Source organism: Mustela lutreola, chromosome 5 (assembly GCF_030435805.1).
Source record: "Mustela lutreola isolate mMusLut2 chromosome 5, mMusLut2.pri, whole genome shotgun sequence".
In the NCBI taxonomy this organism is placed as follows: Eukaryota; Metazoa; Chordata; class Mammalia; order Carnivora; family Mustelidae; genus Mustela; species Mustela lutreola.
The window spans coordinates 121,254,721-121,326,809 of record NC_081294.1 but is presented as its reverse complement, the minus strand read 5'-3'; the positions used below and the strand labels follow the sequence as shown (position 1 = coordinate 121,326,809).

General features: G+C 39.0%; 1 protein-coding gene across 1 annotated transcript; it reads left to right on the top strand.

The window, feature by feature from the left end:
- Window positions 1-21,347: 21,347 nt before the first annotated feature.
- PCSK1 (proprotein convertase subtilisin/kexin type 1) lies at window positions 21,348-65,969 on the top strand. The gene is made up of 14 exons (XM_059175517.1): window positions 21,348-21,849; window positions 25,063-25,167; window positions 28,493-28,603; window positions 31,024-31,170; window positions 32,491-32,567; window positions 37,800-37,888; window positions 40,813-40,985; window positions 42,092-42,304; window positions 44,786-44,886; window positions 54,122-54,355; window positions 56,859-57,016; window positions 58,290-58,423; window positions 61,023-61,184; window positions 62,877-65,969. Exons 1-14 carry the CDS (start codon window positions 21,670-21,672, stop codon window positions 63,252-63,254), a joined length of 2,262 nt encoding a protein of 753 aa, XP_059031500.1. The 5' UTR covers window positions 21,348-21,669; the 3' UTR covers window positions 63,255-65,969.
- Window positions 65,970-72,089: the final 6,120 nt, after the last annotated feature.

Here is a 72,089-nt window from a genome sequence, read left to right as displayed (position 1 = left end):
GGAAATAAACCAAGACTGACTGACCACTCTTTGCCCTGGGCCCCTTGGACTTGTCAGGTTTCTCACCTTCTCAAGCTGCTGACCACTGCTCTGTCCCTGGAGGAAGAAAAGGAACACTAGAGGCTATGCTTGATCAGAGGGATCCTTGTCAATATTGTTCTCATACTGTTTTGATGTATGGGGTAGCTTGTGGATAGAACGTACTGGTGCCTGTGAGTTCTATTTCTGTCATTTTTGAGCCCAGTTTTAGTTTCCTCAAATCTGGACCAAAGATGTTGTGACCTTGAGCAAATTTCTTAATCTCTTTGAGCCTCAGTTTCCTCACCTATAAAATGGATAAAATAGTAGCTTCTTCACAGAATTTTGTGTGTGTGCGAGAGAGAAATTACATGGAAAACTCCATTATGGTCCTTAGCAGAGTGGTGAGGATGGAGAAAGTGCTTTGTTAGCTACTATGATTAATGTTATTAACCTGCGACTTTTCACGAGGAAATCAATATGTTTCCAGGTCAATAACAGTATTCATTGGCATAATTTTTAATGATTGAAAAGTTTTCTATTATTTGAGTGCCCTATGGTTTATTTAACCAAACAAATATTGGGGGTCATTTAGATTGTGCCTACTTATTTGGCTATCATACTTCCAAGTAAAGGGAGTGGATTAAATTTTTTTTTTTTAAGATTTTATTTATTTATTTGACAGAGATCACATGTAGGCAGAGAGGAAGGCAGAGAGAGAGGGGATCGGGCTCGATCACAGGACTCTGGGATCATGACCTAAGCTGAAGGCAGATGCTTCAACTCACTGAGACACCCAGGTGCCCCCGGATTAAATTTTTATGCCTATACTTAATCCTTCCCAAAAGCTCTCAAAAACTACAGTGAAGGGATTTCTTAAAAACATAAACTCAAGCACAGGGAAAACAGAAGTGGAAGCAATAGCAAGAAAATTGTGGAAGCAGAAAAACAGATAGTTTAGCAGACCTAAGAAAATGGAATTTATTTTAAAGAATAGCTCTAGGCGCCTGGTGGCTCAGTGGGTTAAGCCGCTGCCTTCAGCTCAGGTCATGATCTCAGGGTCCTGGGATCGAGTCCTGCATCGGGCTCTCTGCTCAGCAGGGACCCTGCTTCCCTCTCTCTCTCTCTCTCTCTCTGCCTGCCTCTCCATCTACTTGTGATTTCTCTCTGTCAAATAAATAAATAAAATCTTTAAAAAAAAAAAAAAAAGAATAGCTCTAAAAGAGCTGGTTTTTGCTAATGAGGGAAAAGCTGTGTGAATGAAGAGCCCAGTGGAAGAGTCAGATTGTAAAGAGAATAGGCAGCCAGCATGGGTGTGGAATCACCTCAGACTCAAGGGATCACACTTGACTGAGCCTTAATTGTTTCACTTGCATCACCTCCAAATCCACCTCAGGCCCCTGAACAATTGTTACGAACGTACCTACTTCATATGTACTGGACCATACTTGCCTGATATGGTACCAAGAGCAGATGATCCAGGCTCTTTTTGCACTTAAAAAAAAAAATTATTTATTTGAGAGAGAGAGAGGGAGAGTAAACATAAGCATGAGCGGAATGGGGGGAAGACAGACAGAGAGGCAATAGCAGGCTCCCCACTGGGCAGGGAGCCCAATGTGGGGCTTGACCCCATGACCCTGAGATCATGACCTAAGCTGAAGGCAGACACCCAACCCATTAAGCCACCCAGGTGCCCCTCACTTTTTTGTTTTTCAAGGTGGTTGTATATGTGTTCCTACACAACTGGAAATCGGTTGCTTTTACACATGACAACTTGAGTCAGTTTAAGACTCTCTCTGTTTTGTTTTTTGTTGTTGTTGTTGATTAGTAATGCAACATATTTATTTATTAATTTTTCCTTTTTAACCTTTGGACCCCTTTCACCTGTTTCTCCTACCCTCCGCCCGTACCTCTGCCAACCACCAAACTGTTCTCTGTATCTTTTAGCATGTTTTTGTTGCTGTTTTGTTTTCAGAATCCACGTATGAGAGAGATTGTACGGTCTTATAATTCTCAGACTTATTTTACTTAGCACAGTGTCCTCAAGGTCCATCCATGTTGACACACTAGCAAGATTCCATTATTCTTTATGGCTAAATAATATTCCACAGTATATATACTACAATTTCTTTCTCCATTCACCCATTGATGGGCACTTAGATTATTGTGCCCATTATTACAATATGTAAATTGTAAATAATTATAAATAATGTTATTGTAAATAATGCTACAACAAACATGGGGATTCATGTATCTTTTCAAGTTAGTATTTTCATTTTCTTTGATTAAATACCCAGAAGTAGAAATGCTAGATCATACGGTTCTATATTTAATTTTTTGAGGAAATTTTCACAGTGGTTGCATCAATTTAGATTCCAATGAACAGTGCATGAGGGTTCCCTTTTTTTCCACATTCTTGCCAATACTTGTTTTTTTTTTTTTTTAAATACTTGTTATTTGATGCTTGTTTGATAACAGCCATCCTAACAGGTATGAAGCAGTCTTTCATTGTGGGTTTGATTTGCACTTCCTTGATAATTAATTATGTTGAGCAATTTTTCATATACCTGTTGGCCATCTGTGTGTCTCCTTTGGAAAAATGTCTCTTTGAATCCTCTGCCCTTTTTTTTTGTTTGTTTGTTTGTTTTTATTTTTTATTTTTTATAAACATATACTTTTATCCCCAGGGGTACAGGTCTGTGAATCACCAGGTTTACATACTTCACAGCACTCACCAAAGCACATACCCTCCCCAATGTCCATAATCCCATCCCCTTCTCCCAAACCCCCTCCCCCCAGCAACCCTCAGTTTGTTTTGTGAGATTAAGAGTCACTTATGGTTTGTCTCCCTCCCAATCCCATCTTGTTTCATTTATTCTTCTCGTACCCACTTAAGCCCGCATGTTGCATCACCACTTCCTCATATCAGGGAGATCATATGATCTCTGCCCATTTTTTAATCAGATTACTTTTAATTGTTGTTGCTGTTGTTGTTGTTTGGTTTTACTATTGAATTGTATTAGTTCTTTATATATTTTGGATATAAGCCCTTTATCAGATATATGATTTGCAAATATCTTTTCCCATTCTGAAAGTTGCCTTTTCATTTTGTTAATGGTTTCCTTTGCCATGCAGAAGGTTTTTGTATGATATGGTCCACTTATTTATTTTTATTAATATTGCTTTTGCTGTCAAATTCAAAAAATTTGACTAAGATTCATGTCAAGGAGATTTTTGCCTATGTTTTTTTCAGGAATTTTAAGGTTTCAGGTTTTACATTCAAGTCCTTAATCCTTTATTTTTTAAAAGATGATATTGGCTTTATTCAATGATTCATGTATCGAGCATGAAAAGCATCTAACAGAAAAGGGTTCTGAGGAACTATACAAAATGAAAGAATTTTACAGCCAGAAGGAAGAAGCCTTTAATTCCTTTTGAGTTAATTTTTTGTGTATGGTATAAGACAGTGGTTAAGTTTCATTCTTTTGCATGTGACTGCTCAGCTTCTCCAACACCATTTATTGAGAGATTGTCCTTTCTCCATTGTATATTCTTGACTCTTGTGTTGTAAATTAATTGACCATATGTGTATGTGTTTATTCCTGTCTCTCTATTCTGTTCCATTAACCTTTTTTCTGTCTTTATTTCAATACCATGCTGTTTTAACTACTATAGCTTTGTAATATAGTGTGAAGTCAGGATGTGTGATGCCTCCAGTGCTGTTTTTCTTTCTCAAGATTGCTATAGCTATTTGGGCTTTTTTGATGATACCGTACACATTTTAGGATTATTTAATTTCCTTGAAAAATTGCAACAGAAATTTGATAGGGATTGCATTGAATTTACAGATTGCTTTGGGCAGTAGGGACATTTTAACAATCTTTATTCTTTTGATCCGTGGGCATGGCACATGTTTCCATGTATTTAGGTCTTCTTCAGTTTCTTTCATTAATGTCTTGTAGTTTTCAATAGACAAGTCTTTCATCTCCTCAGTTAAGTTTATTCTCAAGTATTTTATTCTTTTTGATGCAATTGTAAATGGAATTGTTTTCTTGATTTCTCTTTCTGAGAGTTTATTATTGGTGTATAGAAATGCAACAGATTTTCGTGTATTGATTTTGTATCAATTTTACTGGATTCATTTTTTAGTCCTAAGGGTTTTTAATGGAGTCTTAAGGGTTTTCTATTGTTATTATAATCAATTTCTTTAAACAATAATAATTTAACTTCTTCCTTTCCAATATAATGCCTGTTCTCTCTCTCCCTTTCTTTCTTCCTTCCTCCTTCCTTCCCTTTCCTCTCCTCTCTCTCTCTCCCTGCGTTCCTTCCCTAAGAGAGGGAGGCTCTCACTTGAACTTCCAATACCATGTTTCCAATACCATGTTGAAATAAAGTGGTGAGAGTAGGTATACTTATGTTTTCCTGATCTTAGATGAAAGCCTTCCAGCTTTTCATGATTGAGAATGATATTAGCTATGGCTTTGTCATATATGACTTTTTTTCTTATGTTGAGATATTTCCTCAACAATACGTCAAGGTATTGGTGTTTCCCTCTATACCAACTTTGTTTAGAGATTTTATCATAAATGGGTGTTGATTTTTATCAAATGTTTTTTCTGCATCTGTTGAGATGACCGTATGATTTATATCTTGAATGTTGTTAATATGGCATATCACATTGACTGATTTGTGAACGTTGCATCACTGGAATAAATAAAATTTAAATAAATTTTAAAAAACCTTTTTTAAAGATTTAAATGTTTTAAATGTTGCACCACTATTCATTAAATATTTATTTATTTATTTACTTACTTACTTAAATAAATAAATAATTTTAAGATATTTTATTTATTTATTTGTCAGAGAGAGTGAGCACAGGCAGAGTGGCAGGCAGAGGCAGAGGGAGAAGCAGACTCCCTGTTGAGCAAGGAGCCCCGTGTGGGACTCGATCTCAGGATGCTGGGATCATGACTGATCTGAAGGCAGCCGCTTAACCAACTGAGCCACCCAGGCGTCCCTGGTGTATAACCTTTTTAATGTATTATTAAATTTGAGTTGTTATTATCTTGAGGATTTTTGCATCTTTGTTCAGCATGTATATTCACCTATAATTTTCTTTTCTTATGATGTCTTTATCTGGTATGGATATCAAGATCATTCTGGTTTCCTAAAATGAGTTTGGAAGAGTTCTCTTTGATTCTATTGTTTGGAAGAACATAAGAAAGACTGGTACTAATTATTCTTTGAAAGCTTTGTAGAATTTACCAGTGAAGTCATCTGGTCCTGGACTTCTTTTGTTAGGAGGTTTTTGATTATGGATTCAATCTCCCTACTAGTAATCAGTCTATTCATTTTTGTGTATTTCATTATAATTTAGTCTTAGAAGATTGTATGTTTCCAGGAATTTATCCATTTTTTCTAGGTTATTCAATTTGTTGGCATATAATTTTTCATAGTAGTATTATGATCCTTTGTATTTTTTGTGGTATCAGTTGTAATGTCTCACCTTTTATTACTGATTTCATTTATCGTGGTCTTTTTTTTTTCTTCTTGGTGAGTCTGACTAAAGATTTATCAATTTTATTTATTTGTCCAAAGAGCCAGTTCTTAGTTTCATTGATCTTTTTTTTTTTTTGAAGTTTATTTCATTTATTTCCATTCTAATCTTTTTATTTCCTTCCTTTTACTAACTTTGAGCTTTGCTTTTTTTGTTTTGCTTTGTTTTTCTTTTCCTAGTTCCTTTAGCTATAAAGTTGGGTTGTTTATTTGGGACTTTTGTTGTTTGTTCAGGTAGGTATTTATTGCTACAAACTCCCCCCTTAGAACTACCTTTCCCTGCATTCCACAAATTTTTTTTTTAAAAGATTTTATTTATGTATTTGACAGAGATCACAAGTAGGCAGAGAGGCAGGCAGAGAGAGAGGAGGAAGCAGGCTCCCTGCTGAGCAGAGAGCCCAATTCGGGGCTCGATCTCAGGACCCGAGGATCATGACCTGAGCCAAAGGCAGAGGCTTTAACCCACTGAGCCACCCAGGCACCCCTCCACAAATTTTGATATGTTATATTTCCATTTTTGTATTTCTATCAAGATATTTTCGATTTCTCTTTTGGTTTCTTCTTTGACTCACTTTTTTTTTTTAGTAACATTGTTTAATCTTCACATATTTGTGAATTTTCCACTTTTGTTCATATAATTAATTTTTTCTTTCAAGGATTTTATTTATTTATGTATTTTGTGAGAGCGAGAGATAGACAGAGAGAGAGAGAGAGCGAGCAAGCAAGCAGGGGATAGGTAGAGGCAGAGAGAAAGAATCCTAAGCAGACTCACATGCCCAACATGGGGCTCAATCCCATAATCCTGCGATCATGACCTGAGCTGAAATGAAGAGTTGATCTCCCAACAGACTGAGCCTCCCAGGGGCCTCCATATAATTATTTTTGGATTTCATACAATTGTGGTAAAAAAAAGATGCTTGATGTGATTTCAGTCCTCTTAAATTTTTTGAGTCTTGTTTTGTGGCCCAGTATGTGATACTCTGAAAATGTTCCATGCACACTTGAGAAGAATGTGTGTTCTGTTGCTTTTAGATGTAATGTTCTGCATAGATCTATTAAGTCTTTCAGGTCTAATGTGTCATTTAAGGCTGGTGTTTCCTTGTTGATTTTCTGTCTGGATAATTTATCTATTGGTGTAAGTGGGATATTAAAATCCTCCACTATTACTGTATTTCTATTTATTTCTCCTTCTAAATTCATTAATATTGCTTTATATATTTAGGTATTCCAGTGGTGGATGTGTAAATATTTAAAAATGTTACAGCCTCTTGTTGGACTGACTCTTTTATCTTTATGTGACACCATCTTGGTCTCTTATTCCTGTCTTTGTTTTAAAGTCTATTTTGTCTAAGTACAGCTACTCCAGTTTTCTTTTGGTTTCCATCTGCATGGAATATCTTTTTTCCATCCCTTTACTTTCAGTCTGTATGTGTTCTTAACGCCTGAAGCAAGTCTCTTAGAGGCAGCAATATAGATGATCTTTTTAAATCCATTCAGCCACTCTATGCCTTTTGAGCCCTGTTTACATTTAAAGTAATTAATGATAGATACATACTTACTGCCATTTTGTTCATTGTTTACTGGCTGTTTTTTTGTTGCTCCTTTCTGTTCCTTTCTTTATCTCTAGCTCTCTTCTTTTGTGCTTTGATGACTTTCTTCAGTGGTGTATTTATATTCCTTTCTCCTTATCTTTTGTATATTTACTATAGGTTTTTGCCTTGAGATTGCATAGATTATATGTAACAACTTGTATCTCTGACAATCTAATTTATGTTGGAAGCTGGAACAAAAAGAAATGCTAAAATGAAAAGAATTACTTGAAAGTCTGTTTTAGAAGCGGCGAGACCTCTGGTTCCCCCATCACTCTCCACTGCCGGGAAACGAATCATTTGCTACCATAGCCAAAGAAACCTTCTGGTTTCTTCCCCAGAGGAAGAAGAGAGTAAAATCAGGATTCACCAGGGATTCACAGTCACAGTTAAAGGTGGAAGTTTCATAAGGAACTAAGTGAGGTCTAATGAATCCTGAGTTCTCCAGGCTTCTCTCGCCCCTGGCAGCCAGCCCCTCTGCCTACAGACTGAAGGTTAACAAGTCTTCTCTGTAGGATGTGACTGACCTAAGAGGAATGATTTAAAGACCTGACTTCTTCGGGGGAGGGGGATTGGGGAAGGGGTGGTGGGGTTATGGACATTGGGGAGGGTATGTGCTATGGTGAGTGCTGTGAAGTGTGTAAATCTGGTGATCCACATACCTGTACCCCGGGGGATAAAAACATATTATATGTTTATAAAAAAATAAAAATTTAATAAAAAAAAACAGATTTAATTAAAAAAAAAAACCTGACTTCCAAATTCCCTCAACTCAATTAGTTGGCTAGCCCATTCTATAGCAAAGCCTGCTGTTGTCAGTCTTTGTTGAAATGATCCCGACTTCTAATTGACCTTTCCTTACCTGATTTTTTTTCTTTTAAAGACTTTATCTATCTCTTTATCTAATTATTTGTCAGGGAGAGAGAGAGAGAGACAGAGAAAAAGAGCACAAGCTGGGGGAGAGGCAAACAGAGGGAGAAGCAGACTCCCTGTTGAGCAGAAAGCCTAATGAAGGACTTGAACCCAGGTTCTTGGGATCAAGCCAAAGACAGCCACCCAAATGACTGAGCCAATCAGGCATTCCCCTTACCTAATACTTAAATAAGGCCCAGGAACCAAGGATCACCAGAGATCAAAGAAATGACTTTTGTATGACAGAAGGAGCCGAAATCAAACAAACAAACAAAAATAACTTGGTGGGCAGCATAGTGGGGGAAGAAAACTTCAAAAAACCAATAAAACCCTAGCCCCCAAACCTGGTATGAATATTCTCAAAGACATGGCAAAAAATATTGCAACCATAAGAGAAAAGCAGAGACAAATAAAAAGGAATATTCCTAGGACAAACAGACAAAAAAGATCTCTTGGAAATAAACAATATGATGGCAAAAATGAAAATGAAAAAGTCAGTGGAAAGAATGGAATATAAATTAAGAAAAACTTCCCAAAAACAACAAGAAAAAGAAAAGGATTATAAATGAGACAGAAAAGAGAATGTTTAGGTATTATAATGATTTGATGAAAATATTGGAAAGAAAAAATTTTTAATATATAAACCAGTAGATTTTGGAGCATGAGATAAAATCAGAAAAGAAGTTAATTTCTAAAAGGTATTTAAAAAATACAGAAAAGCAAGCAATAGAACTCTACTAGCACTCCTAAATTAAACAAATTTTGTGCCTGGCAACAACAAAATTGAAAAAAAATCTGTTATATAAGGCTTATTGGCAAATCATGACCTTGATGTACCTATTTTTGATGGTAACTGAAAAGGCCTAACCCAGACATGCCGAAGAATACCCTCTTTATGTAAATCTCCCAGCTCATCTTGTGTGCATGTGTGTATGTGTGTATGTGTGTATGTGTGTGAATCAACTCTCAATGCCTCTGGCTTCTCCCAGGACTACTGTGATTCAGTCAAGAGAAATTATTAACCAACAGACTTAACTTTTTAAACCTTCATTCCATATATTGTCAAGATTCATTTGGAATGTCTGTGAGGTTCTGTATGTTTTTAGGTGCTGAGAGTTATTTTGACAAGATGAAGTATATGCTAGCAAAAGAAAAGAGAGAACTGAGACAATTAGGGAGAAATCCTAGACCTAATATTTCACTTTCCCTAAAATATGCAGGAATGGGGACTAAGATGTTCTTAAAATTCTCTGCTTTATTTTACTTCTAGTCTTAATGTCTATTATCTATAGCTTGCAGAGGGGTGTGGAGAGCAGGCAATTGTCAAGTAAATCTGATTCACGTAATTCACAGGCATGCATTGGGGCTCAGTGGAATCACCTAGAAGGCTCCATGCCACACCAATTCAATCTTAATCTCTGGATGTGCCAGCAGTGCTGCTTAAAAGCTCTTCAAATGATTCCAGTGTGCAGTAAGAATTGACAACCACTGATAATAGAATCTATAATTGAGGCTAAAAAAATACTTGGAAGCCTGTGCTTGGCATTGGCTATTTATATTTCTTTAAAAACTGGCTATTGCCAAATGTCTACTTTTTTGGAAGCTGTAGCCATAACGCCCAAATAGGTGGCCACACTTTGTTAGTATGTGGTTTCAAATTTGGCCCTGGGCCCTCTCCTCTAGTTTCCCAGCACTCAGGTGCAAGCAGGTGGGGCTTGGGGTAGGAAGTGGGGGCTGATATGTCTTTCTTGGAGTGCTGGGCTGACTTGAAGCGGAAGATTAATATATGTAAGATTTTTTTGTTGGGTTGCATGAATAAGGATTCTACATCTGGTGATGCTTCTTTATAGGAAAGATTTTAAAACTTATTGTCAAGGCATTACATTTGGGTCTAACATTAGTAAGCTCTGGACACAAACATGGGCTATTTTCCTCCTTGTGAGAGGGTTGGAACCCCACAGTGAAATGTGAGCAAATGATCACTTCAATCTAATGATTGTCTTTCTAATTGCTTCCAGGGAAGTTATATATATATTTTTTCCTTTGAGTAATTACTCTGTATTTTTCCCCCCAGGTTCAGTGGCATTTTCTCTAAAGAGATAATAATAGAGCTAGCCTAATAGTGGGAAATAACCTCAGGCAGTCTATTTCAAATGCTAAAAAATAAATAAATAAATAAAAAAATAAAGGAAAGAAAGAAGAGGAGGTTGAAGAGGTTATGATGACAGGACCACAACAAAGGAGGAGGGGGGGGAGGAGGAGGAGGAAGAGGAGGAAGAGTGGGGTTGGGGTGCTGGGCCAACTCCAGTTAAGGGACTTTTACATATTTCTCATGACCTCTCAGGGTATTTGCTAAAGTCTGCAGAGTCCTAGGGCCCACACTACCCCCAAATCACAATAAGAAGAGGGATGCTTAGGAATGTGCATTTTAAACAAGCTCTCCAGGTGAGTTTTATGCATTATAAGCTGAAAATTATTGGCTGACTATAGGCTGGGTACTAATAGCAGGGATGTCATCCAATAATAACCCATTTATTTATTTATTTTAAGATTTTATTTATTTATTTGACAGAGAGAGATCACAAGTAGGCAGAGAGGCAGGCAGAGAGAGAGGAGGAAGCAGGCTCCCTGCTGAGCAGAGAGCCCAATGCGGGACTCGATCCCAGGACCCTGAGATCATGACCTGAGCCGAAGGCAGCGGCTTAACCCACTGAGCCACCCAGGTGCCCCAAACCCATTTATTTTTTTAAAGCTTCCAGCCTTCCAAAGCAACAGAGGGCAATCATATTTTCATATAATACAAATCCAGGGACATAGCGCTTCTGGGATTAATCTCAGACCATGGGCAGTACTCTTTGATATGAAGCCAACAAAGTGACAAGAGAAGACAGACCAGTAATCATGTCGTTCAGCCTTCACTGAGCACGTACTCTGTGCCAAACCCTGTCCTCAGTGACTGACAGGAGGTAGTCACCTTGAGGTCTCATGAACAGGTCTTGGTAATATTTTCTCAACTGCACAGAGGAGGATACTGAAGTCTCAGGGCAAGCAAATTATGCTAATTAACAATGTGAGTAAGGGACGGAGGACTCACACCCTCTGCTCTCCATGGCTCAGACTATGACAAGTCAAACTATCCCGGGTCTGCAGACAGAGCACTGCAGACCTGTATCGTGGCTTCAGCTCTATCAGAAGAGTTATGCAAACTCTGGTGGCCTCCCTGTCTGCAACTTCTTTGGTCATTTGTCTGTGAAAAATGGTGGAGTGAGAAGCAGGTAGCTGTGAAATCTTTGTGTGAAAAGTATCAAGAACCATACAAATGCCTGCTGTTATATTCCGGTAATCGCGGCTCGTGTGAGACAGATCTAAACATTCCCACACGAAGTTAGGAAATTAAAATGAAAGAATTGTGTGAGTGTTCAATCGCACAGATAGAATCACAGGCTGGCTCTAATATCAGGAGGACAAGGTGAAGGGGTACATTTTTTTAAAGGTGCTCCCTTTGTTTACTTTATGCGCCTCGAGGTCTGACGGCCACTCTTTTTTTTTTTAAAGAAGATTTTATTTATTTGTTTGACAGAGAGAGATCACAAGTAGGCAGAGAGGCAGGCAGAGAGAGAAGGAAGCGGGCTCCCTGCTGAGCAGAGAGCCCGATGTGGGACTCGATCCCAGGACCCTGAGATCATGACCTGAGCTGAAGGCAGCAGCTGACGGCCACTCTTAATGTCGAACACACTGACTCACGCTTCTACACGATTCCTTTCCAGCACACTTGACAACATTGAGTCGACATAGTATCCTGCTTTTTTAAAGGTGCCATTTTTAAAGAATGTGTTTAGAAGGTGCAAGTCTCTAGGTCTGCCCATTACCTTGAACTCTGTCACTGTTTATCTTCCACCATGGAATCAAATGCCAAAAGTTCGAAGGGGAAGGATCTGCTACCCAAAGTTGGCTGTGGGAGCTGTGGGGAAATGACTTCACTCTTCTGCATTTCAGTGAACTGGAGCTAATCAAATCTGTCCTGCTTCTCTCAGCAGGCTTGTGAGAAAAATCAGCCAAGAATATGCAAGACTGTGATAGAAAGAAATAAAAGAGCAAGAGGAGCATGCTGGAAACTAGTGAGCAGGAAAAGAGGAGGGAGATATGAGAAGGGGCTGCCGGAGATGGGCAGGCTTCAGTTCTGAAATCATCTCCCTATTCCATGTGCCACTGCAACCCCACAACCTCCTCTCCATTTAAAAAAACACTTAAAACCAACAGGTGTTTTCAGGGAGCTATTTTCTCAGTAACAATAACTGTTATTTATTTGCACTGGAAAATGTTGTAGGTATGTTATATATAATGACGACATCAAGAAAGTTACTATTGTAGCCTTTACAGATGAGGAAACTGAAGCAAAGAAGGCTCCAAAACACCTGCAAACATCCGCAGCTGTTAAATGGCGGAACTGAGATTCAAACCCAGGCAGTCTGGCTCCAAGGTCTGCTCTCATTTCTGTGCTTACTGCTTTTTGAAATAATGTCCATCCAGATAGAGTTTGGGCCCGATTTGTCAAATGATGCCAATTTTACAGCGAACTCTCAACTAACCTTGCAAATAAAATTAAAGCGCTTGCTTCTACTGTGTCCAGCAATAGAGCACAAGGAGAAGAGAAAATGGATCGCCAGCCAGAGTACCCCACAAAACATTTGTCCCCAGCTTTCCCACTGCCAAACCACCACATTCCTGCCTGTGTCGGTGTGGCCCCACCCTAGATCCCTGATTAGTCTGGACTGCAGAGTCAGAAGAATCTTAATGGCCTTAAATTGACCTCTTTGCTTTGCTAACCTCCTTCATGCTCCCCGCACCCTGCCCCTCACAGGCTCATCTCTTTCCTAAATTCAGGGCCTGGGAATGAACTCTTGCCATCTGTTAGTTTCTTCCTGGGATGTAACAACCCAGACCTGGCTAATTCATGTTTGCTTAAGATAATGGACCAGCTGATCTTTTGCTTCTTTCCTGTTATGATAGGGATACGGCATGGCCAAGTCTGAACAGTACAGGAAAGGTCTGCAGGTAGCTCTGGGGAAGGGGCCAACACCAATATTCAGAGACGGGCAGATACCATAACTGAATGGAGTAAGTCAGGCTTAAGAGAATATTGTCTTCAAACACTTGGTTCCCTCTGCTGTGTTTTGTTTTCCCACTTTTGATAGAGTTAAGGTTACCTGAACTCGAGCATAAGAAGAAAAAAAAGTGGAGGATAAACGTAACTGCAGAATTTGATACTTTGTCTTCTTGTGTGAGAATGATGGGGATTCCTGTTGTTGTAAGGGATCCCAAACTTACAGTTCTAGATTTTTATGAGATATCTTTTGAGTTTGTCAGAAACCAATTTAGAATTTTTAAAGTAATGTGCTGTGGACTGATTTTGCTTTCATGGGTTTGTTTTCTTTCCAGTAGGTGGTGGTCAAAGAGGCCCAGGAGGGGAGAGGAGAGATGAGCAGCTGAGAATGGAGTCCTCTGTGCTAAGGTGGGAAGCAGCTGAAGTCCCCCTCCCCCAGCATCCATCGGACTGGTCTTCTTTAGGTTTTCTTTCTAGCCAGGCTGCTGAAAGATATGCAACAATGGACTGAACCCAACACTTTAAGTTTGCTTCTCATCTCCCTCCTGTGAATGTGAATGTTGGAATTAATCTGCTTATTGTTTAAATAAATGCAAACCTTGAAGGATTGCACAGAAGCTATTGTAAACAGACAAAGAAAAGCAGGCCTCAAACAATTGTCTGTAATTGTGGTTGAAAGGGTGGGCCAATCTTGATTCCAGATATGACAAGCAAGAAATACAATCAACAAGCCCTGAAATCAGTGTCCTTATGTGCAAAGTAAAAACTAGTTAGGGTCATAAACATAAATGATGTGGAAGTGAAATTATTTTTATTTTATCTAAAAAATATAAATTTGGATATTATTAATATACTGTGGCTCTTCCCATCATCGCTTTGACAATTACTGGTATTTTTATATTGAGCACAGAAAAGAGATCTTTTTCTCCTTGTGTTATCAACTGGAAAGCACCTGATCCCAGAAGCACCAATAGTCATGTATTCACCCTACGGAAGAGCCTGAGAAATGAGAGCTACAAAGATGTAGAAACTGAGAAATGAGGAAGAGAAAGAGAGAGAGAATGGTAGTAGGAAAGAGAGAGATACTCGCTAATGCTGCTTAAGTCTCTGGGTATACTGTCCTTGGCCAGCTCTTTCTTCAAGCTTCCATTACACAAACCGATATATCTCTTTTTTCCCTGCTTACGCTAGTTTCAGCTAGGATGCACCTATTTTCTTTTAAAACCAAAATAATTTTGATTCCAACAAGATGACTTTTGTTTTGATAGATGAAAATGTTGTATGTACCAGGTGATACTGTTATACTACTACGACTTGCAGCTGATTCAAGAGGAGGAGGCAAGTAATATGGGTAAATTTCAATTCAAGAATTAATACATTCAAATAGGGAGACACCTGAACTTGGTGTCAGAGATCACTGAGGAATATTAGAAAGCAGAATAAGGATCAGTACTGAAAGAGTGGAGATGCTCAAAAAGTCTCAGTTTCAAGAATAAAAAGAAGGAAAATTCCATGAACTCGATCAGTGGACTACCATTAATTTCAAAGCAAATTATTAAAATTTTGGCTTCTATGACTCACAACATAAATATTGATCACTGGCACCTAGCATCACATAGAGCAAGTTGTACTAATGCCAGTGAGAATTAGTCCTGCAGTCGCTATATATGGACCAGCCTATCATGTGACAAGGTCTTTCTGCTAGCCTTTTGATATTTTAATTAGGTAAATTAGTAACTGTCTCTAATGCATAATAATTATTAAGTAAGTTAACTTGTAGGGAAGTTTCTGGTGGCTCTATCTTCTGTCCTGTCTGCAAATCTTTTTATTAACAGCCTGAATGAAGACACCAATGGGAAACTGACTGTATCTGTATATAGCATAAAGCTAGGAGAGAATAACTGGATGATGAAATCAAGATTCAAAATATCCGGGTGCCTGGGTGGCTCAGTCAATTAAGCATCTGCCTTCAGCTCAGGTCATAATTTCAGGGTCCTGGAATTGAGTCCTGCACATGGGGCTCCCTGCTCAGTGGGGAGTCCGCTTCTTCCTCTCCCTCTGCCTGCTGTTCCCCCTCCTTGTGTGTGTACGCTCTGTGTCAATAAATAAATAAAATCTTTTCAAAAAGAAGATTCAAAATATCTTGAAAGGCTGAAATGAGTCTTATGCTTAGACCTCTGCCCCATACATACAGATAACAAAAAAACCAAAAATTGTTCAAGTCTGGTGAAAATGTGACTCAGCAGCACATGTGACTATGAATAAAGATCCTAGTCGACTCTAAGTTCAGTAAGAAAAAATAAAGCACACTCAATTTTAGGCTCTAGTGGCAGAAGGATAGTTTCCAAAAAGAGGTGAGATTCTTGCCGTAATCGGCATGGATTTAGCCAACAGTACTACATCACACTTCACATGCCATGTATCAAAAAGTACATACAAAGAGATCCTATCCAGAGAAGACCAACTGGGATGCAAAATTGGTACAAAAACCAAAAACAAACAAAAAAAAAAACCTGAGGGTGTTTAACCTAGAGTAGAAAAATGTTAGGCAAGATATAATAATCTGTCTTCAAAGTCTGAAGAGCTGTCATATATAAAAGAGATTGAGACTTATCCGTGTGGTGTTATAGGGCAAAATTAGTATGCTTGACTGGAAGTAGGTAATGAGGGACGATTTATGTCGTTACAAGGAAGGACTCTGTAATCACTTGAGCCAGATCAAACCAAAGAAAGGACTGTTTTGGGAGACCATGAATTACCTCGCTCTTGACAGGAATATTCCCAAGGAATGTCATATATCGGGGTCGGGGGTGTTCAACTAGATCAATGCTTCTCAGAATTTAATTGCATATGAATCACCAAGGACTTATTAAAAATGCAAATTCTGATTCAGAAGTTCTGGGATGGGGGCCGAGAGACGGAATTTCTAACAAGCTCCAAAGCAATGCCTATCATGCTGGTATGTGGACCGCACTCTGAGAACAGAGGAACTAGATAATTTTTCAGAACATTTTACACTACTGAAAGTTTACAATTCTCGTCAAAAAAAAATGCACTTTAGGAACCAAGAAAGCAGTTACGTCTTGGACTTTCCATAGGAAAATGTCAGTGTTTGAGAGCATAAAGGAAGGAGTATGCTTGGAAATGGAAGCAGGAATGCTCCAAAACTCAGTCAGTAAATGCACATTTTAAAAGAACGGTTCTAGGGGCACCTGGGTGGCTCAGTGGGTTAAAGCCTCTGCCTTCGGCTCAGGTCATGATCCCCAGGGTCCTGGGATTGAGCCCCACATCGGGCTCTCTGCTCAACGGGGAGCCTGCTTTCCCGCCTCTCTCCTGACTACCTTTCTGCCTACTTGTGATCTCTGTCAAATAAATAAAATAAAAATCTTTTAAAAAAATAAAAGAACTGTTCGAAAGAAAGATTGCTGATAAACAATCTTGTATATAACTACGTTTAATTATTATCTTTCATTAGAAACAACCGATAATTTTTTAATAATTAGAATTAATAGCGCTTATTTCTTCAATTTTAATAATTCAATTCTATATCAAAATCAAAACTCTGTCTAGTTTATTCAACAAAAGTCCTTCATAATTATCCATCCACTTCAAAGTCTTTCAGTGTATAGGCTGCTTTATTTTTCTCTTATCTCCGTTTCTGTAGATCAGAGCTTTCCAAATGGAATTACAGATGTCCCTCAAGATATTCATCTTCTCAACCATTGGAAAGTCCAGGCAAATAGCTTTGTCCTGGGCTCCTGAGAAAAAGACCCAACTAGATTGGCATTTAGGCAATCGTGATTATCACTCATTGGTCTGGCCTTAGGGCAGTGAGCTCAACCTAGCTGAGCGTCTATGGCCTTGATAACTACTTCAGCAACTTGCTGCGAGCATGTCCCTTTTCATCACGAGAAAAGGATCTGTGGGTTTGCTAAAGGAGTTTATGTTCGAAGTGCTTAATTAGCATAACATGCCCACCAAAATTTGGCCATAGGAGAATAGATAATGAGAAAGAAAACCAAGAGTTCTTGGTAGGTGTATCTTTAGGTATCTTCCCATACATTAAATACTTTTAGCCATTTGTGGCAATGTTGATGCATGATAGCATCTTTAAAGGACATGTATTTTCTAATTTAGAATTTCAATATAATTTTGTAATACTTGACATATAAAATTTAGGCAAATTTTAAACATCTAGAATCCCCATGAAATTCCAATGGTAAATTTGGAGAGGAAATAAAAGAATTGCTATATTTAAAATCAAATGTTGAAAAATTTTTAATGGTTGTAAAAGTTGTTTCAAAATTTTTATTCCCTATTTGTACAAATACAATTTCTTGTTGACAGCAGCCATGAACAAATTTGAAAAGATCATTGATAAAGTGTTTTGATTAGAAGTTATATATAAACTTTCAAACATAAAAACTGAGAAAAATGCTATATTGATGGAAGTATATTCATATTCCTAAATTTAAGGTTATCTACATTCACTTTTATATCTTTCCTTAAACATCCCATTTTATTTCCTTAACAAAATTGTATCCCTGGAAGGTAATGTAATGAATCATTACATTATTATGATTCTACAGAATCCCATACATATGCCTCCAAATCTCCTCTAGTTTACTCCAGTTTGTCATACAAATATTGTTATTTTCTATATTGGGAAACACTGAAATAGGTAGATTTAGTTCTATAACATGTTCTTTTACCAAATATCTTTTTAATTTACAGGCTAATTAATTACAAACTTGTCATAATATATAGTTAGTGTTACTCAAAGGAAACAAGTAAGTATACATAACAACTAAATAAATGTTAAACCTAAGTTATTTCCTTGCTCCTCCTATGCTGCTTGAAACTGAATTAGGATATTGTTCAGAGGGCTAGAAATGTTCTTTTTCTTGACCTGAATGGTTACATAGTGTTCACTTTGTGATAAATCATTGCACACATTATTTTGTGCCCTTTAGTGTACATATTTTATTTCATAGTAACAAAAGTTAAAAAAAATTTTTTTTTTAAGATTATTTATTTATTTATTTGACAGAGAGAGATCACAAGTAGGCAGAGAGGCAGGCAGAGAGATGGTGGGGAAGCAGGCTCCCTGCTGAGCAGAGAGCCCAATGCGGGGCTCCATCCCAGGGCCCTGAGATCATGACCTGAGCTGAAGGCAGAGGCTTAAACCACTGAACCACCCAGGTGCCCCCAAATTCTTGTTTTCTAATACTAAAAAGATATGGTGATTATAGATCTCTGAGTATATTCTTACTTGCTGTTTATACTAGCCTTGGTTTTATTACTCTCCAAGAAAACTTAATAAATGATTAACCTTATCACTTGGCAGTTGGAAGCAGTCATGAAAGGCATAACACTCACTTGATAATTCATAATAGAAACAGAATTTTCTTCAATTTATGAATCATCCTGTTTTCTATATAAATTAATCAGATGACTCCAGCGCTATTCAAACCAACTTAAAGGTGATAATTGGCTCTTTTAATTCATGGTACAAAATATAACACCGATGGGCCTGGAGGTTATTACTATGATGCACATAGTAGAATAGGGCTAGCCTTTGATATGACAAAGATGAATTCTATGTCTATTTGCATCTTCAGATTTGGCAAACATTCATTTCTTCTGTATCCCAGAAATTGTGGCAAATAAAGTCCATAAGATAAATTGAGACAATTTCAAAATAAATTACTGAGATTATATATATAGTTTGGATGAGAATATTCTGCTTTCGCTGTCAAAATTTAGTTTAACCTATTAGGCATATCAGTCAAATGTTTACTCCAGGTTTGTATAGTGCTCCATTTAACACAAACGCCTCATTAATGAGACACTCATTGCCAACACTCTGCAAACTGATTTACTTGAAAATATATTCTTGCTCTAGCCATACTTACCTTTATTAAATATGTGCCAGGAACTTCTTTTGTCTTGCTAGCACACAGTTAGCATCTGTCTGCTGTGACAATGAAGCACTCTAGAGAACTTGAGGCCACAACTCAGGCTGAGACATGAATGGGAATAAATGAAAGTTCATCCAGCCATCAACACTCACACATGCGAATTTACATGCGAATTTACAGAGCAAACAGAAGAGCCGTTAATCTCAACCCATTCCACAACATCTCAGGGATCATGTGGCTTATTAACATTGACATTTGTTTTTGTTAAGAAGATTCATGTTTCGGGGTGCCTGGGTGGCTCAGTGGGTTGAAGCCTCTGCCTTTGGCTTGGGTCATGATCCCAGGGTCCAGCGATAGAGCCCCGCAGGCTCTCTGCTCAACAGGGAGCCTGCTTCCCTTTCTCTCTCTCTCTGCCTGTCTCTCTGCCTACTTGTGATCTTTCTCTGTCAAATAAATAAATAAAATCTTAAAAAAAGAGAAGATTCATGTTTAAAGAAATTATCAATCTAGTCTACACTTCCGCAAACATGAAAGCAAATGAAGAATTAGCACTACTCAGTCTCATCCTCCACCAAGTCTTATTTGCTTCCTGTATTTCTCCCCAATCTCTTATGCCTTCTTTTCCAATCTTAGCCTCCTTCTTCTTTCTCTATAATAGTCTGCGCCCCCCGGTGGTTTGAAGCTTAAAAAAAAAAAAAAAAAAAAGAAGAAAGGAAGGAAGGAAGGAAGGAAGGAAAGAAGGAAGAGGGAAAAAGAAGAAAGAAAAGAGAAGAGAAGAAAAATCTCCACAGACAAGACTTTTAAGCCTCTGCAATTTCACTTTTGGGATGAGCTCCTGGGAGCTCGACGCCAGTAGTCACGATCAAGAACGTAACCACAGTTCCTTCCAGCAGCAGTCAATCCCTCCCCCCCACCTTTTTTAAAAGAGGGGAAAGACACAGATCAAATGAGAAACAGCTCGGTTAGCTGCAAAAAGAGAGCAGTTTCTGAGATTCAAATGGAAGGGCAGCTCTGGCCGCCGCCGCGTGTGGCGCTGTCCATTCTTTGGTGCTGAATACTATACACTGGGGCTTTTCCAGCCAGGTTCAACTCTTGAGGATCCTGATAGCCTCAGTCAGCCAAGGTAGACTGAATCCATTTTTGGGTCTGTGTGGGGGTGGGTGGGAGGTGCGGGGGAGGGGCATTTAGACTTTTTGCTAATTCTATTCCCACCGGGGGGAAAACATTCTTCCACAGAGTGACGCTGTGCATTTTATGGAAAAATAATGGTACAGCTTCAGCTCAAAATCCAAGAGAGGAGCTCTACTGAATTAAAAAATGTAAAGTTCAAAATTAATAAAAGCCACTCTTTCTCTCCCTGATCTAACACAAGAGTGTTTGGGTTCCAAGACTCCCTTGTTGATGATTAAAGAAAGTAATTTTCTTTTAAAAAATCATGTGATTGGGGCACCTGGGTCGCTGGCTCAGTCGTTAAGTGTCTGCCTTGGACTCAGGTCATGATCCTGAGGTCCTGGGATGGAACCCTGCGTTGGGCTCCCTGCTCTGTGGGAAGCCTGTTTTTCCCTCTCCCACTCCCTGTGCTTGTGTTCTCTCTCAGGCGCTCTCTCCCTCTCTGTCAAATAAATTTTAAAAAATCTTAAAAAAATTAAAAATGATTAATTATTTTTCAGATAAACACAGTAAGGGGGTGACACTAGGCTTTGCAATATCTAGAATAAAATTTTAGATATTGTTTTACTAAGTTGAGAGACACAAGGAACTAAACTTGTTTCTTTAAGGTGGTTTCAATGTTAGTTGAGAATACATTTTTTAAAAGTATCGCTTTAACAATGTCTTCCAGAGGAGCTTACTTTCTTAGGCAATTTAGATCAGGATCTGGGCAATAGACGTTTCTCTCCTCTCTGCTCAGCCTCTGTCCGATTTCAGACTTAAGACCCCTGTTCTTCACAGCAGGTGCTCATCCCCACAGGGCTCTTACAAAAATTCATCCCCTTCCCGCCCCCCAAACCACGAGATAACTAAGTAAATGAAAAGAATGCGGACAGGAGTGCAGCAAAGTGTGTGGTAACTCCCAGCCTTCGATTCTTGGTAGTAATATTCAAATAGGGGCACTTCTCTTTGAGAAGTGAAGGTGTTTCTCATGGCTACAGAATTTACAGTCAGTCAGGGAGCAGACTTAACTGATCCCCGCAATCGATTCCTTCCTTTCCTTAATCCTTCCCTGCTTATTTTAGCCGCTTCTCCACCCCGCCGGGAATACCATCCAGATCTTAGTCCAGGTAGATCTGACGTCAAGAGATGGCTTTCGTCGATTTGACGTGTAAACACTCATTTCCATTCCGGCTTGGAAGGGCTGGGGCTCCACTCAGCCGGGAGACCAAAGAGCGCTCGCCACCGCCCAGCCTCTCCTCGCGCGCCTCCTATCTCAGCAGAGCCACCGGGAGCGAGAAGTGGTCCAGAGTCAGTGGGAGAAAAGGGCTAGTGTTTCTGGCTTTTCTCCTTTCTTGCATCTTTTCTTGCTTCTTTCCCCCATCTCCTTCCGACTTGTGTGCAAGCGAGTGTGTGAGCCATGGAGCGAAGAGGCTGGACTCTGCAGTGTACTGCTTTCGCTCTATTTTGCGCTTGGTGTGCACTGAGCAGTGTAAAAGCGAAGAGGCAATTTGTGAATGAATGGGCGGCAGAAATCCCCGGGGGACCGGAGGCAGCTTCGGCCATAGCGGAGGAGCTGGGCTATGACCTTTTGGGTCAGGTAAGAGTTTACACTTTACAGAAACTTTCTGGGGCCCATGGGGACTGGCGGGATTGACGCGCGATCTCCCAAGTGGGAGCCCCAGGTCGCACTCTCCTAAGCCCAGTGGCAAAGAGCAGAAGCTTCTGCAGCTCTTGCTCCTGGCGCGCTTGGAGAAAGAAGGCTTGCATTATTTATTGTTTGGGTTGGAAGCAGCTAGGCAGAACGAAGCCGCTGCAGCTGGGTAAAGCTTATTCTTGCTGTCGTCCGCTTTGGCATTTAAATCCATTCCCGCGTGGTTTGGGAGAAAAATCCCTCCACGCTTGTTCACCGAACTTGAGATGCATGCAGGATCGTACCAACGAAGAGCCCCCGGGAGAGGCACTGCGTTCTCTCCCCTGGGACTCAGCTGGTCTCTGCGTCAGGAGCCGGCTGTTTCCTTTTTTTTTTTTTTTTTTCTTCAATATGGCAGCATCAGATCTAAGTCCTGATGCAAGGAGTCAGAGAGGCTTGGTGATGTCCGCCCTCAGCCTTTCGGGCACGCCCAGGGCATTGGAAGAGCGCCAGAGGCCGGGCTCACGATCTAGAGGCTGGGGGCCCGCCGAGTGGCCTGGGGAGCGGGCGGGGAAGAGGTGAGCGGAAACACGCGGGAACACTCCCCTCGACTCTACCGGGACGTTCGGGTCTTCATCGGGAACTTGCAAAGTCTGAGCTTCACAACTTTGCTGGGTCAGACCCCCTGAAAGGTCAAAGCTTTCCCCAAAGTCTGAGCTTCACAACTTTGCTGGGTCAGACCCCCTGAAAGGTCAAGGGGCTGGAATGACTGTGGGGAAAGCTTTTCTTTCTTTTTTGTTCTCCAGCCAAATGCCTAATAGCTTCCCCGAGGGTGTCAGCTTGTGATAAAAACTTGTCTGTGCAAGGGAGAGCTGGTTTCATAGATAGCTGGGAGGAGGGTATTAAAGCATTACTAGAGTGACAGTTTAGGTGTGCGATTCCCGGGGGAACCCCAGGGGGTGTGATTTCTAATCTAAGCTTTCATTTTCCTTGGCTCAGAATCAAGCCCTCGCCCCTCGCCTTGGAACTGTGCCTCAAAGCGGGGGAGGAGGGAGTTGTAAAACATTTTGGCGGGTTTTTTCTGGAGGTGGTTGTAGAGATGCAGCTGAAGTCACAGATGAGTAATCGGCGTGGGCGTTGGCGATTCCATAGATCGAATCCTCTGGGGAATACGCCTCTCCTTGCCAGAGGCTTCATTCCCCAACTTGATGAGCCAAATTGCCTTTAAATGCCCAGCATAAACATCAATACGCAGTTTGACTTCTCGTGTCCCAGGAGCCGACTAAGACTTTTTGCTTTGCCCAGATGTTGTTCTGTACCAGGCTCCCTGTTAGGGGCTGAGGAATAATAGGAGGAAAAGAAACTTTCAGGGAATCAAGAATTTAGAGGAGATTGGTTTAGTAACAAATAATTGGAATTGCAGGTAATTTGGTGTAATAGAAGTTGCACCTGGATTCTCAATATTTGTTGATTGAGGGATTGAAGAGGGACAGGAATTGAGGAGTGTAAAAAGACAGCCCAGTGAAGGGAACATTTGTAGAGGGTTTAGGAAGAAGAGTCAAGTTGCCAGGAGAACTTGGTGAGATTGTAGAAGGCACTCAAGGCACAGAAAACATTGTAGGAAACAAAGAAGATACAAAGAAAGGAATTTAGAAGAAACTGTAAGGAATTGTTGGGATCTGAGCAAAGTGTCAGCTGTAGGTGGAATTGTACTGGTAGCTACTGTAGGCATCATGGAAATCTTGTGTATCCTATGGGGGAATAACTGGGGACTTAATCCTATAACCTTTGGGTAGCTAAATAGCACTGGTAACTATGTAGAAAGAGATTGGGTAAGAGAGCAAAAATATTCCTTTTTCTTTTTCTCACCTGTTAGCCCCAGGCATATTTCCAAACCTGGCCATTCATTATGGGAATTGCTTTTAAAATCACAAATCCCTTTGGGCGCCTGGATGGCTCAGTGGATTAAGACTCTGCTTTCCACATAGGTCATGATCTCAGGGTCCTGGGATTGAGCCCCGCACTGGGTTTTTTGCTCAGCAGGGAGTCTTCTTCCCCCTCTCTCTCTCTCTGCCTGCTGCTCTGCCTACTTGTGATTTCTCTCTCTGTGTCAAAGAAATAAATAAAATCTTAAAAAAAATAACAAATCCCAAACCAAAAAACAATAATTCAGTTTTCCTGATAAGATCTTCAAAGAAGGGTTGGAATGGTCACAGGAAGCTTTAAGAAATAGTGGGGTGGGGGTGGGGGGAATCTATATTTACATATGATTTGCATATGCTATATTTTCTCCAGCTATTTCCAGTTAAAATGGCATTACTATAGAGGGCACAGATTGCATGGAGCACTGGTGTGGTGAAAAAATAATGAATACTGTTATGCCGAAAATAAATTAAAAAAAAAAAAAGAAAGTTGGTACAAAACAATAAAAACTGTAGTTTACCCAGGGGGGAAAATGGCATTACTAACAAATATTTTAAAATAGTAATTCTTAGTAAAAGATTGATAGTGTTTTCTTAATTCTGTTTATTTCTCCCTTTGTTTACAGTGATTTAGCTTCACTACCCTGAGCTGTCTTTACCCCAGGGTAAAGACAGAATTAGAGAGGTGACCAGAAGCAAAACCAATTGATAGCAGAGGAAGAGCTAAGCATTGATGACCTTTTCCCTCTCCCCAGCTCCACGTATGGAAAGCCTTGAACTAGTGGAAAGTCGAATGGTCTCTACTAGTAGCTTATAAAAATTATCACCATTGAGTCAATGGCTGTATTTTATAACAATGATAAATCATTATAGCTGAATGTAATGTTGACCATAGAGACTACCCAAAGGGTTTTCCAGCTTTCCACAAATTATTATTCTCTGACAAGATAAATTTGATGAAGTGGATATTTTTTTAAAGAAATGTCTACCTACACAATATTGTCACACAGAAACAAACTTAGTTCCTCTGAAATCTGAAAAAGAGGTATCATTAGCCCCCAAGTATACAATGAGCCCAAGTGATAAAATTACTCAATATAGTGACAAGAGAGCAAGGGCTTCCATCGGTCTCTTCCTTATAAAGAATGGGCTTAATAAAAACTGCCTGCCTCTAAGTTACATGGGTTTCAGTCTAACAACCCATATAAATTTATTTTGCATAAAGTGGGTTTTTATTTTAATATTTTTTCTTTTATAGATTGGATCACTTGAAAATCACTATTTATTCAAACATAAAAACCATCCCCGAAGGTCTCGAAGGAGTGCCCTTCATATTACTAAGAGATTATCTGATGATGATCGTGTAAGTGTTGTGCATTTGTCTTCAAACCAATAACCTGACTTATCTGCCTTATGATTTCCAGCAAGAGCAAAAAGCACTTTGCAAATATGATTAATTTTAATTGTGGTCACAACTATCTGTCTGTAGTATTTCTTGTTATTTCTATAGGATTATAATTGCACATAATAATAACTGGATTGGAGTAGATAGATTGAGTTAAATAAATTTTACATATAATATATATAAAAGTATATGTTTAAAATACTAGCTCACAAATCCAGCTGAAGAGCACAAAAACAAATATTAAAAATTAAATTGCAGCTCTATTAAAAATGCCAATACAATCAACTAACAACCTTTCTTATACGCCTATTATTTATCAGCATTTTAATGTCCAGTGTGAGGATGCCAAAGAAATTTACATGTGAACATTGATTTTAATAAATTTCAACATAACTGAAAACACCTTTTTGCATTTCTGTTTGGTTTAGTTATATGGGGAATTAGTATTTATGATTGAGTTTTAAATCTACATCTTTATGAGCCAAATGTTTCCATAAGTATTGTATTATTTTGAAAGTATAGTAATGTTTGAAAGCATATGATCTCTTTTTATACTTGTTTGTATACATATTTAATGGTGAGACAAGAGCAGGAAATGTCTTGAATGAATATAGGCAAATAGTGTGAGGACAATTTGAATGTATATCTAGTGTACCTATTAATTTTTGAAGTCTGTTTTCAAGATCAGCAAACATATTAAAAGAAATGTTGACTATATTGGGAGTATTGATATTTGTATACACAATGTTGGCTTTTCTCAAGAATGTGCTATACTGTTTGAAATTTATTGTGGCTGGCCTGTTTTCTGTTATCATGATTTCTGTTGCCTAGGACACTCCAGAGATTATAGAAGCTTTGTGAGAAATAGAATACATCCTTTCAACTTGCTAGAAAGAAAATATAAGTGACAGAAAGGTGATAAAACTATTGAAAGTACATGGAATTCATAAACCCTGTGAAATAATTTGTTATTTATATTATTTGTTCTGAAACTGATAGAATTTTAAAGTAAATTGGTAGAATTTTAAAAGCTGAAAGGAAAAATAAAAAGGCAAATTATCAGAGTAGGGAATGACTGGGCCTTGGTTACCAGCAATCACACCTAGGCAAGGAACACTATATCAGGACCATGGACAGCAGAACAACAACTCCAAGGCATCCATGGCTACCTTTACTCAGGTCAATGATTAGATATGTGAGACCAAATCAGACTCAACATTATTTGAAAAGTTTCTTGTCCAGTGAAATCTTCCTTTTGCCATCCCAAAGCAGATGACTCATTGTATGGTCTGTGTAAACTAGGACAACTTCCAAGACTCTGGCTAGGCTTAGTCCTTGAGCAAAGCAAGAAAGAGATTTCCTTGTCTGCCTAAATGCATGCCTGACATTAATGCACAAGGAAGTCAAACTGTCCTCCCTTATCATCTTCAGAAGAAAAATGGACAGAGTGGAGAAATACCTGTTATTATTACTAAAAGTATCTCACTAAAGTGAACAAATGACCCAGTTCTATTCTTTAGAGAGTTCTTGGATAGTTGATTTGGGAGCAAATATCTCAAGTGATAATGAAGAAAGACTAAGAATTTAATCCCTAACATAACTTCATAAAAAAAGAGTCCATATAATCTTATGAAAAATTTATTTTAGAAAAATTTATTTTTCTAAACTTTATTTTTATTTTGTTTTAGAAAACATCCTAGAACCCATAGAAGGTAGCAGTGGGAAGTTGAGCTAGATGATCTTTAATGCTCTTCCCAAATCAAAAGGATTATTTACATTTAAGTACATACCTATTATATACATAAAAGAAAGATATTCCTAATTTCCTCTATTCTATTTGGTCTGCTCTTAATAGAGATTAATGTGGGATTTGGAGTTAATGACATTAATCATAACACTGTTTCCAAAAACTGAATTTTTATCTGATCAGATGGAGGAGTGCCTCTTCTTATATTCCATTTTTAAAAAATTGCTTTTGATTTTCACTTTTTTCTTTTCTTTTCTTTTCTTTTTTTGGATGGGGGATAGTATTCTTTCAAAATAGCCTTCTGAAATGCAGCAGTAGGCTATCTTTACAAGTATGTTAATGAAATCTCCAACTGTAAGTGACTCTATCAAGGATTAGTACTTGTTCCCTAGCAGCCAGCTTCCAAAGACCAACTCAGAGGACAGGCAGTATATTCCAAGCATTGAGGTACTTTAAGCCAAAACAATTAAGCTTGAACATACATGGTCTTTAAAAATAAATTATAGTGACTAATGTCTAGGGTTTCAAGTCCCTCCCAATATTTATAATAGGTTTGCCATAAATTTTCTAATTGAAAATTCAGGACACTCTTAGTGGATGGTTTTATCCTTTAATAACAAATTATTTTTTAGTTTTTATTTTTGGATCTGACTCATGAATATTCTCACATTAACAACATCCCACCAGACACTGGACTGTCATCACATGTACAACAGAGAGAATATGTTTTGGGTAGGAAAGAGTCATGTTGCCCAGTGAAATAAGAGCATAGTATTATTTCACAATGAATATAACCACAAGGCAGTTCCTCACCCTCTCAGGGTCTCAAGTATAATAGGATTATGCCATCAATGTGGGAAAGGTAATTTTTGTATTGTCAGATCTCTTTGCATAATACATGAGACTAAATTAATGGTAAGTGTGCATGGTCAGTAGTACTCATTCATCACCCTGGATCTGTTTCTCATATTAAATACTCTTAAGCAGGAGCTTGAAGCACAGGGAAGTCAGAGTTTTAGACTTACAAAGACACAGCACCTCTCTTGTCTGGCATAACATTTGCAATTTCTACCTTTTGCATGAAAAGAAAGAGAAATTAAGCTAAAAGAGCACCATAACAGCAGTCTCTGGAATATCCCAGCTTGTTGACTCATTCCATTAAAATGGACAAATTTTCAGTTACAAAACCCTAAGATGGCAAGAAAAAATCAGTCTTATGGTCCATATGCTGATGAAAGGAGACTAAACTTTTACTTCCACTGGAATCATAGTATAAATAATTTGAGGGAATCATCACTTCACTGACTCCTTCTCCTCCCTCTAAAGGTACAGTTTACTGTAATAGAGGAAATGTTCATCTCCCCAGTGGGTAGTCCCTTCTTCTCACTAAGCTGCCAGTTTGATCTGCAGTCAAACGAAAACATTTTGAACTGCCTCAACTGTGATGGGGAGGGTACTGGAGCTAGTTAGAGGGAAGATGGTTAAATAGAGGTGATTTTCTGACTGCTGATTTTCTTGCTATAAAACTCCTTGTAGGTAATATGGGCTGAACAACAGTATGAAAAAGAGAGAAGTAAACGTTCAGTTTTAAGAGACTCAGCGCTAAACCTCTTCAACGATCCAATGTGGAATCAGCAGTGGTACTTGGTAAGTACTTACAGAAGGACTGAATAGGATCTGGGCTATTATTTTGTTACATCTGCAAAATAGATTTCTTAAAAAGAGACAATTCAGTAGAAGGCCAATTTACCTGGAGATTAGAGCTGATGGGAACTTCCATGATCTGGATCTCCTGTTTCACTAGGTGGAAGTGTCTGAAACACAGCTATTAACTGCTATGAGAGGAAAGATTGTGACTTTTCTTTTCTAAAGCTTATCTGGAGCAAAGGCAGAAGAATCATGTCTTGCAAGAGTTCCAAAACAGTAATCATCGCAAAAATCACATTTGGTCAGTTACTCTTGAGAACCTTTAAATCATCCAAAGGGCACAGTGAACATGATTCAATATATACAGCCCTGAATGGCAATTCTTACATGCCAACAAGTGAGAATTTCTGAACCAAGGAACACAAGGAGAGACAAAAGTCATCTACATGCAGATTTGTAGACTTGCAAACTGCTTTACTTTTAAGATACCAAATCCTCATTGATATGTGGACATTGAGTAGAGAAATTTTTTAAAAAGGATTATTTATTTGAGAGAGAGAGACACACACAGAGAGAGAGAGAGAGAGAGAGAGAGAGAGAGAGAGAGCGCGCACAAGAGGGGAGGAGGGTCAGAGGGATAGAGAGAAGTAGACTCCCTGCTGAGCAGGGAGCCTGATGTGGGGCTCTTCCCCAGGACCTTGAGATCATGACTTAAGCTGAAGGCAGATGTTTAACCGACTGAGCCACCCAGGTGCCCCTGAGTAGAGAAATTTTAAATGCTCTTTCTTGCCTGCAGAGCCTTGCTCCATGCCTGTCTCCCTTCCATTTTAATATGAAGCTTCTATGTCAGTAATACATGTTGATGGAAGTGGTATTTTTGTTGAGAGTACTATAAAAGATAAATTTTCATGACAACCATGAGCTAAGGCTTAGATATCTTTGTTGCTTAAAGGACGGGAAAAGGGATCAATTCCTCTTGACATTCTCTTAACCTAGGCAATACTCACTCATTGCAGTAGAAGAGACTCATTAACATTTGTGTATTGACTGTATGTCAAATACTCTTCTAAGTGTTTGACATGAATGAACTCATTTAGTCTCACATCATATTGTAGATGCAATGATTATACCCATTTGGTAGATGAAGAGACAGAGACATGGGCAAGTTTAGTAACTTGCCAAAGTCATCTGGTTACCCATGGAAGGGCCATAATTCATGGCTCCAGAGGTCATACTCTTAACCACCACATTGTGTGATTGTTCTTGCAACTGACACAGAAGCCTTCTCTGGCTTTGGCCAGAAATCCATGTGTAGTTCCTACCTCCTAAATCAGTTAGTTTCATGTTGGCCTAGTAAGTTCTTTTAAGAGTTTTCCCCTACTGGGGCACCTTGGTGGCTCAGTCTGTTGAGCACCCAATTTTTGGTTTCAGGCCAGATCAAGATCTTATGAGTTGTAGGACCAGCCCCACGTTGGGCTCTGTGTCCAGTCGAGAGCCTGCTTGAAGATTCTCTCCCTTTCTACCTTCCCTCATTTTTATGTGCTCTCTCTCTAAAGTGAATGAAGACATCTTTAAAAAAAAAAAAGAGTTTTCCCCTACTTTTTGAGGAGAATCAGTCAGGGGAAATTCATTCATTGATACTTTAAGCTGTTATTATTAATAAATTTCTTACTGTCCCTTTCACCAGAAACTGGCACTTTTCTCCCTCAAACACTTGGAAATGTGCTCACCTCTCTATTTCCTTGCTGTCCAGCTTTTCTCACTTAGAGTCCCACACACTGTAACTGTCAGAAAATTTATCTGAGAAAGAAAATTTCAAATCCCCTCTCATAGATACTTACTCTCTTGAATCACTCATACTTGGAAAAAAAAAAAAAAAACCACATCACTCATACTTGGAAATAGGCAATTAAATTGCAAGTCCTGGTGAAAAGTCATCCTCCCGAGCCTTCCAGGTTCTGCTTTTAGAAAAGTTTTTAAAACATCCATGAATGACTATGGACCAGACAATGTAAAGTAGGCTCAGTGTGGCAAGGGTGGCTCAGGATTTGGGGAGAGATGGGAACATGCAACGCCAAATAAAACTTTGGTAGATAAAAAGCTTGAGCATGTCATTATGAATGAATGAAACTTAGGGATGAACTTCTTAGAAGCTATGTAACTCAGTGAGAAGGGGCACAGAGTGATTCATCCTTTCAAGTGATTTTCCATTGGAACAACTGGGAAGAGAACAGCACTCTGATGAATCACTTGGCTTTACCATCAACTTTGTTTTTTATTTCACCTAATTGCTTTCTTCTAAAAGTAGAGTGACCCTGGGGTGGGGGATGGCGGGAGATGGGTTTCCAGACTTGAGCTTCGGTTCTTATTTTGCAGCAAGTATATCATGGTTTTACCAATTCTTTGTTTTTCTTTACCAGCAAGATACTAGGATGACTGCAGCCCTGCCCAAACTGGATCTCCATGTGATACCTGTTTGGCAAAAAGGCATCACAGGCAAAGGAGTTGTTATCACAGTCCTGGATGATGGCTTGGAGTGGAATCACACAGACATCTATGAAAATTATGTGAGTCTGGACCCTCCCATGACTACAACTTAGGGAGAGGTCTACAAACACACATAGTTAAGGCTTTCCTTTTCTCAAGTGGAAGACTGCTCTGATGTTGACCTCAGGAATTAGGGCCAAGGTCTTTGCTCTTTCCTGTACCCTCCCGCCAGCAATATGAACTTTTTTGGTATCGTGATCACTGAAAGAATTCAGTGAAGCCAAGGATTTCACAAAAACATGTGTGTTGAGGAAGTGGGGAGGCACCTATACCACCTAAATTATTAAAAGCCATTCAGACTCTACATCACTTGGTATTTGGGGGCATTAAAACAAGCAAATCAAGAATAATGCCTGAGATCATTTTCACAGTCTTCTTCCTCACATCCTTTATAGGTGAATATCTCTGACATTGTGAAATTATGTGAATGAGATTCCTTCCATTCAAATTCAAAATGTACACCATGTGGTGTAAAAATGGCAAGCTGAGAAAAGAAATGTTTATTATGAACAGAAAATAAGTAAATGATAACTGCTTGTCTGTTAAGTACTACATGATATCTTAGGCCTTTAGATCAGTGTTTCATCTTTATGATTGTCCCTCGTCTTTCTCTCATCCTTTCTATTCCTTCAAAATTCCCCAGTTAAAGAGCAAAGGACAAGGGAAGAAAAAAAAAGAGATAAAAAGATTAGTAGAAAGTAGGAGTTATTGAAAGATGTGGAAAATGTAGAGAAAAATACTGGTTAACAGAACTCCTATGTGGGAGATGTTTAAGTGTAGCAATCTGTTTGGAAAAGGAGGTGGGCCTAGAAGTTTGTCTCCTATTTCAAGCACACTCTTTTTAATTAAATCACATGTTTATTTCATGTAACTGGAAAGGCTGAAGGAGATTGCTGCAGACCTGAGCCCCACCCCACAGTCATCTATTTGCACCGATAATCGTTAAGAGAGATGAGTATCCAAGTGTCGCTAACTAGCTCTAGAGCTTAGTTAAATCATCCAACCTCTCTGGGTCTCAGTTTTCTCTTTTAAAAAATGAGGTGGTCGAACTAAGTAAACTGTGATTCCTTCTGGTTCTAATAGCCTATGAACTTCAGAGAATTATATAGGTCTGCTAACGTTCACTGAGAATTGGATGGTTGTTCACTTTTCTGTGTACATCTTTTATGCCTGGCTTATGGGTATAACAATTGATCAATAACTGGGCCAGAAACTGTGAAATGCAGATTTCTGAGCTATCCGCCAGGCTGGAGGGAGTAGAGGCAAAAAGCTTGGGAAGTGCTACTTTTTTTTTTCTTTTTTAAAATGATGCTACAGGGTTATTTCTATTGTCTCTTTAGGATCCAGACGCTAGTTATGATTTTAACGATAATGACCATGATCCATTTCCCCGTTATGATCCCACAAATGAGAACAAGTGAGTAAATGTGGATTTGGGGGGAATATGTACTTTAAAATGCTTTTATCTTATTTGAGAAAATTACACTGTAAATATGATCCATATTTCAGCTCTCAGAGAAGTTTTCATGCACACCATGCACACCACAATATTTGGTTGCTTTTAAAACAGAAACCAATGTTTCTATTTTTATGTTTCTTTTGGCTTCCAGGACCACATTTCAATTAAACTTTCTTCTTAGGTTATGCAATGCTCCCCTCAAATGGTGCTGATAGTTATAGCTTTAGAAAGAATGTTTGGGTCTTAAAGAGCAAAATCCTACATCCCATCTTCTCCAACATCAATTCCTCTATGAATCCTTTCCTATTAGCAAACATATTTGATGTTAGTTGTGGAAATAAAAATAGATGACAAAGATAACAAATTCCCATGACTTCTTTTGGTGGCTACAGCCACGCTCACCATTTCCCTCCAAAAAGTATGGCCAGATACCAGACAACAGAGATGTATTCTGAGGCCTGGTCCTCAAACCCAACGCATTTTCTGGGGGCATTGGACAAGTCAGTAGTCTCTCCCCAAGTTTTTGCTGGGTACTGTAAAACTAAAGGGAAGAGAAAAAGAATATCTTCTGACTCCTGATTCTTGCTAGTAACCACAAAGTGTTGAGGGAGGCCAAGAACCAGAGCTGATAAAGCAAGAAGCCAAATAAAGAGCCAGAGGCAAGAGACTTTTTAACCATTTTTTTCCTAGCTGCAAAGAAACTTCATCCTTTAGCCACATGGTCTCATGTGAGGAGCCTTCTTTTACAATATCTCCCATAACTTCAAGAAGACTTCCATACTTCCTTCCTCATTTTCATTTTCTTCTTCATTTCATTTCTTCTTCTTTCATTTCTTCTTCATTTTCTCCACCCAGACTTGCCCCAGAGTTGATCAAAACCAAGGCAAAATTAGAGCTTGCTGTTACAATCAGGATGTAAAGATTCTACATAAAGGGGTTTCATTTTTTCTCTGTATGGCTTTCTCTCTCTTGGACTATTACCCAACTTGGGTCAACTGTATTCTCTCCTGCTTGCTCTTTTCTCCCTTCTTCCCTCTTCCTTATTCTCACTCAGAGTTCCCATGTGGCTGGTGGAGTAATGTTGACCTGAAGTTGTGTCTTTGGATGGTTTCCCCCTCTAGAAGGCCAACAAACACCAGGAAGAGAGTTGAGGCTCATGTCCTTAGCCTCAACTTCTGCATGTATCTTTCCTTCTTGGGGAGAAAGGGAAGCTTGGGGAGGGTTCCAAGATATTTCTTCTTTCTGTACCATTTACTTCTAGGGTTTATTTCTTAAAGGGGTTAACTAGAAACAATACATAGAAGTTAGAATACTCCAGTAACAGTACAGTAAGAACCACCAGGGGGTGCTTTGAAGGAAACTGGGACATCTCAGAACTTAAGGCAGGAGCCCCAGACAAATTTTCAGCCATATTTCTAAGTCAAGGCAGTGCAGGGGCAGGAGGAATGTGTGCTCTTTTGGAGCATGACATTGTAATGTTAGCATGGCTAGTAGTCATGGCTTTGCCAATTATCAGTATAGAAGGTGACCTCGAGGAATTCATTGACCTCTCTCCCTGTCTCTATTTTTCATTTTGTCTCCCCAAATGGGTGATAAGGCACTTGCTCTCTACCCTCTTGAACAGAACTTCTAAGGAAATGGGCAATAAGTTCTTAGAAGAAAGGGGGCAGTTTATTCTAAGAAGTTAGAATAAAGTAAAAATGACAACTCTCATTCTGTCCCCTTGGTGAAGACCAAAAGAGAAATCTGCTCTCAGCTGGATGGGTGCAGCTGAGGAGACTATTAGCTAGAGCCATCAGCCTTCTTCCTAGGCCATGTCCTTGAGGTCTGGCCCCAGGATCCAGTGTGGATGATAAATTGTGTGGTGGCTGCATGATAGCCAAATACTTGGTAAAATGATATTCTCAAGAGTTTCTCTACTCATGAGAAGGAGGGGCTCAGATTTCCCTTTTTTGTTCCCCCCCAAAAGGGGAGTCTTATATCCAATATTCATAATACTGGATAGCCAATGCAATAGCCACATTTCCCTCAATTTACAGAGCTCCAAAGCCTTCAGAGAAGTAGCTCATATAATGGTACTTACTTTGTGCCTGAATACACTGAGTTTCCAGAACAAAGCCTGCCATGGACCTCCCACATAGCATCCAGTTAGTGTGACACAGACAAATAGCTAGGAGTATAGGATATACAGCTGGATTTGGGTTAAATATTAGCTCTACCACTTTAAAGTTGGGTGACCTTGAATAAATTATTTAACTGCTTTAGTGCCTCAGTTTTATCATTTATTAAAAAGGGATAATAATAATAGCTACTTTGTTGGGTTATTATGGAGATTAAATGAGTTTATATATGTAATTAGCTTGTATAGTATCTAGTGCATAGAAAAAGTTTTGTTTGCTATGGTGATTATGATGATGACGACCAAGTCTCTTCATTTAGCAGCAAAGACAGACCTCCTTTCACTAAGAAATCAACATGACAAGAATTACAACATCTGAGAGGAGCAGTGACAGAGACAAGTCCATTTTCTGAGCCAATTCAGAATCTGCTCTTTGAAAATTACACAATAAGTAACTACCTCTCAGGGTCCTCTTGACTATCAACCAAAAAGGGAGCATCCCTATCATTTAACAAAAGGTAAAATATAAAATAGAGTTGCCCTTCTAGCATGTGTCAGAAATAAATCCCCTAGGTTTAGAAAATGAATGGCTCCATTTTGTCTTGGGCTTTATAGCAGTTAGAGACCTATTATCTCCCAATTCCAAGGGCATTATCTCTCCAAAGTATCTGTGTTGCTGCTGTTCTTTATTACTATGTAAATGAGATTAATAGAAGCTGCATTTGAATTCTCCTCTGCAAATCAAAAAAGGAATCACTAAATAAAATCTCAAAAGTGCAGGTAACTCTTACTATTAAGCTGGCATGAATCTATATTCAGAATTTCAATACCAATTACAGATTATTTTTCTAGTTAAATAACATGGGTGACAAGGGTATTTTAACTAGGATAATAGTAGTCTTTAAACTATCTTGTGGAATAATTTTTTAAAAATCAATTTGTTTAAATGCCAGTTACTACCATTGTTCTAAAATAATAAAGGGTTCTTTTATCTCAGATCCTAAGTTAAGGAAAGAAAAAAAGCTGTAGGTCTACAAAGAATGACATAGTACCACTTTAATAAAGCCTTCCGTTTTTCTCAAGGTGTGGAGGTGGGAAGTGAGGGTAAGAGGAGGGAAAAGTATCAATCCTTTTTTGTACCATGATCCTACTGCACCTTTCAAGAACATAATTTTCAGTATGCAAGGAGAGATAAATCATAGGTGTTGTCACTTTGCATCATTCTTAGGACAGAGGTGCTATCTGTCAACAGTACGATTCTATTGGCTCAGGCTGGACATTCTGCTATCCTGGCCCTAGGGAAATGGAAATAGAGGTGGTGGTGACTTCTAGAAACACAATTTCTGGAGGGTGACAACTCAGTTTCTTCTTCTACAAAAGCAAAGAGAGCTAACCCATCAAAGAAACATAAGGCTCCTTTTATGAGCTCGATGTACACACAATTCTCAGAGAATGGGTGTGTTGGTCAGGGCATCTTAGGCTGCAAGTGAGAATCCTAATTCAAAGATGAAGTAAGGTGGGGATTAAAAAAAAAATCATCCAAGGAATGGTCTAGCTTCAGGCTTTCCAAGATCCAAGAGCTCAAATAATATGCTAGTAGGACCTTAATCAGTCTATCGCTTAGCTGCTTGCCTCCAATTAGCTACATTCTTAAAAAGAAAAAAAATTTTTTTTTTTTTTTTTGGCTTGGCAGCAAAATCCGCATGGGTCACGTGGAACTTAAAGCTATACATTCTAGAGAAAGAATAGAATTCTCTCCCCCAGAATATGCAATAATCCTTGAAAGCTGTCTGGGAAGAGGAGACTCATGACAGAATCACAAGGAGTATGAGAAAGTACTTCCCTGAAGGAGGAAATGCTAGGAGAAAAAAGAAGAAGAAGAAGAAGAAGAAGAAGAAGAAGAAGAAGAAGCAGCAGCAGCAGCAGCAGCAGATGTCTGCTACATTAGGAAAGACCTTGAATTAAAAATAATTACATTGTTCTGACTTAGGATTCCTCTCCAGTATTAACATGAAGAAATAGACACATCGTTTAGCAAAAGGAGACCAAGAAATCATCTTTAGTACTTTAGGAAAAAAAAATGAGAGAGAGAAATGAAACAGAATTATTTTGGGTAGTCAATGTAGAATTTGTATATTCCTGCAACAGATGTCTAGCGTAGTAGTGCCTAAAACTAGGTGGCTGGCAGTGCTGCCGAGAGCTAACTCTTCCCCTCTTTCCTATGGCGGCTCCTGCAAAGCACCAACAGCCTCTACACTGCTCTCAGGGGCTTCCACTATGGGATGAAGCTATTAAATAAATTCACATTAAAGTTCTCTTGACTTATTGACCCTCTTAAGGTCGGGGGGGTGGGAAAAGATGATTATCCTCAGATTTTCAGAACTGATGTTTTGATGGTGGACTCTGCTCTGTTTTAGAGATGGACTTTTCCCTCCAGATACTCTGAAACCAGCAATTATCCTCTTTGCCTGATGGCAAAACCAGTCTTGTTCAGGCTTCTGGCTCCAATCAGAGTTGCAGGACGACACTGGTTTCCCAATTAGCCAGTAGTATCCTGTTAAAATTTCAAACTCCCCCCGGTACTAGAAAACCCTGTTGCTTTAGTTTGGTGGAGGATGTTTAGGGGGCGGGAAGAGGGCTTGAGAGGAGAATTTTGTTCTACTTATCCTACTAGGACTGGTCCAGGATAGCCTACTTTAAGGAAGTCACTAGATAGGGCTTAAGGAACAACTTCACCAAAACGTATGGAGCAGAAGCCATTTCTCTGAAACAGTACACTAGCCACCACTCCATGTTCTGTACATGCAATATGGCATGAGTTGTCACAAACCCCCGAGGACAGGTGACTTACTCAAGGTCACACCACTGGTCAGGGGCAGAAGCTGGAAAGTGAATCACATATTTCAGCTCCAGTTCCTGTATCATCTGATACCTACACTTCATCTAAAACTATCAGGCAGGAGACCAGCAACAAGGTTGACAAAAAATTAGTATGGCCACGTACCAGGGACTCATGTGCAAATGACAGTTGCACTCATTCCTGTTTTATAATTCCTATTTTTCATCTTCAGACATGGGACCAGATGTGCAGGAGAAATCGCCATGCAAGCAAATAATCACAAGTGTGGGGTCGGAGTTGCATATAATTCCAAAGTTGGAGGTAAAGCAGAGGGTTGCTCCTACAGTTTTGAACTTTAATTCGAGTCTTACAACACCTGGTGTAAATGAGGGGGGAAAAAGGGGGTTTTCAACAACCAGAGGGAGAAATGAGCTCCATGTAATATGTGCTGTAGGATTTAAGTGTGATTTGAAAACAAATCAATGGCTCTGGATTCCTAAAAAAAAAAAAAATGATAGCTGAATTTAGCCTATACATCTTCATGGGGAGAAAAATGGAAATGTTGAAAAGCTTTTGAACCAAAGCTAATTTTCTCTGTGTGCTAATTTACAAGGGTTTGTTATTGAGTGCTTGCTAAGAGAACAGAAGGAGGAGGTAAATTTAGACAAAGACTTTCCCTGCCTCTCAATTCTCTCATTCTTCATTTCATAGCAAATAATGGTCTTAAGAAAATAAAAGAATGCATACTGGTTACATGAAGAAGCCAAAGGTTATCTTTGACAGCACAGATTTAAAATCTAGTAGTTGCAGTGAGAGTCTTTGTGGAGAAACATATGGTAAATTCCATCGGGGCAATTAAATAGAGGAAATATTTACAAGCCTTAAAAGAAATTATCACAATATTATACACCTGAAACTAATATAACACTCTATGCTAACTAACTGGAATTAAAATAAAAAACCTTAAAAAAATAGTAAAGGGAAACCAACAAGGGCTAACAAATGAAAACAGATGTAATTATCTTTAGGCCTAAAGGAGCAAGAGGAAAGAGAGGTCAGTGGCAACAGAAGAAAGTTGGGGCCATGGGAGAGAACCACTGGACAGGAGCTATGGCCCTGAGTGCAACGACGGGGCTTCCTCTAGGCGACGAGGATCCCAGCAAATGATTACCTCATTCTCCTCTCATCCCCCACCCTCCTGCTATGGTCTTCAGTTGACTGATGCCCACGAGAAGACAAGAGAACCCATTGACCCAGTCCATCTTCCTGTGAAGATGGGTGGACAGTGGACCAGCAGAGGCTCACATAGAATATAATCATTGTCTCTCCTCTTTTCACTATCCCTAGCTTGGGCTTTTACAGTTATGCTAGCAACTTTGCGTTTAGTTTGTCTTCCAAACTACAATAAAAGAGATCAATTGTACAATATGCCAATGATAGTAAAACTCCTTTTAAACTCTGCACAAGTATACATTGGGTTTGGTTATTATTTCCTTTTAAGAGATCAAATAAGCACATCATGGCACATACAATGAATCTCTCCCTAATACAGCATACTATTACATTTTGTGTCATTCCTGATCTCTCTGATACCAGCATTGTCAAAATGCTGTGTTTTTTCCCTTTTTTTTTTTTAAAGCACTATGTTAATTAAAAAAAAAAAAAATGAAGGCAGAAGCACAAATCAGGTAATCACCTAGAGAAATACTTCACATTTTAAGTCATGATGAACTAGCTATAGTTTGCAAGAGAATCTTCTGATCCCTTCATTTTATAGAGAAGTAATCAGGAACAAAATTCTCAAGGTAACAGCTGGTTTGTGGCAGTGTAGAAGTAAAACACAAGACATCTGATTCCAAGTCCACTGAGATTTTTTTCATTACTCCACCCTTTGATGGTCTAGACCCGAATGCATTTTTTAATAATACGTTTCACTTATTAGGCACCACTGACTCTACAACACATTACACATGGTGTACTCTAAGTTAACAGGTGAGATTTGGTTGTCAAATTTCTGGGATTCAAGTTCGAGCTCCCCCGTTTCAAGCTGGGTGGCCCTGAGCAAGTCATTGTCCCTCTCTGGACTTATAGTCCACCTGTAAAATGGGGGAAATTATGACATCAACCTCAAATCATTGTCCTAATGATAGAGGAATCTGTATGTTTAAGGCCTTAGCATGGTCACTGCATATAGTATATCCTCAATGCACATAAGCTGCTACCATCCCCATAAAGACTAAAGAAACTGAGGCACAAGATTTTAAGTGGCTTGCCCAAGATCACACAGCTAGTAAGTAGAGCTCGGATTTTTTTCTTTTTCCCAAAGTAAATTTTTAACCAGTTTTGTTTCAATCAATATGAGTTTCACTAATTATGTTAATTACATGTTCTTTTACCCATGCTCCATAGTAAATAATAGCATGCAAATATGAGGCTGTGCACTCTACTACATGATCAGTCTGGGAGCCAGGAATAACTGGGTAGCTGTCCGTATTTGTCTAAATTGCTTTTGCCTTCCTGGCTCTTGAATACATGAGTCTGATGACAGGTGACAGCCTGTTAGAAAGCACAAAGAGCTACCGCGTCTGCCTTCTCCTAATGAAAAATGATTCCCCCTCAGGAGAAAAATCCACAGCAATGATTTCATCCTTGAGATTATTTAGAAGAAAAGGAAGCATGTTCCTTGAAAATGTGTCTCACAAACACATAAAAGAATGGCCTCTAGGTTATTTTTAATCAGGGCTCAGAAACAAGAGTTCTTTCCCTATTTGCTAGTTTCCTATTGTGGATAGATCTTTTCAACCCACACAGTGTCCCAAACAGAATTCTTCGTGTGGCACAGGCTAGGCAACAGTCTTTCGTGGTATAATCATGAACAGACAGGTCAAGGGAGGGTTGTTCGATGCCTTTTTTCAAAAGCTGTCTTGTTATTTTCACGCTGTTGGGACAACAAAGGGAGGGGAGACATTTTGTAATCAGTACCAATCATGGTCACTGCTTAGTGCATAGAGTTATCTCTAAAGGGCAGATACCAAAGCTTATGGAGGCAGTGACTTGTATCTTCCTTCTGTGCTCATAGCAGCCCTGATCACAGGCACTTGAGATCCAGTGGTTACTCTGTTTTTTACTCTTTTGAGAGTCTTCTGTAAAATGAATATTAAGAAAAATAAAATTAAGAGCATTACACCATCTACATGTACATGCTGACATCCACTTACGTGTTTTTTGTCTGGTTTACTGTTCAGGCATAAGAATGCTGGATGGCATTGTGACTGATGCCATTGAAGCCAGTTCAATTGGCTTCAATCCCGGACATGTGGATATTTACAGCGCCAGCTGGGGCCCTAATGATGACGGGAAAACTGTGGAGGGGCCTGGCCGACTGGCCCAGAAAGCTTTTGAATATGGTGTCAAGCAGGTAAGGTGCTTAACACAGAACCACCTGAAGTGAAACATGACCATTTGGATAGCAAGGAAAGGGACGAGCATTTAGCTTATATGGAGAGAAATGGCTTTGAATTTCTTGTCATTATTTACAATTTGAAATGCATTTAGAGAACCAGATCATTCTTCAGAGGGACAGAAGTTAAGGGTCCAGAGAGTTTTACCCATTTGGGTCTGACATGCAACATAGATTCTTTACTCTTAGAATAGTTACTTTAAAAAATATTCTGGAAATAAAATTTTAAAAAAAACTAAAAAAAAAAAAAAAGTAAATAAATCAGAAAAAGTTTAATAAAATAAATTTAAAATAAGAAGTACTCTGGATAGGTCCTTTTTCATTTTCCTGCGGCTTTTGGATTTGTACACTAGGGAAACTACCACCCAGACTTCTTTCCAATCTTTCCAATCTTTGGAAATGCATCCTTAAATAAAGCTAGGTGCTAATTCCCATTTTGGACATGCCAGGTGCGGACTTGTGCCTTGGTGGTATTGCCCTGTTTACTCCATTCTTACCAGGATTCTAAGGCTTCATTCTGCACAGGATCAAACAAAAGTAGGAACTTCGGAGAGCACAGACTGAGAAGTCATAGAAAGAGTAGCCTTGACGAGCTACATTCAGCTGAAGAGTCCCTTTTAATGCAGCTGCAAAACAGATCTGAATAATGCCTGATTTTTGTCATTCTATCAGTCAGCCAGAAGATGCAAGCAGCAAGAAAGGGAGGAAGTTCAAAGATTAAAACACAGTGACATAAGCCAAGGGAGAAGTGCAAAATTATGAGCAAGTGCTAAGGGCCAGAGTGCTAAGGGCCTGCACAGTGAGGAAAAGAAAGAAAAGCTCTCACTCAGACCCATGTCAGAGAGGGCCCAGAGGAAGGTAGCCTGATAGAGTCCCAGCCTGGAGGCTTCTTATATGCAGCCTCATGGGCTTTCCCACAGGGAGGCTGGAGGACCCGACGTTGAAACCGACTCCAAATATCTATCTCGGAGAACCTCTCTTGCATGTATTTGTGGGGGATTTCACTGGGGTGTGCAGCAATCCCAAGAGATGACGGATGTGATCTAGTCTGGCTTTTCCTTTAGGGGAGACAAGGAAAGGGCTCCATCTTCGTGTGGGCTTCTGGGAACGGGGGGCGTCAGGGTGATAACTGTGACTGTGACGGCTACACGGACAGCATCTACACCATCTCCATCAGCAGTGCCTCACAGCAAGGCCTGTCCCCCTGGTATGCTGAGAAGTGCTCCTCCACCCTGGCCACCTCATACAGCAGTGGGGATTACACCGACCAGCGAATCGTACGTTGCTTTTGTCTGACTCCTCTGCTTAGGTAGGAGAGCGTGGCTCGTGTCCCACAAGATCCTTGGGTCGGTACCTTTGGTAAAGTTGATTTGCTTAAGCTTGAGGGCTCAGCTGGAGACTCGCACCATACTCCCCTGAAAGGCTGGTGTATATTGGCAAGTTTTCTCTCTCAAGGATAATGACATCTCTGCCAAGACGATGTTGCCTGCCATTTTTAAACTTGCCCCTGAGAAGCCACTAAGCTGTCATTACATACAGCCAAGAATCCAAATGTCTATTCTGCTTGTGTGATGCCTCCCTGAGAATAGCCTTAAAGAAGATTTCAGGGTTGTAGGGCCTGTCCCACCCTTGGACTTGTTGATCTTTAATAGCAGGGATATGGTCTGTCTTGCTCTTTAGCAGATGATAAAAATACAGAGCACACCCTAGTTCTATCTCCTAATAATGGGTGACCTGCAGGAAAATAACAGTCTCACTTTCCCCCAAGATTAACTTCTTAGCTGCTGAATAAACAGCTCAGGAAGGTTATATACCCAGAGAGCATCTCTAGCTCACACTTGGCTGTGCCTTCTCTTCCATGAGTCAGACTGCCAAGGGCAATTATTGGATTTCCCTTGAAGGGCACATTCATTCAGGGGATCTGAGAATGGAGAAAGGTACTTTTAATTCTAAAATGTCCCAAATTTAACTCCTGATATAGAAAGAACCAACTGGCTAAAGCATGTAGATTGTAATCTCAGTGGAATAATAGGTCATGGTCCAATTAGAGTGTGAGTGAACCCCATAATAGTTAGACGTTGGAATGTGTGTAAATTCCTATGAATGGCATCTCAAAACAAACAAACAAACAAACAAAAACCAACACCTGTCAGTGCTCTTTTTTACAGAGGATCACTATTCTGGAACTCTGTTTCTGTAACTTTAGTTTAGATGGTAAAACCCTAGGCTCAACTTAGAAGCACTGGTCCCCCTCTCATACTCTTATACTCAGTTACTCAAATGATAGATAGTGATGTTCTACCCAGGAATTGTTTACGGCAGGCCTATTTGATAGCCTTTGAAAGAGACATTTGCTCCCCTTGTGCTCAGAGCCCCCTGGCTCTTGTTGTCCCTGGGGGTATCTAGAGTTGATTTTCTGAAAATGGCCTGGTAGGCATTTCAGTCAGCATTTCACAGACTGGCCCTCAGCCGAGCTATCGCGCGTTGAAGCCAGAGGAAGTTTCCATCTTGATAAAGCTCTCTCCTTAGGTAAATCAGCCAGCGCAGAAGACAGCTGGTAGATTCTATTTGAGACGCTGGCAATAACGTAGCCTTTGTCTTACGCAAACCAGGTCCTCAACTCAGTCAGCTCTGGGGGCTTACATGCGTCAGTAGGGAAAAAGGGCGGCCTCGCTTCCGCAACCCTCTAAGGAGCAGTGCCACCATAACTTGCGAAATTCAGCGACTCCAAGTGGGAAGCCAAAGGAGGTGATAATAGAACAAATTATTTTTTTACACCTCCCTCCCACACATCGAAATCTCTAGCTAAAAATGATAACGCGGGAGCCGGGGTGGGTGTCTTGTTAGTAATCCTTTGGCCCGACAACTCGCTCAGCCAGCACTACTGCAGTCCTTAAGGCAGTCTGATTGGAAGTCTTTTTGGTTTCTTGCCTTTGATTTCATCAACCTCTTCATCAAGCTAAAATTAGCCGGGTAATTCCTTATGTGCAGTAATATTGTGTAAGAATGCTTGCACAGACAGGATCTCATTTCAGCCTCAGCATCTGAGTCAGGGTATGTCAGCCTCATTCTACAGATGGGGAAACCGAGGGACGTGCCCGTGGGGACACATCTACTGAGTAGCAGTTTTATGGTTTGAAACCAGATCAGAGTCTAACATACTTTTCAGCTGAAAAACCCCATTCTCGCCGAAGTGCAAATATGGACTCTAACTCAGGGCCATCAAACTATGTCAACAGTGAATGCAAACTACACACAGAACACATTTTGTGCAAGTAGCTCAAATGGCCCAAATCAGAGGCTTTCCATCCTTGTGCCGAAGAGGTAGTCAAATGTCAATCTCAAGGCAAAAGGGAATTTTGCATGAGGCAGAATTTCTAAATATGCCAGACTAGACACAATGGACCTGCTGATTAATGGGCCAGCATGATTCACAGCGATTTTGAAACTGTCCCTTCTTCGCAGACAGCAATTCGTTTGGGAATCTCAGAAGAGAAAATATTCATAGTGGGAGTACTTCATCCCCAGAAAAGGCAGCCTGATGCCAGAATTATAGACAAGTTGCATATAGAGGAGAGGGAACTAAAATATCAGCAGATGGCAAACATCCGCCTGTGGTTTAGAGGAGGAAGTAGGGAAGACAATCAGCTGAGTTTCCTGATCATAGCAGATGCGGCCATAGGTAGGGTTAACCCCCAGGGACAGGGTACATTCCTCATGTGTTCTCCTGCATTTCTTTCCCTCCGGATGCTACCTAGACAAGTGCTGATCTGCACAATGACTGCACAGAGACCCACACGGGCACCTCGGCCTCGGCGCCCCTGGCTGCTGGCATCTTCGCTCTGGCTCTGGAAGCAAAGTAAGGCCCAGGAAACTTGTAATCACCTTTGCTGCCTTTCCTTCTTCTTATTAACAGCATATCTTGTTTGCTGAATTATGCTTACAATAGAAAACTTAGGACACTATAAAAAATAATCATAAAAACAAGTTCTCTTCCTGTTAAAATCTCAATGTAGATTTAACACACATACCTTACAAAGTAGGGACCTCAGCATACACATTATTTTGTCATTTTTAAATATCTATCCTATAATCTTTTAAGAGCATGCTCTCATGGCTAAATCAGTGTGTCTTGACCTTTACAAATTCACGATTTCCTCCCAATTTCCCTCCCACACAGCTGCAAGGCCTTTTCAATTCTGTTTCTTCCCACCAGGGAAGACTTTGTGCAGATAACTTCCTGTGGGTAGTATTGGGAACAAAAAGCTTATAGAACTCCTTTGCTTTTCTTTTTTTTTTTTCCAGATTATATAAACTCAGTCCTAGAGCTGATCTAACATATCAGAGGACAGGAAAATTAAAAACAGAATTTTTATCTTTTTGTAGTATCCCATTATATAAATGCAAATTATATTAAGGTCTTCAAATCATGATTAGATGCCCACTCTTATCCATAAACATTGGTTGTCATCTCTGATAATTTCCTCAGGACAAACACACCTGAATAGAATTTCTGGTTCAAAGGGTGTACATGTTTGTTTGTTTTTTTTTAAAGATTTTATTATTTGACAGACAGATCACAAGTAGGCAGAGAGGCAGGCAGAGAGAGGGAAGCAGGCTCCCTGCTGAGTAGAGAACCCAATCCCAGAGGCTTTAATCCACTGAGCCACCCAGGAGCCCCAAAGGATATACATCTTTTAATGATTTTGGTACTCATTGACAAGTCACTGTTTAGAAAGATTGTATCATTTTCTTTTCCCAACAGCATATATGTGAAAGCACAAGTTTCCTTACCAAAGTTACTTTTGTCATCTTTTAAATGTTTGCTATTGATAGGGGAAATGGTATCTCAGCTTTATATGCCTTCATTTCATTAGCAATGAAGCTCAATATCTTTTATTCTTTGGTCATTTATCATCTGTGATTGCTCGTTTATGACCTTGATTTTTTTTTTTTTTAATAGCCTTAGTTTGGAGAAGCTACTAATGCTTGTTTAGTTTGACATTTAACTTTTTTTAAAAATTTATTTTTAATTTATTTTCAGCATAACAGTATTCATTATTTTTGCACCACACCCAGTGCTCCATGCAATCTGTGCCCTCTGTGATACCCACCACCTGGTACCCAATCTCCCACCCCACCCCCCCGCCACTTCAAACCTCTCAGATTGTTTTTCAGAGTCCATAGTCTCTCAAGGTTCACCTCCCCTTCCAATTTCCCCCAACTCCCTTCTCCTAACTCCCCATGTCCTCCATGCTATTTGTTATGCTCCACAAATAAGTGAAACCATATGATAATTGACTCTCTCTGCTTGACTTATTTCACTCAGCATAATCTCTTCCAGTTTCGTCCATGTTGCTACAAAAGTTGGGTATTCATCCTTTCTGATGGAGGCATAATACTCCATAGTGTATATGGACCACATCTTCCTTATCCATTCATCCGTTAAAGGGCATCTTGGTTCTTTCCACAGTTTGGTGACCATGGCCATTGCTGCTATAAACATTGGGGTACAGATGGCCCTTCTTTTCACAACATCTGTATCTTTGGGGTAAATACCCAGGAGTGCAATGGCAGGGTCATAGGGAAGTTCTATTTTTAATTTCTTGAAGAATCTCCACACTGTTCTCCAAAGAGACTGCACTAACTTGCATTCCCACCAACAGTGTAAGAGGGTTCCCCTTTCTCCACAACCCCTCCAACACATGTTGTTTCCTGTCTTGTTAATTTTGGCCATTCTAACTGGTGTAAGGTGATATCTCAATGTGGTTTTAATTTGAATCTCCCACATTTAACTTTTAATTTTATTTATGTCTAATTTTTATTGCAATGAAGTTAGTATATATACGGTTATATTTGTCCATACTTTAAGATGTTTTCCTTTGCTTTCATGCTTAGGAAAATATTTATAATCTCAAATTTGATAAACATTTATTTATATGTCTTTTATTATGCTTCCTTTACCATATTTAAGTTTAAATTCCCCTGGAATTTTAGTGTATGATGTTAAAGAGGGATTTAACAGTATATTTAACAGTATTTTGTTCCTCATATTGGTTACCCAATAGTCCATTTATTGATACAGAGGAAAAAAATCTAACTGCTGCACACTGTGTATCCACAGCTTTCTATTTGTCCTTGTTTTTGCTTTCTGGTGGTAAGAACACTAAACGTCAAGTCAGGCGTTATGTTTACATGATAGAGGAAGTGGTCAAATTTGTAAGTTACTGTTATCCTTCTTAATAAGAAGGTTATCCTACAAGAACATCTATATTCTTTAGAGAGAGAACAAAACATTCTTTCTCCTCTTGTCATATTCAGTAGACGAGGTTCGTAAGAACAGAAAAGTAGAACACCTTAGCCTCTGCCACAGGTGGAAAAACCCTGAAGTTGCTAACTCTTTGTTCAGGAGAGTCCAGCATAGATCTAAGAACCCTGGGGCCACCTGTGGAGTTGTAGTTTGTCCTGCTGTCTCAGCTAGGAGATGGCCACAATGGCTAAGAGAGACAGACCGAGCAAGGTTTGTACCAAGAATTTACCTCTTTGGAGGGGCTGGGAAGATGTCTGGTAAGAGAAGAGCAAATCCAGTGACACAGTCAGAAACAGGGATGTTGGCAGCTCTGGCCCATCAGTAGCGAGTGAGTTCATTTGTAACAGGAAGGGAATGGATGGGGGCAGAGTTTATGAACACAAGGGAAGATGGCGTCAGCAGATCCTTGAATTTGGATTCAAGGAAAAATAACCTAAGCACTCAAAAATGTGAGGAACAAATGACTTCAAGTTGTTCTAGGCATATCACTAGCTATGTGACCTTAGGCAAATTAATCTCCAGCTGAGGGCTTAATTTACCATCTGGAAAATGGAGGGGTCAGAGCAAACCACTTTTTTCAAACCTCGTTGCTTTATAAGATTCTCTGATGTGAAATTGAAGATATCAGTGAATAAAGGTCATCCAACATGAATTGTTGAGTTTGGTGGAGAAAAGTCCCGAGTAGAAGAAAATAAGTTTCACTGAAGGCAAGCAGATTCATGTAGGTGGTTAAACAGTCTTATAATATTTATGATTTGAGGATATAAGCTGTTACTTTCAGGGAGCTGTTAAAAAAAAAAAATCCTTAAAATTTTAAGTCTACTCTACCCAACACTTATCAGATGCATGTAAATATAAGTAGCCAGGCCTAAGCGATCCTTGTCTAGTGACCAGAATAATAGAAACACCCATCTCATGAACAGATGGAATATTAATTTCGTATAAGAACTGAAAATTTGGGGGCACCTGGGTGGCTCAGTGGGTTAAAGCCCCTGCCTTCAGCTCAGGCCATGATCCCAGGGTCCTGGGATCGAGCCCTGCATTGGGCTCTCTGCTCAGCAGTGAGCCTGCTTCCCCCTCTCTCTGACTGCCTCTGCCTACTTGTGATCTCTCTGTCAAATAAATAAACAAAATCTTAAAAAAAAAAAAAAAAGAATTGAAAATTTAAAATTGTAACCTCTGATTTCTAAAATTTCAAACATTTTTCTGTGCAGGGAGAAAATGAGCTAAGAATGATCTAGCCTCATTAACCCGGTTAATTTTTAATAGGTCGTTTTTAAAGCAGGAGCTTCATGGATTGCCCTGAAATAACATGGATGATTTTCCAGCGGTTCATGAGCTTCTTTGAAACCAGACGCAGAAATGCTTGTGTGCATGACATTTTTCTGAAGGAATGGTCTATAGGGCCTATTGGATTCTCACACTGTTTAAAATTTAAGAGAGATTAAGAATCTGTGATCTCTCTGGTACATATGATTTGATTTGAGCATCAGTAAGATAGATACAATCTAGCTTACATTTCATATACTTCATGCCAAAGCACAGAGAAATTCTTGAAGTGTCTGTTCTCAAATAGAGGGTTTTCTGAACACTATTCAATTGTTTATACGGGAGATGACTATTCCAGAAACTCTCAAAGCCACTTTTTCTAAAAGTGCCCCTAGATAATAAAGACTGGGAGAAATCATTTAACCAGGTGCTGCTCAAGGAACAACTATGGAGACTGAAGGACAATGGTGGGCTAAATTCATCAAGAATAACAATGTTCAGGATTTGTCAGGTTCTTCCTATGGGCTGGACACTGTGCTAACCTCTTTGTGTACAACACTAATTCAAATTCTTACAACAGCCCTGTGAAAAGGACATTATTATTATTATTTTTATTTTTTTTGTTAACATATAATGTGTTATTAGCCCCAGGGGTACAGGTCTGTGAATCGCCAGGTTTACACACTTCACAGCACTCACCGTAGCACATACCCTCCCCAATGTCCATAACCCCACCCCCCTCTCCCTACCCTCCTCCCCCATGAAAAGGATATTATTAGTTGCATTTTATAAAAGAAGAAATTGAGGCTAGAGAGGTTGAAGAATGTAACCAAGATCCCACAAAGAGATGCAAATTCAGGTCGGTGTCACCCCAAAACTGAGCCATGAGCTACTGTCCCCCATTGCCTCCCACAGCCCTGCAAGGGGGAGGAGATGCTAAAGGGCTGTCTATCATCCCCGCAGAGAAAGGGGCCTTAAGAAGATCGACGCTGATCAAGGACTGCCATGACTCGTGTGCTCCTGAGTTTCTCATAAACGGTTCTTTGTCACAAGCAGATTACTCCTTGTGCTACATTAAAGAAGACATAGCTGGAATGCAGGGCAATGGGAAGAGGAGAAGGAAGGAGAAAGAATGGGTCCTGGCTCAAATGTGTAGAGAGGAATACTTTTCTTTCCTGGAGGAGTGATTCTTAATACCAGCATAATCAATCACCTTAGGAGTTTAATTAGTAGACAGACTCCCAAATCCAGTGCCAGCCACTCGGATTCACAAGCGTCTGGTATGTGGCCTAGGAATCCCCGTTTTTAGCAAGTATCCCAGCCAGTTTTAATGCTGGTAGTACTGTTACTAAATTTCAAGAAACAACTGCTGTAAAAAGGTTTTTCTATAATCTCCTTCAGCTGTGGTTAAGATGCTCGATAGGGTACTTAATAGGCATATTATATATATTTATAGATATATATAATGAGAGACAGGAATTCCTTGAACTAGTGACTCTGGCACCATTATTATTAAGTGGTCAGTATACTTAAGAAGATAGCAATAACCGTAGTCTTATTGTACAGATGTACCAATTTTCTGTTTCCATGAAAGTCTAGAGGAAGGGAAATAGAATTTCAATGCTGCATAAAACCTTTGGATAAAGCACATCAAAGAAATCCTTGACTCAGAGTTGTGCAATGTTGGCAAATCTCCAGTTTAGAAAATCTTTAATATCAAGGCTTACTTACAGGTGTTGAGAGGCTGAACCAGGTAGCCTGTAAGATTTTTCACATAAGAATTTTGTCTCCAAATTACTTTACCCACACTAATTAGAAGCAATGCTTAATTTCAATGTTTAATTCCATAACCCTTATTTTCTATAAACATATCCTTGATTAGCAAGCTAATGCAGTTTTAAAAAATTTAATTATTGTGGATGCTGTTGAGCACTAATTAACAAAGGAAGGCTGTCAGGAATGAGATGCACTATTGTTAGTAGCTCCTTTTCATTTCTGAAATGCAATCACACAAATGAAGAATAACTCTGTTACGAAAACAAGCTTAATTTTTCTAATTGCATGACAATGACGCTCCCTTGAATATTTTGCAAAGAATAGGTAAAAGAAAATAAAAATAATAAAACCTGCTACTGAATATAAAGTAAGTGTTCTTCTATAGAAAGAAGAAGTGTTCTTCTTTCTGTATTACTATTTCTATATTATGGAATATAAAGTAAGTGTTCTTCTATAGAAAGTCTATGCTTTGTGTTTGATTATTATAACTCTGTTTTCCTTACACCACCTTAGTACAATTCCTCTTCCCAACTTCCATATACACACCTGCTCGCCCTGATGGTCCAAATGGGAAACTGATGTGTTTCCCATTGACCACATTGATTAAGAGGCTTTTACCTAAAACTTCCTTTAAAAAACTGGAAGGAAGCAAGAATTTCAATAAAATGCTTCATAGAACAGAATTAGTTTCTGCATTAAGAAAATAGCCATTTCTGCTCAGCTAGTTAATTTTTCCTTAATGTGGGCTGGCCAGCATGGAAACACAATCTAAATGAGGTATTTATGATATTGGGCAAATAGAAATGTTGATTGTGAAAAATTCTGAAGATTATCATACTCAACCCCCTCATCTTACAGAGGAGTCACCTCAGGCCAAGAGAAATGAAGTGATTTGCTTAAGATCACATAGGTCTTTGGTAGGATATGGTTTGCTGTGCTTTCTATTACTCCCTATTCTGGCCTCATGATTTGAAATCACTTCTAATTGTCTGAAATGGTTATATTCCTATATGCTTTCTTCCAACTCCTATCATTTTAGATATGACATAGAATTGGCTAGACAGTTTTTTGAAATATAAAAATCATGCTCCATCCACAGATGTTTTGACACAATAATTGACTTAGGATGGGATTTAGGAATTTTCACTATTTACATGATTAACAGGTAATTATGATGCAAGCCATCTGGGACTCTCAAGTCTGACCTATAGTCTCTATGCACTCTATCAGTCACCCCCCCAGAGTTAACTGTTATGTCTGTCAGGGGCTGAGATGGAAGAGAGAGAGAACTAGCCTACCAAGTATCAGAAGAGCTGATTAAAGCCATAAATCAGAAATCAAAAAATTAAGCCTTTGTTAACTGCAGTGTTTTAAGCAAGAGTCAAAATAATAATAATAATGCTGACGTCCCCCACCCATTCCATTCTCCCCCATGGAAGAGTGTACAGTTGAAGGGAAGGTTGAAACAGTGCAGACATGGGGGTCATGTCACTGTTGAAGGAGCCCCAACCAAAAGCCCTGCTAGTTGTATTTATTCTGGGGTGAGGCAAGAGTGAAGAATGAGAGGAGGTACAGGGTACTGAGTCCAGAGTGGCTAGAAGTGCCTTCAAGTTCTCTTCTTCCTTTCCCCATAAAGAGGCTTAGGGCACAGTCAGACACCAAAGAAAACCTCTGCCCACCACCTTAGATAAGGTGACCTAGAAATGAAGGCACAAGGGGTGGGAATATAAACACGGGAAGAGCTTGACTGGGGAGGGGGCCTAAGTCCCTGATGGCAACTCCTTCCACAGACTTCAGTGCATGGGCAGAGCAGTTTCCCCAGAAAGCCTCCCAGGTAGAGCCTTTGTCATGCTTCTGAAGAGATCTGAAAATCACATGGGGGACTTTAACCAGAAAATGTTTAAGAAGGTACACTGCCTCTTTTTTGTCAACAGGGGATTGCTTAACCAGCACATTTTGGGCTCTGGGGGAAGATCGCAAATTGAGCCAGATTCCCCTGATGGTTGTTACACAATTTAGTGCTAAGATGGAAAACCTCAAGACTACACACTGGGTATTTATTTATTAAATAATACTTAATTGGCTTGATGGAAACAACACAAGTCTCAAAGCTAAGGAAAAACTTGTCATCTTGAAAGAATCTAATGACAGATAGTAAAAAGTTTTAAAATTATTGGGGCCACCTAACTCTCAGGCATATTCAGTCATTCAGCCAACCAACGTTGAATTCAGCATATACCCTGGGCCTGGCATTCTTCTGAATGGTACACACTGGAGAACTGGATAGATAAAAATCCCAGCCCTTCTTACAGCAAATTCTAGAAGGAGAGACGGATGTTACTAATATAGGAAACATATATATGAGTTGCACAGTAAGTTGAATGGTGGTAAATACTATAAAAGAAAAAAAAAAAAAGAACTAGGATAAGGGAGCTCAGGAGTTTGTGAGGAGAACTGAAATTTTAAATAGAGTGATCTGGGAAGGCTGCATCTTCATTTTAACAGATCCAACATTCCCAAGTGTCTCTGATGTATCTTGTATTGCTGATAAATAAATCTCACCAAGATTTCTGATTACACCATTTCTTGTTCAAAAATCCTTGATTCCCCATTGCCCAAGGGATACAGTGTAATCTCCTTTTCCTGGCGTGCAAGGTCCTCACCATTGGGCTCAGTACTCTAGCACCATTTCCCTGCTCCCACCAACCTGACTACCCACTGTACTCCAGCCATAGTCTACACTTTCCCCCTTGTAGGTTTTGTTCTCTCGCCCCCATCCCTTTTCCCTCTCTCCACTCCCTGACATTCTACCCAGTCTTCGAAGTTCAGACGGAACACTTCCTTCCAGCAAAGCGTTCCCAGCAAAGTGTTCCCAGATCTTCCACCCCCAGAATTCTTCCTTCTCTCAATTCCTGTAATATATGACATCATGAACACAGCAGTTAGCAGATTCATTAGAGTGATACAAAGGCTTCGTTCCTTTGCTGGATTGTAAGCTTCCTAAAGACAAGGAAGAACCACCTCCTTCAATATCCCCAAAGTATTCAGTGTAGTACCTTGCAAGAGTGATCTCAGGTAGCTAAGAGTTTCTTGACAATTTGTTTAAATTTTTAATTACTGGAATTAGTTGTAGTCTACATTAGAACTACATTAGAATGTCGTTGATGTACAGTCTTATATGAGTTTCAGGTATAAAATATAGTGATTCGACAGTTCCATGTATTACTCAGTGCTCAAGATAAGTATATTCTTAATTTTTATATATAAGGAAAAGAGGCAAAAGGATTTAAGGATAGGTAACCAGACTGTGTCTTTAAAATCTGAGTTTTCCTAAGAAAAATTCAAGGCCTCCTCTGTGGGTACATAATGTTGAAAGTACCAAGGCTGTCAACAGCTAGCAGAAGACTGAAGACATAAAGGAAGTGTTGGCATTTAAAATTTTTGTTCACTTAAATTTAAGTAATTAAAAATCAGGGGCCAAATCCCATATTTCTACTATATTGAAGACCAAATTTTACTCATAGTAGGAGCTTAACTTAGATGGGAGAAGTTTTCAGTATATATTTTAAATTCTGAATGAAAAGATATTCCAAAAGGAATACATACCAGAATTATACAAGTACACTTGCGAAAGGCACTTTATAATCTGTAAATAGAAGATGCTTGTTTCTAATACTTAATTTTACAAGGAAACATTTTTTTTGTCCCTGAAAAATATTCTGGGTCACTTCCCCTCCAGTCCAAATCTCACCTGGCGAGACATGCAGCACTTGGTTGTCTGGACCTCTGAGTATGACCCACTGGCCAATAACCCCGGGTGGAAAAAGAATGGAGCAGGCTTGATGGTGAATAGTCGATTTGGATTTGGGTTGCTAAATGCCAAAGCTCTGGTGGATTTAGCTGATCCCAGGACCTGGACCAGTGTGCCTGAGAAGAAAGAGTGTGTGGTAAAAGATAACAACTTTGAGCCCAGGTGAGTGTTTCCAGGATTTTTAAAGAAATGTGTACTATGGCAAAATTTGATTATAATGTTTGTCACTCTATGTTTTTTTCTTACCTACCCTACTGAAGCGGATGGAGATAGTATTTGCCATAGTTCCCTGTGGGTCCATGGGAATCACTGAGAGATCGGAAATCTGCAAATTATGTTAGCATATTGCCCTTTTCCATTTCCTGGCCTACCTATATTCAGGTTAAGATGTATCATTGTTTTGTATATCACTAAGAAAAACCACTGCCAATTAAACTGTTACCAATGATCAGTTTGAAGATTGATCCCAAATTCAAAGATATTAAGGTAATTTTTTTAAAAAAAATGCATCTTAGAATTGACTAAATGCAATACGTGCCAACCAGCATTATCCCAAACCTATTTCCAGAAGATCCTCACTTCGTGCCACAGTACTATGTGATTCATGATTTCTCTTCTATGAGATATCCTCTACCATACTGCTTTTATGGAGATTATATCCAGCCTACCAGATCTGGCCACAGAAGCAGAATCTAGAGTGACTGTTTTGTTGATTCCATCAAGGCCACCATGATTTTACTAAAGACCCACTCACACAAAATGCTTGAGGGTGGGAGCCCTGGGGTACCTTCATTATGGACATAGTATCATTTCTGAAGAGGGTCGATTAGAGCAGTAATGGGTTCAAGGCAAACCTGCCATTCAACCCCACAGCAAAAAGTATGGTATTCTTGTATCTGTGTTCCTTAAAACCTTCTTTTCTATTCTATCTTACTGTGGTAAGAACACTTAACATGTGATCTACCCTCTTTAATCTTTAAGTGTACAACACATTACTGTTGATTCTAAGTACAGCTGTTATAAAGCTGATTTCTAAAACTTATTCATCTTGCTTAACTAAAATTTTATGGCCATTGATTAGTAACTCTATTTTTCCCTTCCCCTACCTCCACGAAACCACAATTCCACTTTTTGAATCTACAAATTTGACTATGAGATACCTCATGTAAGTGGAACTATGCAGTATATCGCTGTCTGTGGCTTATTTTACTTAGCTTAATGTCTTCAAGGTTTATCCATATTGCTGCACATGGCAGAACATCTTTTTTTTTAAAAGCTTATGTTCCATTCCACATCTTCTCTATCCTTTCCTCTGTTAATAGACACATCTTAGCTATTATGAATGGTGTTGCAATGAACACGAGATCCTAAGATCCTGTTTTCAATTATTTTGGATAAATATCCAGAGGTGGGATTGTTGGATCTCTTTTTAATTTTTTTGAGAAACCTCTGTACTGTTTTTCATAGTGGCTGTACCACTTTGCTTTCCCACTGATTGTGCAAGGGTTCAAATTTCTCCACATCTTCTCCAACACTTGCTGTCTTTTGCCTTTTTTGGTAAGAGCCATCCTGATAGGTGTTTGGATTTGCATTTTCCTGATGATTAGTGAAGTTGAAATTTTTTTTTCCATGTCAACCATTGGTATGTCTTTTTTTAGAGAAATGTCTATTTAAGTAGTTGGCTCACTTTTCAGGCAGGTTATTATTATTATTATTATTATTATTATTTTTGCTATTGAGCTGTAGGAGTTCTTTATATAGTTTATAAATTAACCCTTTATCAGATATATGGTTTGCAATATTTTCTCCTGATTTGTAGGTTGTCTTTTCATTTGGTTGATGGTCTTCTTTGATATGCAGAAGATTTTTAGCTTCATGTATTCCCAGTTGTTTTGGTTGCCTGTACTTTTGGCACCTTAACCATGAAATCACTGCCAGGACAAATGTCATGAAGCTTCTTCCATATGTTTTCTTCTATACTTACAATTTCAGGTCTTGTGTATAAGTTTTTACTCCATTTTGAGTTGATCTTTGTATGGCATTAGATATGTGTCCAGTTTCATTAATTTGCATGTGGATATCCAGTTTTCCCAGCACCCTGAGCTGAAGAGACTCCTCTTTCCCCATTGAGTATTCTTGGCATTTTTGTTGAAGATTAGTTGACCATATACACATGGGTTTAACTCTAAGTTCTCTATTTTGTTACACTGGTCTATATGTCTGTCTTTAAGCCAGTACTATACTGCTTTGGTTATTGTAGTTTTGAAATATATTTTCAAATAAGGAATTGTAATGCCTCCAGTTTTGTTCTTCTTTTTCAGGGTTGTTTTGGCTATTAGTAGTCTTTTGTGAACCATAAAAAGTATAGAATTTAAAAAATTTTTTGTTATTTTTTAATTTTTTAATTTCTAGAATAACCTTTTTTATTTTTATTTTTAATTTTTAATTTCTGTAATAACCTTTTTAATTTCTTTTATTTTTTATTTTTTAATTTCTGTAATAGCCTTTAGCATTTATACTTTATAGTTACTTCTGATTTGGGTTCTAGTCATTAACAGAGAGAGCTTAGCTGAGTATCTAAATAAGACTAATGTGTATATATTTGCCTAAAATGCAAAGAAGAAATGATGTACTTTATTCAGTGATTTTAAAAAAATGTATTTAGAGCCCTGAAAGGTAATGGAGAAGTTATCATTGAAATTCCAACAAGAGCTTGTGAAGGACAAGAAAATGCCATCAAGTCCCTGGAACATGTGCAATTTGAAGCAACGATTGAATACTCCCGAAGAGGAGACCTTCATGTTACACTCACTTCTGCTGCTGGTAAACCTTTTAAAAATATCTCGTTTATTCTAAAGAGTATTTGTTTGTTTCCATTTTTAAGAGTATATTGAATGAATTTAAATCCATGGTTTTCTTTTTATTTATATTGCTGAGTTTCCCAATAGATGTTTTTCAGGACTTAAAAAAGTATGCCTATTTTTCATTTCATTTCATTTAATTTTTCTTGGCATCAGAACTCTGCCTACTCATTCCCACTTGTCCTTCAATAAGCAGAGAATAAGGTCTATTCAAATAATATCAATTAATCTTTCTGGAATTATATATTTTAAAAATGTTCTCATTTTTACCATTCATTTAATATCATTCATTTCTCTTAGGTAACACATTAGTGAAAGTTACTCTGATAGTTAATAATGCTGACAGATATATCAGACACATCCTAGGTATCAACTGAAAAATTAGGAATTCTGATCCACGAAAGAGGACTGAGAAAACTAACAAATAGTCCATGATGATATTGTAAAAGCCATACGATATTATATACAGGCAATTACCCTTCCCTGAGAAAGTACTAACTCAGATGAGATCATGGATGGGGAAGAGCTTGTGAACCATGAACTATAATCCAACCAGGAAATGCTTCCTAATCCTCTTTCATGTTTTAGTAGGATTCGCCTAACTAAATTCGATTGCTATAAGCTATGTATGAGGAAGGATGAGCTCTCGTTATCATCTCCTTCTAGGATATAAACTTCCTAGAGGTTTGGACGGGACTCTGTTAATTTTGGAGTAATGCTTTCTAGATATATTGAAGTTGGCCTGAAGTATGGGTGGGATGTTTTCTTATTGGTGGCCCTAGTATGAACTTGACCGTTTCATTTTGAGATCTATAGAGAGAGCTGAAATTTGAAAACTTAGGTTTAACAATTAGTACTAATACTAGACAGGAAATTACAAAGTTGATATAGCTTTTTTTTTAGGCCTACACTAAAACGTATTTTAGATCTTTGACTCTATAAATGTAGTTCTATGGGTTCTCTTTATTCAAATAAACCTTAATCAATATATTCATTCAATATTTTACCAAAATATTTATTGAGAACTTATTATATGCCAGGCAATATGCGAACTGCTATGGATAAAAACATTTTTTTTTTTAAATGAATGTCTCTATCCTGCTCTTCTACAAAAAGGGAAAGTTGTGGGGGCTAATCTCTCCCATTTTTCATTTTCAGTTAGCAGATGCTAGAGTTTATCCTATTTTCAGAGTTGTTAGGACATTCATTAACTGATGTTTGCTGTATGAAAATAGGGACCAGCACTGTTCTGTTGGCTGAAAGAGAGCGGGATACATCTCCTAATGGCTTTAAGAATTGGGACTTCATGTCTGTTCACACGTGGGGAGAGAATCCCATAGGCACCTGGACTTTGCGAATTACAGACATGGTAAGTATAAATGAAAAGATAGAGGACCGCAGGCTCACTTTCAAACATTTTGAAGTCCTTTGAGTTTCGTATCATCATTCATCAAGGCCATAAGGAGCTCTGGTCACTCCCTAGTAACGTAAGGAAAAGGTGTAGAGTTTCACTCTCAGCCCACTTAGCTCTATAGATTGGTTGGATCGATTGACTAAATAAATAAGATTTATGACAAGAAAGAAAAGAAGACACATTGGTTAGTAATACTACAGTGTGACAAATCCAAGTGTTCCAAAGTCAGAATGCAGCCAGCCCTGTGACATACTCAGTCACCAGAATCACCTATACTAAGAACGATAGTGAAATGCTGCAAAACCTTTGCTATGACTTTCTGCTGAGGTCACACGAAGAAATTCTTACCAATATTTACTGCAGTGCTATTTACTTGGACAAGATATCTTATTCAACATGACGTCTTTGTTTTGTTTTGTTTCAGTTATGAAACAAGCTGAAAAGCATTTCTCATTTCTCTTTCACTCTGTTTACTAACACTCTTTGGTATATTTCTAAAATTGTAACTCACAGTGACAAAAATAGAGTAAGGAATGTCTGAACAAAAAGCCAAAAACATCTGAATTATCTACCTTTGCATCATTTCTCTAGCATTTTTAAGAGCCTGAGCACATTAATGAATAGAGCTCTGGTCTGACCTTTCCCAAGATAGAAATGTTACAAGTATCAGTACTAGATTTCAAAAGTAAAGAAAAAAAAGAATTGATTTTAAATTTCTGAAGATCTCCATTTAATTAATACAAATTCTATAGTCATTCTTCCTTTTTTTATTCGAGAGTATCTTTCTCCTAAAGACTGCTAAAATTGTAATTTAGAACCAGAATCTGTAAAATTCCTACTTCCTTAGAGAGAGCAAGAAAATATTCTTAGGAAGTGGTCCTATTCTTGAACTTGACCTCTGTTCTTCAACTCAGTTTTTTTAAAGGTTACTTTATTTATTTTATACAGAATGAGTGAGCAGGAGCAGGAGGGGCAGTGGGAGAGGTAGAGGGAATCTCAAGTCGACTTCTCACTGAGCATAGAGCCCATTGTGGGGCTTCACCCTGAGATCATGACCTGAGTCAAAATGAAGACATACAAATGGCTATCAGACATGTGAAAAAATGTTCATCATCACTAGCAATCAGGGAGATTCAAATTAAAACCACATTGAGATACCACCTTACACCAGTTAGAATGGCCAAAATTAACAAGACAGGAAACAACATGTGTTGGAGGGGAGGTGGAGAAAGGGGAACCCTCTTACACTATTGGTGGGAATGCAAGTTAGTGCAGTCTCTTTGGAGAACAGTGTGGAGATTCCTCAAGAAATTAAAAATAGAACTTCCCTCTGACCCTGCCATTGCAATCCTGGGTATTTACCCCAAAGATACAGATGTCGTGAAAAGAAGGGCCATCTGTACCCCAATGTTTATAGCAGCAATGGCCACGGTCACCAAACTGTAGAAAGAAACAAGATGCCCTTCAACGGACGAATGGATAAGGAAGATGTGGTCCATATACACTATGCAGTATTATGCCTCCATCAGAAAGGATGAATACCCAACTTTTGTAGCAACATGGACGGGACTGGAAGAGATTATGCTGAGTGAAATAAGTCAAGCAGAGAGAGTCAATTATCATATGATTTCACTTATTTGTGGAGCATAACAAATAGCATGGAGGACATGGGGAGTTAGAGAGGAGAAGGGAGTTGGGGGAAATTGGAAGGGGAGGTGAACCATGAGAGACTATGGACTCTGAAAAACAATCTGAGGGTTTTGAAGTGGCGGGGGGAGGGGTGGGAGGTTGGAGTACCGGGTGGTGGGTATTAGAGAGGGCAAGGATTGCATGGAGCACTGGGTGTGGTGAAAAAATAATGAATACTGTTATGCTGAAAATAAATAAAAAATAAATTAAAAAAAAAAAGCCAAAATACACACAGAAAAAAAAAAACCATCAAGAGTCAGATGGTTAACTGACTGCCACTGAGGTGCCCCAACCCAATTTTTAAGAAAACTAAGAAAATATGTTTATCAAGATGAGACTATTTTATATCAAGTTTATAAAATCTGACTTTACACTTGCAGACTTTTTTTTTTAAGATATTTTACATTTCAGCATATTATTTTTAGCATAATGGTTGAGCTTCTGAAAATCATTACTGTTCCATAAATATACAGTTTTTAAGGGCTGGTTAATACTGAAGGCTATTCATAATGCTTGGTAGAGGCTTTTTTCCTCCCCACTGGAATGTTTCTACAAGTTGATAATTATTAAATATAATGTTATTTATAGAAGGTAAAGTCAACTTTCCAAGAACAGAATAGAAAAGAACATTCATGTAAAGAGTTCTGCTTTTTTAATTAAATGAAGCAAATAATCATGCTGTAAATCCTTAAACCTAGAAAATGCCATTTTTCATGGCAACAGTGAATCCGGTGACTTGCTTCTTTGTACATAGCGCTCTACCCATGGAATGTTCTGAATTTTTAAATTAGATCTTATAGTTATTTTGACGAGTTTGACGTTTCTTAGAACACATCCTAAAATCATGTGTATGCTTATTCCTTAGTCTGGAAGAATGCAAAATGAAGGAAGAATTGTCAACTGGAAACTGATTTTGCATGGGACCTCTTCTCAGCCAGAACACATGAAACAGCCTCGTGTGTACACTTCCTACAATACTGTTCAGAACGACAGAAGAGGAGTGGAGAAGATGGTGGATGGAGGGGAGGTCTGTGTGGTTCTGTTCCTGAGGGTTCTTGGCACACTCTTCTTTGAACCCTAGTCAAAATGTAGTGAGGGGAGCTAGATCTAACTTTCAGGCAGGAAGTAAGTCAAACATGGGTGGGGAGGAAAGGGAAGGGAGTACTAACCCATTTTCCATAAAGGTCTAATATTTAGTAAGTTTATTCTTTTGTCCAGAATTTAGCAATTAAAATTGCTGAATTCAAAATGATGAAATCCTCTGACATGACTTTTCTCCGTTTATGACATAACAAATTGTAAAGACGGCTCTCTTTATGCACAATCACACATGCCTAACATCTGTATTACACTTGATTTTTAAGTTTTTGATTTGTTTTGTTTGTTTCTTTGGCACTGTGCCATTTCATTAGTGGTCCCTCTAACCTAGAGAAGGTAGGGATTAGTATGTTCATTTTCCAAAAAGAAAAACAAGGCTCAACTAACCAAGTCTTGTAGGCTTCTCTTTGCTAATCCCTTACCTGACATTTCATGGCAGCTCCAAGGGAAGCTACTGAATCACAATTTCTCTGAGAAAATTTCATAGGATAGCTAGTCAGTCATTCCCATTCCTGTCAGTGTCGGCTCACTGAGGTTGCTGGCTTCTCCCTTATCAGACAGTGGGCAGGGACCCCATTTTCTTTATCTCTTAATCGCCCAGCATCTAGCACAGAGCCTCAGATGTAAGAAGTAGGTTATCAGAATTCCCAGAATGAGTTTTCCTGGCGTCTGACTCAGTGATGGATGTTTTGGAAGATACAAAGACATAATATTTATTTAAGAAACTTATAAACTAGCTGTGTGAGGTCGTCAACTCAGGTTCTGCCTCCATTTATATTCTGCAGAGTAGCTCCCCCTCCTCCACTCCTCCCCCCCTTCCCAAGGACCTTCTCTTCACAATCCCAGAGGCAAGCGGACTTTGTGGGTATTTCTCCTTCCAAGATTCCTTAAGGGCTATTAATAAGACATAGTAGCTGTGAAAACGTTGAGATACTTCCATGATGGTTGACAAAGAGCTTCTTCTTTGCTCTATCCAGTTCTGCCCTAGCCAGTCCATCACCCTAGTCTCTCCCAAGACCCCTTTTTAAAACTCAGGGCTGAAACGGTAGTTCCTAACAGAACAAGGGGCCTCCAGGAAACTTCTTCCACATGCAGCACTGTTAGTGCCTTCTCTGGGACTTATTGAATATTTTAATATCATCCCAAAACATGGGCAGGGAGGAAAGGGAGTAGGAATGGTCAACTATTTACTTTCCATAAGATGAAGCTATATTATTTAAACATTTTTTTCCTTTCATCCAAAATTTATAAATTTAAATTAACAAATTCAAATTTATTAAATACCCTAAAATGAATTCTACTATAGCAGGCTTACAAATGAAGGAGAGCAATACATACATCATCTCATTCAGTCTTCAAAACCACCAGACATTGAAGTATTCTTGGTCCCATTTTATAGGCAAAGTTCAGAGAGGTGAGACAGGTGTCAGGGGTATATCGGTAAGCACAAAAATTAAGACTGATCCCTGAGTTAGTATGTTTCTAAGCCTCATGCTCTCTCTGCTTCTCCAATGGTCTCCCATTGAGACCATGGAGTAGGCAGTAGGCATGGGCCAAATCTGGCTTGCTTCGCTCTAAAGAGGACTTTTTTTCCTTTTGTCGGTGGCATTCTGTGTTTCAGGAGCAGCCCATGCAAGAGAACCTGAAAAAGAACCCCCTTGCATCAAAAAGCCCCAACGGCAGCAGTTCCGGGGGCAGAAGGGATGAGCTGGTGGAGGCAGCCCCATCGGAGGCTATGCTGAGACTCCTACAAAGTGCTTTCAGCAAAAACTCACCCCCAAAGCAATCACCAAAGAAGTCTCCAAGTGCAAAGCTCCACATCCCTTATGAAAATTTCTATGAAGCCCTGGAAAAGCTGAACAAGCCTTCCCAGCTTAAAGACTCTGAGGACAATCTATATAACGACTATGTTGATGTTTTCTATAACACGAAACCTTATAAGCACAGAGACGACCGGCTGCTCCAGGCTCTGGTGGACATTCTGAGGGAAGAAAATTGACATCCGTGTGTGGTCCTGAGTTGGAAATATTCATGCTTCCTCCTTCCCCTTAGATTTTTGCCTGTGTCTGAAGTGGTTGTTTTTGCCATTGGTTCTTATGCTTATAATATCCTTTGGTGGTACTTTTGCTTTTGCTTCCCAAACTAGACATGTAAAAGGGACAAGCTCAGGTTGAAAATCCCACTTCCTGAATTGATCATGGCTCCTTCAAAACCCATCTTCTCTGCGTGCACAAGTGAAATGTTGTGTTCTTTTTGGAGCCACAGTTCATTTCGCTTATGGTCCTCACACTGCACTAGAATGCCTCCTTGAGCCCTCCCTCTTCATTTCTCAAAAGAAAAGGCATCGCCTAGACTAGAGATTAATTTGAAGACGTAATATGCAAAGAATGAGAGCAAAGAAAACTGCTCTTATAACTTGTCCCTTGTCTTTGCCACATGGTTCTTTGAACTGTGATGCCCAAGAGGGTTTAGAAAATTTCTAAGTGAAAAGAGTTCACAATTAGACCCATTCCCTTGGCTTTTCTACCTCCTAGTTCTATGCATTCAGGGAGTGGTCATTTGTCCATTTTGGGAAGAAGGAGAGTCATCGAGATCCAGAAACAGTCCTCGAAATCTGTTTGAGCAGTTTTAGACCATTTTTCTTTGCTTATTGAGCCGTGCAGAGGGCTCTGTGACTCTAAAGGTGTCCAGGACCTGTGTGTGCTCTGTCCCCTTATGGAGGTTTCCCCTTATGAAGGTTTTTGTTACCTATTTCCTTTCTCAGCCACAAGCTGCATACTGAGAGAACTAATCCATATTACTTTCTTAGAATAAAACTTACCCTTGGGACTTGGCAAATTCCTAGTCATATTTTTTTTTTTTAAACAATACTAACAGGAAACCACTCACGACACAGAGAACCAACGTAAACAGGAAAATATTTATAATGGGGAGAGTCAAGGGGAGATTTTTCTTTTAAATTATATTCATTGGAACAGGTTTTTCTGGCTCTTTAAGACTGAGTGTTCATTCCTTGCCACTGAAGGCTCTTTCCCAATATCACAGCTGATAATATTCAATTGTTTACCAAATTGTTTCCAGGATTTAACTCAAGAGGCCACAAAATCCAGTCCACAGGTCCTATTTGTCCCTCAGGTAGATTTTGTTCGGCATGTCAAATGATTTCAAAATGTGAGTGATTACTGAAAATATGAAATCTCACATAAAGTTTGATTCTCAGACCCATTTTCCCTCTTGGCAACAGTTGGCTAGTGCTGCATAGCAGCTGCCCAGCTAGATTTGAGTGCGGGGTCCCCGATGTGTCCTGCTCCATGTTGCTCACTGTAGCAACCCTACCAGTCAGCACCCAACAAGCATCTCATTTTTCCCACTGCTGCATGAAACAACACATACAAAGTGTAAATGCATTCAGGAAAAAAAAAAAATCATCTACTTCTTTCAGGTAAGATCTGTATAATCAATAACTATGAGAACTTGCCATGATCCAGTTAAATTATAGGTGGGGGAAAATGGCATTTGAGACCCCTAAAAGTACCTCTGAAATCCAGTTCGATATATTTGTTTCATCTCACCTCCCCTGGACACCATTTATACTGAATTCATGAACTGCCAACCCCTAGCTTCCCAATTTCTAGGCACTCACAAAGGCTCCTGTCACCTACAATGCCGGCACTCTCCCACTGCATTTGTTGTTCGTAATTTTTTCGTAAAGTTGCAACTTCAGGATGCTACAGATGAAGTAGCAGAAAGAGGAGAGTCTGTCACTTGCTATGGTTTGAAGTGTGGTGGGTAAGACCAAGCTTCACCTCCTAGTCTACCATTTGTATTTGTGCACAAGCGGAGTATCTGCAGGGCAATCCCCATGATGCTTCAAGGATGTTTTTCTCAAACAACTGCAGTATCGCTCTATCCTTAGAAGTTTCACATGTTGTTGGAGACAGAGTGTTGGACGGAATTTTGAAAATTGCAGCACATCAAGAAGTATTAAAGCCAGAAAGAACCAGAGAGTTATTAGTTAAGTTGTCAACTAAAAAAACAAAGCTAGGGCCCATTGGTTTATTACCAATGAATGGTAATAGAAAAAAACTCTTCTTTTCCCCTTTCCTACTCTCATTCTCACTGCTTTCTTTTTTATCCTTCTAACATATCTTTTCCCGGTTAAGATGCCAACCAACGCATTGGATTGTAGCCAAAGTTTCACTCTAGAGAAGCTTTAATATTTAAATAAAGTCATGTTTGAATGTTTCCAACCTGGAGTATATTGTTCAGGCATAATATATTTTTGTCAGTCTTTCTCAGTGCCTGTGTGGATTTTTGTGAAAATGTAAAAGAGGAAACTTATATAATAATTCCCTCGGAATTTTAAACTCTATTTTCTTTACAGGTATTTATAATGTACCAATGCTTTTATCAGAATTTTAAAAGGCATAATAAATTATATTAAAGAACCAAAAATTTCCTGAGAATAAGAAAGTTTCATCCAATAAAATATTTTTGAAAGGCATGTTCCTCTGTCAGTGGAAAAAAAAAGTATAATATGTATGTGTTGCGATATTAAAAGTGACATTTGTCTAATAGCCTAATACAATGTGTAGTTGAATTTAACATGTGTTGTCTTAGCATTTTTAAGGGAACTCCCACATTACACACTTGATGTATTAACCAGAATATGTAAAATATGCTTATACATAAGAATAAATGGTTTCTCACTAAGTCAAAAAAGAAAAAAAGCTCATGTTTCCAACAAAAACAAGATCCCCTTCTCTTACTGTGTTTTCCAAATGAACTGTAAAAAAAAGAAAAGTTGAGAGTTTATATTAAGATGCTAATTTCTTTTGAGAAAAATGGGCTTTCTCAAAGGCAATTTAAGAATTTACCTTAATAAGTATTTTCCTTCATAGCTCAGTCTTTTACTTTTTTCACAACATCCAAAGTGATAGGACTGAGTCTTCACTGAAGTGTTGAGGAAAAAAAGAACAAAAACTAAAGGGACTGACTATGTGTGAAAGGACTTGCAACAGTTTGTAAAAAATGATTTCTTTATAGGCCAGCTACAGTAGCTCAACATTCGACTCTCCCCAGAGGCCACTTCATCAGAAACTTCCAACTTCCAACTTTGATCTCCCATCCTCAGGTCCACATCCTTCTCCTGCATCAAACCTCCATCGCTAGAATGACCACCCTACTACTTCAGAACCTGACCTCTTCCTCCCAAGGAGGTTGGTTTTCCCCCAGACTCCATTCCTTTCTCCAGAATCATAAATACTCAGTCAAACTAAAATAATTTTTTCAAGAATTCCAGAAGAACACTTCTATCTGGCTTTTGTCCTTGAAATCCAGCCATCTTCAAAGTCTACCCACTAGGAGAGCTGAAGATAGCTCTCTATTTTGCTTTGAATGCCCATGAGGTAATTTTTTAGATTAGCCATATGCAGGCTGCAAGTAAAAATCCAAGTACATATGAAGATAAATGTTAATTCTTAAATATAAATTTCAAATCCATAAGGAAGAAGAATAATGTTTTCCTAACCGCCTCCTAATTTTGCAAGGCTACAGTACTAATACACAGGATGATGATTATTATTTTCTCCACTCCCTCAACCCCTGTGGACCGGGTGTAGTTTCCTGGGCCATCTCCTGTTGAGCTTGACCCAGTGATTAATTTAGCCAATGGATGTGATGCAAGCAAAGACCTTCAATTTGCCTGCACAGTTTGGCTTGGCTCTTGCTTTTCAGTGTTCTAGTGCAATGAGAAGAGTAAATGCCTCTGGGAACTACTGTCCTTACAGCCTGTTTCCAGAACAAATGTATATAGAGCAGATTCACATTATGGAACCAAATCCAGCCAACTCACAGCTGCCTAAATAAGTTGCACTTATCACCATGGCAACTTAGGAGCAGGAGAATAAATACTTGTTGTAAGCAACTGAGTCTTGAGGTAGTTTGTCATGCAGCCTTACTGTGCCAACAAAACTGACTATACAATAAAAGTTCCATTTGTACATTATATTATCAATACCATCTATCCCTTTCAAATTGTGCCTTCCTGAGTCTAGAGCACATGCACAAAAAAGAGCTAATATTAAATCATACATCTTTTAATGTTGATCCCATAGCTAAACAAAGATCTCGCCCAAATTTTAAAATTGTCATTTTTAAAGTTATGCCTTAGCTTAGTTCATCCTGAAACCAGAGCTAAGATAATGAATGATTTTTATATGGGTAATTTATTTAGGAGGTAACAGTAGAGAGCAGAAGTGACTCACACATACCCGAGAGTCACATAAAGTGACACTGATCCAGCCCAGGACTTCCCAAAGACTAGAACTGATGTTTCAACTGCTAATATCATTGGTAGAAGATAATTCAGAACAGACACCTATGCTTTCCTTAATCCCCCATTTCTACCCCATCCAATGTCTTGATACTTCCATTAACCTCTCTCAGAAGTTAGATGCAACCCCAGGGCAAGGAAAGAAAACTTGATTGGCTCAGATCAAGTTTACACCACTTATTAGAAAGGCAATGCTTAATAGAAACAAAGATCTCTCATAAAAAAAAAAAAAAAAGAAATAATTTTTGCATTACTTTTTGGATTGCAATCTGTACAGTGTGCTTTACCTGAATATTGCTACGTATAGATATTATGAAAGCATTACTCTATCATCAATTAATGACAAGGAGTTGACTATAGTTATTAGAGATAGCATGTCTGAGGGAAGCAGAAATCACTTTCCTGGTTTTTTTTTTTTTTTTTTTAAAGATTTTATTTATTTGTGAGAGATTAAGACAGAGTACAAGCAGAGGGGTGGGGCAAAGGGAGAGGGAGAAACAGACTCCCCACTGAGCAACGAGACTGATGCAGGACTCCATTCCAGGACCCTGGGATCACAAGCTGAGCTGAAGGCAGACGCACTGACTGAGCCAGCCAGGCATTCCCACTTTCCTGGTTTCTATGCTGAGCCTCTACCAGGTGTGTTATTTCCACACAATCTACAGCCTGGAACTCCATAAAGCCCTTCCACTCTCCTCCAAAACCTACGCACTCTGTACCTTCATCTAAGCCCATATTGCAAGTATCTTAATTGAATATTTACCTGAAGAGGGGGGCCACAAGCTCAAAAGGAGCTCTTGTTCATTGAAGAGGATAGGGGAAACCTTCTCGGATTTATTCCTGGAGGGTTGTTGTGACTATTCCCTTCCACTCTCCATCCCTTCATCCCTGTGCCTAGGAGCCCCGTTGACAAGGGATTTAGAAATCTAGATGATGTTTTGAAGTTAGCAAGGTAGTCTTTAGGCTTTACCTTAAATCCTTTATAGTTACTTGTTGCATCATCACTTTTAAAAAAAGATTTTATTTATTTATTGTAGATAAAGCGAGCACGAGCTGGGGGACAGAGGGAGAGGGAGAAGCAGGCTCTCCACTGAGCAGGGAGCCCAATGTGGGACTTGATCTCAGGATTCTAGGATCATGATCTGAGCCAAAGGCAGATACCTTACCAACTGAGCCACCCAGATGCCCCACATATTCATTTTTTTTTCCAGACACCACCAGAACCCACCCTGAAACTCGTTCTTGGAGAGGGTCTAGCACTCTCCCTACTTCATGCACAATTTTCAGTTTACAGCAGGTGTCACTTGGGTGTTCCACAGTAGTGTGCCAGTTTGTTTTGGAAGCTGTAGTGATTTTTAGATAGTACAAATTTTGAACCAAAATTTTTAAGGGGCTAGAAGTGAAAGAGAAACATATGGGCTATTTCTAGATATCTTATCAGAGAGATTCAGAATGAAGAAAATGCACTGTTGAGATCTTATCTTTCCCAACAGATACTTCTCTCTCCCACAGGTAGATCGAGCTAATCCTATTTATCTGAACGTCCACTCCGTGGCTCTGATCATTCCTTACCAGCATCTACTAAACATGAATGAATGGTCCTGAATCTGTTGCCACTTTGTTAATGATGTTCTTTTTACTTACAGAAACCACAGGGCCCTATAAGCTTATCAATTGGTTGCTGTAAAGGATGTTATTCTAATCATTAAAGGGCCCCCCAAAAGTCTGAAATTGTAATACCAACCAAAGTGGTGAGAAGTGTGGGCTCTTGAGACAGCCACAAGTGAATCTGAATCTGGGCTCTCCCGTCTCCCAGTTCTGTGCTCTTGAGCAGGTTACTTCATCTCTCTGGGTCTTATTTCCTCATTTATAACAAAGAAGTCTACCACTTGAGGTTTGCTCTTAGGATTAAATAAGGTAATGCAGATAAATAATTTAGCATAGCTCCTGGACCTAGTAAAAGTTCAATAAATGTTAGTTTTTATTATTAGTGAAACTGCTGCTCTTATTATTGTGGTGTCATGAAAAGAAAATGGACTTTAGAGCCGAACAGATTCAAATTTGTAGTTCTTATCTACAAATTCAATACAGAAGAAAATATTGGAATCAATGAAAAAGAGAGGAATACCATAAATTTTCACTGGTCAAGATGGTGTGGTCTGGGGAACTGCCATTCTGATGTGAACCTTCTTCTCACACTGACATTGTAGCCAATGTAGAGTAGACTACAATGACAAGGAGTGCTCAGAGTGACAGCTGGCACTAAAAGAGCAGTTACCTTAGGTCAGGGAAAGCCAGAGATGACAAGTAAAGAGCAAGGAGGTATCAAGAAAAGGAAATCCTTTGTTTAATTGTGTCTTGTGTCCAATCTTCTTTTGTGTAATGAGTTGTAATACCAGTTTTCAAATATAAACATTTTATCCAGCATTGAACATTAGTATTAAAAACAATGAAAAGCAATGAGTTTTTAACTATATGCACAGCACAGTACATTTTCTAACTGAATTTTCTTAAGGATTATACAACAAATAGGAGACAGATAATGTTATTGTCCCTGCATTGTAGACAAGGAAGTTGAGGGAGTGAGAGGTAATGTGGTTTGTTCAAGGTCACACAGATACACAGTGGTTGAGTTGAGATTTTTAACTTGGCAGTTATTCCAGAATCCAAGTTGTATACCTTATATTAGAAAGATAGAAAGGTGGCATAATTTTAAAAGATATTTATAATATGAGAATCTAATGAGCTCTGTGCATCTTATATGATCAATTCTTTTCTGCTATTTGAAATAATAGAAATAACTTTTATTAGGTTATTACTACAATATAGTAAACACACACATTATATATTTTCACAAGGATGAGTTAATTCATAAGAATAAGACCTACTATTTCTAATGTTTGTATAATTCTGCAAGTAAAGTGCTTTTACAGATACAGAAACTGAGATCCAGGAAGGTTAAATCATCTGCCCAAAATCACATGGATAAGCCAGGATTTTAAAACTAGTCTCTCTGACCCCATCTTTTCACTATGCTAATGTGTTTTTAACTTTATATCTAAATTGTTTGAATTGATATCTTAATGGGTAATTTCATGCTTCCAGAAACAGCTAGATAGATTTGATATTGCTTCCTTACCTCCAATTTTAGAAATCCCAATAAATCTGAAAGTGGCACAGGGAGTTGTCCTTGTCAGTCATCACTCCTTGACCTATCTTGGAATAAATCAAATTTCTTCTCTTAGGGGGACAACAGGCCAGCCTGACAGCTCAAGCATCCTTTAAATCAAAAATCATCCTCATGAATTTATGTGTAGTGTAGACCCAGAGCTGCTTAAACCATATTGAGAATTAGGACATTACAGTGTAAGCACAAACTCTCAGAGTTTTCTACTATGTTGGGACATTTTATTTGCCTTCCAATTCCTTGGCCTTCCTACATTGATGTTAATTTGTCCTTTGTTTCCCTGAAGTGTGTTAGTGTGTTCTGCAACATATTGATCAGTGGGGTCTGTGCGCAGGTATATGGGAGTGAGAGAGACAGAGAGAGAGAGTGTGTATGTGTGTGTGTGTGTGTGTGTGTGTGTAGAAAAAGGATTTCCTGGTCATGTACATTTGTAAAATGCTGAATTAAAAACTGAGGTTTTCACATTTCTTCATTGTATTTTTCAGAAGTCTTTTTAATATACTAGAGTCCACTGTAACTCTCCAAGATGTGGATGCATTTCTCCAGACAGATTCATTTTTTTCCTAGACCATCTTCCAGGACCAGTGTTAGTTCACTTGGGTAGACATTATCTTCTAGCTTAGTTAATAACTTCCCAGTTGGATTCCAGGTTCTTTCAGAAGTAAGGCTTATGATCCCCATGTGCCTGATCATTTCTGTAATAAAGCCCATAGCTCGTGCCTTCTCCTCCTCTTAGTGCAAAATGCTGCAGTGCCAGTCAGCTGACAGAAAACAGGTGCCAACTGTTGGCAAGAAATGAGTCAGAGCCCATCAACTGGTAACCGAAGGACAGCTGGAACTCATCTTCTTTGAGGGGCGACTATAGACATGTGGGGAAAAGAGGGAAACTACCAGTCATTTGTGTCCATAATACAGAGTGGCCACGGCCCCAATTTTGTTGAGGACAACTCAGTTTATTTCTGCGACAGAGCATAAATTAGTATTTCAAAAGTATCTTGTTAGACAATAATTGTATCTTATAATAGTGCATGGTATGGATGCTCTTCTTAACTTGCAGATAATGAATTTACCTAAATTGTTTTCTACCCGCCATAATCAGAGAGTCTCCAAATTAGAAAGCAGTTATCTATTTTGTCTACCTACTTTCCTACATTTCAGAGTGAATGCTGGGAAGGATTCTGGACAAAGTATTTTCCCTTTGTAAAAAGGAACGCAGACAAAGAAGCCTCTCTTTCTTCATCCAGACCTCATTTGCATCTTCATACGTTGTCCTGGATCTCCCCAGCTATCTAGAAACTTTTCCTTATATAGTA

Coding starts and splice junctions, on each gene's coding strand:
- PCSK1 (XM_059175517.1), top strand. CDS start 21,670: ATGGAGCGAAGAGGCTGGACTCTGCAGTGTACTGCTTTCGCTCTATTT. Junction 44,887..54,121: donor GCTCTGGCTCTGGAAGCAAA/GTAAGGCCCAGG, acceptor CTTCCCCTCCAG/TCCAAATCTCACCTGGCGAG. Junction 54,356..56,858: donor GATAACAACTTTGAGCCCAG/GTGAGTGTTTCC, acceptor AAATGTATTTAG/AGCCCTGAAAGGTAATGGAG.